Source organism: Phalacrocorax aristotelis, chromosome 4, assembly GCF_949628215.1.
Source record: "Phalacrocorax aristotelis chromosome 4, bGulAri2.1, whole genome shotgun sequence".
NCBI classification, from domain to species: Eukaryota; Metazoa; Chordata; class Aves; order Suliformes; family Phalacrocoracidae; genus Phalacrocorax; species Phalacrocorax aristotelis.
In genome coordinates, this window is record NC_134279.1 from 75755682 (window position 1) to 75816629 (window position 60948).

Genomic DNA, 60948 nt, shown 5'->3' on the forward strand with positions numbered 1-60948 from the left:
GGCTGGAAGCAGTATCGTTTCTGTAATTACCACTTTCACTGAAATAGTTCTGGGTACCCCAGAAATACCTTCAAGTATTTGGTCATAGGCATTAAAAGTTGGAGGGACAGCTAATAGCTGATGGTTGCTCCTAGATGCTAGAACAGTGTAAGATCGTTTGAAAACTTCTTTTTAAACATCTCAGTATGTCTCACATTTCCAAAACCAAGTGAGTTTTCTGTTTTGCCTGTGCATACCACAGAATGGTACTGACATTTACTGCTTTGTAAATACTGATGGTCAGGCTCAAAAAAAAGTCAGGTGAGGATTGTTACTCTCTACTTTCCATGACAACGCCCTGCCCGTGGGGATTCCTCAAACATTTTATACATGAACGAAGCTTTCCAGCATGCCCCCGGGTCAACAGGCCACCCCTCCTCACAGCTGTCTAAAAGTGAAGGAATCCAGCTCAACATCAGGGTTTCCCTCATGGTCCCAGAGAGGGATGGGTACCTCAGAGAGAGATTCAGGAACCCTAAGACGAGTATCGAGGGCAGGTAGGTGTTTCCCCTGTCGAGGTCGTTTGGGAGCACAGGGACCTGTGTCCCACCCAACACCCAGCAGCAAGTGCAGGGTGAACCCATTCCACCTTCAGGTCCAAACTGAGAATTGACTTCTTCATGCTTCTGAGGCAAAACAAGGACTTTAGGAAGTCAAATGCTCAGTTCTGCGCTGGCAAAGGAGTCTCAGGAAGACAAACAAAAGCCCAAACTTTGCTCACAGGAACAGCAGTTTCCAAAAAGAGACCGTTTTGAATCATCCACTACCTGATTGGGGTGTTTTCTGCAGCAAGGGTTGCATCCACAATTTTTTAATCTTAGAAACTTTTTCTTTTGACACACTATTACAAAATGTGGCCAAAATTCAAGATTAGGAATCTTGCTCTTGGCTTTAATAGAACCAACATTTAAGTCCATTTTTCTTTTCACAGTAAGCTGCATCCCAATCTGATTTCTGGCAAAAATACATCGCAAAGAAATTGTTCTGTGTCCCCCTGCATCCCACGCACTCACCCCAACTCTGCTGCACATCCCTTGAGATATGCCCAAGGAAAAGAGGCAGGTCACACTACAGCAGTGCTGGAGCTACCCACGTGCAGATTGGGCAGCAGTAGACATCAGCCGCTTCATTAGCTGGCTGCTGTCAAATACAGCCACAAAGACTGAATCATCTGTGCTTTCCCACAATAGGAGACACAAATTTGCGTTTCTCTTTCCCTCCCACATGCTGATTTTCAGGCAGTCCGTAGAAACATCATTATCTTCGAGAATCCCATCCCAATCCCAAATGTGGTGGAAATAAGCTTGACAGTTACTGGAAAGGCTAAACGGACAAGCAGGTTATCAGCAGGCAGAATTCACACTTCCCTACAAAACCACACTAAAAGGATGTATTTGTCATTTACTGAACACCAGAAAAGAGCTGAACCCTGCAAAACAGAGAGAAGAAGCCACAGCAACCACCAAGGAGCTTCACACTTTTCACTGGACTGCTCAGAGCAGCCACTTCCCAGTGATGATTCAGGGGCTACGGTCCTGACCAGCACAAAGCACAGTGGCCGAGGCAGGAGGATCGTGCAGTGAAAATGAAAAACTTAAAGATTCGAAGTGCATAAGCTTGGTCATTAGGCCAATAGGAATTTTTTCCAATAGGAAAACCTGACTTTTTTCCTCACTAATAGAAGCAAATGGGAGAATTTAAGTGCTTAATATTGAGAACAGCATTAATTCTTTGCTGAAGTGGTGACCCAAGCTTGGACTGTGAACGTTAATGGGAGGAGCAGAAGGACACTTCTGGTTTGTCCTAAGCCAGCTTTCCTGTCATTAACAACAGATGCAGAAGAGCTGACAGGTATCCTGGACATTCGGTCTTATTTTCTCAGGCATGATGCTTGAAATTAACCCTGGTTTAAACAGAAGATTTTTCTTCTTTAGATAAAGCAAATTGCTGCTCGCCTGGGTATTCCCTTAAGTAGTGGTCAGTGTAGGGTTATTTTCCAGCTCTGGTTATTAGGGTCAGACAGGAATAAGCAGCAGATAAGAGTCCTCTTCCAGCCGTTTTCTAGCTGTACACAGTACATAAAATGTGTGGTCACAAGCAAAAATATATTTCCTAATTCCAGGCTTACTGGGGTCAAAAAGAAGACATAAATATTTTGACAGTTTTAACCTGTAATTGTATATCCTTTTTGTCCTAGTCTCGAGCAAGGCTACCCTTTCATGAAGTTTGCAAACTCACGTTTTCCGTGGTGTTAGGAAACACTGAGACATTCCCATACAAGCATTTTGGGTGTCTCGGTTGTTCAAGCTGCTGATCTGTGCTGTTCCTCTGCATCTGTTGTCCTTGTCCTTGGAAGTCAAGTTCACGAAGCTTAATTCAAGTTCTTGAGTCTAAAAGGGTGATACACCAATTAACCAAGCAGCACTAATTGCGAGATGGTGCCAAGGCACTCAAGGGAAAACTTGAGTATACATGTACAAGAGAACTACATGCCGTGATCAAGACTCTGCTTTCATTCTTTGAGCTGCTGTTAGATAGAACTGGGGAAAAAAAATCAGTGAAGGGCATCCCAGAGGTTAATGAAAAAGGCTAATAGCACGCTTCTCCTCTTACTTGGAAGGCTTAATTGCTATTTAAAAAATAATAACAATAATAATACACACTTAACATTCTGCATGAAATTGCACAGATTCCATAGGGGCCTGGTTTGCTTCTCGTATAACCTGTTTATCATTACACCCTTAAACAAGATGCAATTAGGACTAGATCTCACAGGGATCGGATCACAAATTATTTTCTAACAGGAATATCCTTTACAGAAAAAAATCCCAACATTTTCTGAGGAGAGACATCCATAAATACTATTTGAAATTCCGTTGTCTGTCAGTGAAATTGAGGTAAGCGCTTTTAATCTATCATCTCTTAAAAATACCTTTCTTTAGTTTAAGTCCTTTCTATGAGGAAAAAAGTAAATATAACCCAAGGCCCTGACCTTCCAGAGAAGGATCCACTTTGACTCTCCCTAAATAAACATTTTCAGAGATTTTGCTGTATTAAAAAATCTTCCCTTCCCTGTCTTGCCTTTCCTTGCCTTGCTTTGCCTTGCCTTGTCTGTGGAATCAGGACATGTTCCTCCTGCAATAATAAACTTCACCTCTGGAGTCTGGATTTCTGTTTCTAAGCAAACTGGTCTTACTGATGACAAAGCAAACCGGGCTTTCTGGCTTTCTGATCTGAAAGCTCCTCAGCCTGGTTTCTGAAGGTCCAACACCATGTCTTAGCTGGACCTGCGCACACAGCTTGGCTGTAGAAGAATTAAGCCAGGGTGAATCCCTGCTTAGATTTCAGAGGGTCCAGCTTAAAATGCCTCAGTGAAAGGTTTTCGCAAACTAGTCAGAAGCTTGCCTTCTGGTTCTGAGCTGAAGGCAGCAGAAAAAGCACAAAAAATTGCTTGACTCTTAAAATGCTCAAAATTATGGGAATCTTGTAAAATCAGCTTGTGTCATTAATGTCCTGACCTCTTGACCCTACACATGTGGGGTCTTCACTGTATTAATCACAACTTCTGCAACCTTGATAGTAATACATGAAGTCTACTTTGGGAACAGATGTAAGTCCCTCAAAAGCTCAGAGTTGACTTTGAGCATCTACATTTTCTCAGAAGGGCATTTTGTGTGAAAGTGAGACCTGCATCCAGGTCCTCATACATGGACAGATGTCTGAAGAAATATAAGTTCATGGTGACGTGGGGAATTCCAGTTGATGCATCAGTTTTGCCTTCACTGAGAGGGATCTCTCCCATTAAAAATGGATGCACTACTCAAGTAACATTTACAAAACTGGTCCCTCATGTGCTGGTGGTTGGAAACCACAGCTGTGTGTCATGAGCAGCAACATGAAGGGCATGAACCCACTTTGAAACAACCTACTGACGTCCCCAAATTACAGGCAATGGTGAGGAAATAGCAAATTGCTAATTGTGAGATGGCTTTGTTTAAACACACTGATAGCCGAAGGGGCTAATGCACTGGCTGCCTCTGGCACTGCAGAGATAGCTGTCTCCCTGGCTGGGAGATCACAGTGCTCTGAAATGCCTTTCCTTCCTATGGAGATGAAAGACTGCCTGGATGCACAGCTAATTTATCAAGTGCTCAAATATAGCCCATCTATCTCCTTCTAAGTGTTTTGCTTCTCGCACCACTCAGCTTAGCAAGATAATGTCAGTAGTCAGGGGGATGTTGTGGTAGGTGCAAGAAAACATTCAATTACCCATTATGAATAATTTCTAAGAACACCATATTCTACCCACAGATCTGAAATTGCATTTTTCTAACGTTTATTGGAAGCCAATAGGATTTGCATACTTAAAACATTTCAGTGCTTAGGAAACCCCCATAGGGTACGTCTGATTTTCTTTTCCTGCCTTGGTATGTCTTTTTCTCCCACCTTGATGCCAGTGGGGTTCCTGCTGGTGCCCACAGAGGTGAGGGGAGGGTCCAGGACTGCACTCTCTGTGTACGCATAAAAGGGGAGGTGGTTCAACATATCAGGCTACAGCACACGAGTACCAAGTTTCTTTGGCCTCCTGGGTGGTGTGCATCACAGAGCTGAAAGCCTGTACTTTTGTCCCATTGCTAAAGTTGCATCACATCCAGCAACCAACATGGATTTTATTTCATATTTTCCACTAGAACTCTGCAACTGGCTACTCTGCACCCCAGTGATAAGTTCACTTGCTTGTTCATGTGTCCACACCCTTACAGCACTTGCATTCATGATCTCACACAGCTGCCTTCACACACCATTTTATACTAAGGCTGCACACATCTGTAACCACACCTCTGCAAATAAATTCATGTTCCCAACCAAATGTGCATGAGAATAAAAAATAAACACACTGCTCACACAGAGCACAGAAAAGCAAAGAAAGATGGTAATGAATGAGATAACATCTTGCTTTGTGCATGGTGGACATCAGGAATAAAAAGCAGTCTAAAACTAACCCCTTTCTCCAGTCTTTTAGAAGTTGAAGATGGCCCAGGCCTAACACAGTGCCCTAAGAGAGGTTTTGCCAATGTTAAGCAGAATGGAAGCATTTCTTCACAGATGTTTTATGCTTATGTACACCTCCATGCCCTCTGTGCCTTTAGGACATCCTGACGTTTCTGAGTCTGATCAGTTTGTATCTCACTACAGTCCCTAGATCCTTGCTGTCTAACCAGCTGATCTCATATTTGTTTGGACAACTACCTATGCCTAAGTGGGGTGCCTCATCCTTCTTGAGTTGCTCCCTTACTCTTTCAGTCTTTGTCTCAAATTTGTAAAGATGATTTTAAATTCTAACACTGTCCTCCAAAGAAACTTTTAATATTTTCTTCCAAGCCCATCTAATCTTGGTGTTCTCTCAGCATTTAAAATGTTTGTCTTAGGAGGCCACTTAGTACATCCTCCAATTTGAGTGCAAGCCATTTTTATTACTTGTTTTCCAAGTAAATATTTCCAATCCAATTTTGCCCAGTGCCAAGCATTTTCATCTAGATCATGCTCCTTTCATTTCCCAATGAGAATGGCATATTCTGGCATATGCCAGACAGACTGCTTCTCCCCTACCCAAAAACACTACTGCCCTCTTATCAAGGGGAATAACTTCCGGAACCTGAATGGTAATTGAACATAAGCAGCTGCTATTGTTAATTTTCAATATAATGTCTACACCTGAGCATGAACATTGAAATCACCATGAAATATAACCCAGGGAATTACTGGGGAACTTCCAGTCAAAAAGATTTTGACAGAAATGGAGAAAAACCCAACACCCCAAACCAAAACGTATCCCATCACAGACTTCTGTGGACTTTAAATGATGCCCTGAGAGTGCTTTTGTCTCATCCTGTTCTCAAACAAGTCAGAGAAGACAGACTGATTAAATTAACCAGGAAAAGAGGCAAATGTTGGTCTCCTGAATCACCAGGTCCCCTTACCATCATGTTGTCCCCTTTTCAATGCATACCACCTTTTTGACTCACTGCAGGCAAGATATTCTTTTGCATCTGGTCTCCATTAGATAGTAGGCGTCAGAAGGAGGTGAGGTCTGCTAAGGCTTCTTATTTGGAGTGCTTGTTGCTTGGTAGTGCAAACAGTGGGCTATTAAAAGAGCCAAATGCTGATATTTCCACAGCACTTGTAACACTAGCTCCAGTTTGCTTCAGTTTGGTTACAGTGGTTTACACACAGAGCCACATACGTTTAAATATAATATTTATTAAGCTTACTTAAGTTTATTCTGAGGTATGACTGGAACCCAGTTTATTCTGGCTGGGTCAGGGAACCTGTGTCAGGTTTGGAAGTGTGATGTCCTGCCATGTGCACTAGTGCTGCTGCAGAGCTGGAGCAATCTGCTTCAGATTAGCAGCCCGGCTTATTTTATTGTGCTTGGCCTAGCCCTGCTACCCAGTGACCCTGAGTGCGACTGCTCTTAAAGAGACAATATGGTTCGATAAAACGTAAGAACCTTCAGAAAAGGGGCCTATCAGCCTATCAGCCGTCGGGGCCTGGTTACAGCCCACGGTGTACTATTTCCTTCATTTCTTGGATGCCTGTCATATGTAGGCTGCAGAAGCAGCTTTATGCACCTGTATTTTGGCTGGCAATAACCTCTTCTTCTTCCCACACACCAATAATCTGCTGGCAGTTCATGCACAGTAACTATTGCTCGATCAAGGTGCACACTGGCAAATTCATGTGAAATGCTTCCCCCAGCCTCTGCACAGCTCCAAAAGCAAAGCCAGGCTTTCTGTGGGATATGGACTGAGCCAGAGTTGGAGCCAAAATAATTTTCCAAAGGGTATCTAGATATAGTGCCCAGCTGGAAAATGGTCCTTTGTGCAGATTCGCTGAGTAAAGAGATTGCCTTGGGATGTGCTAAGCACTTATAATTTTGATTATTGCATTATGATATGGGAGGCTATATATTCCATGGTAGAAATTCACAAACAATTGCTAACTTGTAACTGGATCTATGAAGCCGATAGAACATTTCTCCAAATGAGATTTGTTGCCCTTGCTGTCAGCAGCTACAGGATCACCCCTCACAACATTTTTTTTCCATAGTCAAAATTCAGTTTATTGGAAAGCTCCTAAGAGCCACAGTTATTAGCAGGGAAGTCTGTCCAACACCAGTTTTTCTGATACTCCAAGCTCCCAAAACACTGAAAATGAAGTAAAAGCTGAGGAAGAGAAAAATGGAGAAAAATATTTTGCTAGGTACTTTCAAAAGTAGATTGCCTACCATTTCAAATTACCACAAACCTACTTAGAATTTTGTCAGGAAAACTAAATGATTGAGAATAGCTCTAGCTAAGCTCTACACATCCATTTTCTCTTAGTCAAGTTCATTTAATTCCAGATATTTCACTTCATTGCCTGTGATGATTTTGGGGGGCAGGAGTGCATTGCTAAGAGGTGGGATGTTTCAGAGCCCCCAATATTATTCTTGCACAGATCATCTCTTAACATATCAGTACAGGATGCTGAGGATCTCATTTAACAAATTGTTGGAACACTGTTATTTAAGTTTTATTTTAACCTGACCATATTTTTCTCAAATTCTCTTTAGCTTGTTTCAGAAAAATGTAGTTGTGAAACATTTTCATTTCAATCCAAAAAAAGTTCTTGCCGATACAGAAAGTTTCCATTTTGGTTTTGGTTCCTTCCCTGTTTCTCTGGCTTTTACCCCCTTCCTCCTAAATCTATAAAAATTGAAATGTTTTTAACTTAGATCCAGTACCACTCTAAGCAAAGCATTTCATATGGTTTTCAATCCATATGAAATCACATTTTTCATTACAAACTGTTTTGCCAAACAATCAGAAGGCTGCCAAGGAAATTTCAAATTAATTTCATTCTTTTCTCTGTGTGTTTCAGCAACATTTTGGTGGTGGTGGTGGGGAAATGACTCCCTGCTCTTCAGTCTATTGGTAGGTAAAATCAAGGACCAAAAAATAAAGGTTGGAAAGTACTATTTCTATTTACAAGACAGTGGCACTTCTGGTTTTAAGTTAAAGGAAAACATTTATTTGGACATTTAAATATATCTAGGTCCACAAAGGCTGTTTTTTCTCCCCAGATTAGAAATGGCATGTGACTGGGTGCTTTTCCCCTCTCTTCATCTCTTGTCTACCTGCCACTCCTCCAAACACAGGCCAACAAAGTCCTCTTAGCTCATTGGAACAGTTGGGAGGAAAAGGACGTGAGGGATGTAGAAATGCAGAGTTAATGTGAAATAATGAAGTAGTGTGGAAATTACATAGTGTAGAAAGAAACATTGATAGCAGAACTCCTCCATAGGGTCAGAAAAACTGCATTTCTCTGATGGCCTCTGAACCCCACACTCTACCAGTTCACATTGGGACCTAAATAATCTCTCATGGTCTTTGGTACATAGGTTCCTTGTCAACATTTTGCTTTTCTTTGAGAAGAAAGAAGAAAATGAGGTGTTTATGCTCTTCTCTGTAACAGTCTAGCATTCGGGACCTGGTGAGTGGCAAACCAGCAAGAAAAGGAGTGAGTCCCTCAGACCCTTTTTATTTAGGACTTTCTTATATTTCTTTCTTATACTTAGGAATTTTTGTAGGAAGGCGTTTCCTGACATCACCCTGGCCCTGCAGTAGTGCTCTCCCTGGCATGAGGCACTCCTGTCCAGGGGTAAATGGGACAGGGCAGTGGCTGCAGACCCTGGAGATGGGGCTCACATACCCTTCCAGCAGCAGCAGTTTGTGGTTTTTCTTGGCTGCTTTCTCCCTTGTCCACCTTCCCTGCACCCCTTTTCTCCAACAGGTGAGGATGGTCCTCACCAGCTGCATCCCACTGGAGGGAGAGAAATGGTGGAGACCTTTAACCCTAAGCTGCAAACCCACGAGACACAGTCGAGGGCATGGGGGAAGAGGAGACAAGGCCCACTCTACAGCTGCCACCCCAGGATTCATTTCACCTCTCCCTAAAAATTAGTCCCTGGGTGGATGCTGTGTCTTCCCTAGGCACCTGCCCTGCTTTGGAGGGAGATTATTTGCCAAGGGTGGGATTCAACACGCCTACCTCTAGGTGTCTACATGTAGGCAGCTACAGTGAGCTAAGGGCTCAAATAAGTTGCCCACCGGTCTGTGTCCAGCTCCATTTGAGATGTTAAAAAGTCTCTTTCCTGGCGTAGGGGTGTCTCATAGGCTAGGTCTCTTTGGAGGGATCCTGAATGAATAACTCAGGTGATATGCCTAATGTTCAGGCAGCTAACACTGAGGCAGTCCCACACTCATCCTCACTGTGTGAGACCTGACAGGTCTGTAGCACTTGCAGCAGCACAGCCAGAGGAGAGCATTTCACTGCGATCTGCCACAGCAACGCTGGTCCCTTCAAAAGGCAGGAGGAGCTGTGTGCTCCCACGGGTCTCTCAGATAATGTATGTATTTTCTTCTTGTGCTTCGTTAGCATGATATGTGAGAGGAAGGGCTGGCTCAAGCTAGAAAGTACAATCTTGGCTCTTGGTGCTCCTGCTCCATGTGTAAAGGTTATACAAACAAAGACCTGGAGAATGTTGCCCTTCTTCAAGCACTGCTAATTGCCAGCATCTATCAGCTGGAGATAGCTGCCAGAAGAGACTGCTTCAGCAGCACAAAACAAACCACTCCTGCTCTTGTTAAAGCATGCAATTTTCTTGTCAAGTGTTTTGTCATTGCTGTAGTCTCACAGACAGGGCTACCTCTGTTTGCCCAGCCTTACCGCCTCCATGTCAAGAAAAGGAGGGATGTGGGGTGAGATCCATATGGGAGAGCTCCTAAATCCAAGGAAAAGCAAGTGAAAACCTTTGCTGTACACCTCCTCTCACAGTCCTGGGGTGGAAGAAGAGAGACCAGACCTCAGTTAGGTCTGGAGGTCCAAGCCTTGCTTTGCCAGCATGACCTTGTGTGCTGTTTCAGGCCAAATCCACAGAAATGCCCCAGTTCCCATTGCCTTCAGGACCCTTTGTGTATTACAGCCTCATTTCCTCCAGCTCTCTGCCGGGGTTTTCCTTCCAGTTTCGCACCAGAAAAACGGAGTTTCCCTGTTTTCCCCTATTATAATGCTAACAGGCTGGCCATGAAAGCAGGGGGCTTTGCCAGCAAGGGGAGGACAGCCAGCACTGCCCCTGTACACCAGCCCTGGGAAGGACAGAGCAGAGGAGGCTGGTTTCGGCATGTCAGCACAGCTACGGGGAGATGACTGATGTTTATGCCAACAGCAGCACAAGCTGATGCTCAAGAAAAACTGCTTTCCCCAAAAAAACAGACAATACAATGTCCTAGAGGGTCTGGGCAAGGAAGGGGTGAGTGGGTCTCTCCTGTCCTTGTGTTCTCTGAGTGCCAGTTTGAGCTCCATTACATTCACCAGGAAGTTGTGGAAATAATGGGAAATAATGGGAGTCCTGGACTGTGGACAAAAAGTCCTTGAAATAATGAGAGTGTGGACAGCGGCTGGAGCACGCTGGGACGGAGACGACTCAGTCACAAAGGACTTTTGATTATGAACAAAGTACCCAGGACCAAGCAGTTCCAGGTCCACAAGGTCCAAAACTCCTCAGAGAAAATACCAGGTGACAAACTGTCAGTGTTTGCAGCACATTGGCTCCCCAGCCCTGCGTGCCCCAGCTCTGCCTGCCAGCTGCTCCCAGGCTCAGGGGCTGCAGGACCCTGCCCTGAGTGGGAAAGACTCCCAGAGGAGACAACTGTCTCTGGAATTAGGGCTTTTTTCTTGTCTTTTTTCTTTTTTTTCCTTTTTAATCTCATGGAAAATATTCATAGCTCACCACCACCTCAGAGCTGAGGCAACCTTGCCCAAGGCTGCTTCTCAGGCTGGTGGGGTGGCATGGGCTGCGAGGCTGGGAGGACAGCGCTGCCAAGCCTCCTTTGGAAGCAGCCCTTGTCAGTTTTCCCTTTCAAGATCTTTTGTTGAAAAACCTTAAAGCACCGAGAAAAGGCTCTTTCTCACGACAGTTTCTCCAGACCGCCTGGGAGAGCTGGGAGGTCAGCCCATGGGTGCCAGCAGGCTGCTGGAGTGAGCCACCACCGCCCGTGGCAGGTCCATGGGCAAGCACCAGCCCTGAGCACTGGGCGGGAGTGGGCGACGTCTCAGTACCTACACAAAGGATTCGGTCTTCCTCTTTTAACTCACCCTGACCCAGGCTGAGAGGATGTGCTCTTATCACCCTTTTACTGACAGCAGGACTTGCTAGGATAGGCCCCACATGAAGTGTCCCCTATATTTAACACCTTCCCTGCCTAATTACAACAGGCGGTTTATACTGGCATCTCTGGAAGCCTCATGCTTGACAGCCTTGTTACTGGAGCAGCTGAATGAGAAGGGCAACTCACACTACCCTACTCTAAAATGACCTGGTGGTCAGGGCTGTCTGTTCTGCTGCCTTTCTACTTAAACGTTAATACCTCACATTTTCTTTTTTAGGCTCAATCAATATGTAAATGACAAATTTAGTAATGGCAACCAAAACTGGTGTGTCCCCTCCCTGCTTTAAGTTCCAGATTGCAATATCTGCTGGGACAAGACTCTGCCAGACCTCTGCAACCAAGTACAACACTGCAGGATACGCAGGCTCAGACTGAGCTCCTTAAACCATCCCAGCTCCATCCACAAAGATTGTGCTTGAACTTAAACCATCCACAGCCTTGCAGGTTAGAGGCCAAACAGCCTTTGTCTGCACAACCAGAGTGGCAATTCAAAAGATCCAGGTGGCAAGAAAATGCGTTCAGGCCTCTGAATTTTTTAATGAAGATTGTACGATGATGCCATGTCCTTTGGAAAATCAGGTAGTCAAATTAGTGAATCTGCTATAACTTTGGGGAAGTTGCAGGCACTGTTGAGACAGAGAAGCAGTCAATGCATGGACGCATTAAGTTTCACATTGCTTAAAAATAATATAGGAGTTTTATTTGCATTTACAAGCAGTAAAGGCACTGAGTAAAGCAAAACATGCCTCCACACGGATAAATGACAGCGTAGCCTAATGCCAGCGCGAGAGGCAGTGAACTACATCCCATTCTGTGTTGCATTGTGGATATGGAGTGTGCTCTTGCCAACATTTTTTTTGGTTTCAGGGTAGTTAGCGAGGGTAAAGAAAAACCCAACAGTAATAAATGAGTTGTTGCAACCTGCCCTTTCTGCTCTAGCAATTTCCTGTTTTTGTAAACAGGAAACGCCGTGCAACTTGGCAAGGACTAGATGTGATAATGCTGAAGAGAGATCAGACAGTCAACTATGAAACCACTATGGTGTCTGCTGAGGAAAACCTACAAGCTGTCAAAAAAGCTGTTGGACGTTTTGCAATACAATCTATCAATTATCCAAGAGGAATGCCTGTATTTATAGACGGAAATTTTTTTCATTGTAATTCCATGCCATTTCAGTCTTACAGTAAGCCACCTGGCCAGTGTGAATATGCAGGTTAATTTCAAAGTAATATATTATTCTATATAACAAAAACAAGTTGTCTGGTTGCTTTTAGTGAAGTTGTCTAAGCCTGTTCCCATGGGCTCCCCACCTCCCAGGGAGAAGTTGCAATCTGCTCTGTTTCATCATCGCTTTTGTGGCATTTCCTACTGAGATGAGTGGCACCGAGACAATTTCCAGACGTGGTTATTTGTTCTCCTTGACCTGAGTGACTGTTGTTTTCTAAGCCATTTCCAGTGTCAATCCTGGGATTTGACACTTAGAATTCTCAGCTGGGAATTAAAATGTTGTATCTTTCATTCAGGCTATTTATTAATTTTCTGGAGGCAGATACAATGGAACTATTCCAAGGATTTGTTCACTACCAACACTTAATTCTGCATATCGGGCCAGTTTCACCAATTTCACATAACTTGATAAGTCATTTTACAACAATCTAAAAACCTCTTCCCAGACCTCCAACCCTGATTTGGTACAAAAGGTTTAACAATAATGACTACTTCTAGGTTTATCTTTGTCCCCATACCTAAGGAAGTTTTAACACACTCTGTTCCCAACTGTGCCTACAACCTGCACAGGCAGACCAAGAATGGCTTACAGCTCCAGATATTCCCCGCCTTTGAATTTTTTCCATTGTTTGTTTGTCAGTTCCCCTCCCAAAGTAAACAGTTCCACGACAACTTAAGCAATCTGAAATGTGTTGTTTGCAGTGACCTAATGTCTTAGAAACAGATGAACTCAGAGCTCATTGGGCAGTAATTTCCTATTTTACATATATATGATCTCAGCCCAAAAATGGCCTGTATACCCCTAAAGCCACCTTCTGTTACCCCTAAAGCCACCTTCTGTTGCGGTTGGGCAATGTCTTGTCAGTCCCCTTCTTTAAGCAGCTGTCATCTGTAAACTGAAGAATAAGCTCAGATGACCTGAGCAGTTCAGGTCACCCGCTCTTCTGGGTTACCAGAAGGAGTCCCCCATAGCTTAAATAAGGCACCATGAAATGGTCTGAAAGTGAGTGCAGAGCAGTTTTGAAATCTTGCTCAACCTGGAGGCCTGTTCATCCCTCCTCACTCTCTAGGGAAGCTTGCACCTTCATGTGCCTGGTCATATTGCACCCCAGCTGAGGCCTCTAAGATAGCAGATAAAAGCCCTTTGCACAACAGATAAGGCACTCTGTATTACTACTGCTGCATTGATGAGTTTTCAGGGCATTGATTATTCTTCAGGACATAGAAGATCTAGTCCTTTAGTCCACCTTTTACAGAGGAGGTTTTGGGTGGAGCGGAGCAGGACGGAGACCCTGAAGGAACACTGTCATGAATCAGAAGATTTTGTTGACTTAGTCATTAAGAAAACATTTCCCCAGGGCAAAATTGTGTTCTGAAAAGAATGTTAAGAGAGCAATGGTTTTCCCACCACCTTCATCTCTCATTTTCATCCAAAGATATTGCCCCAGTTCACCAAGGCCATGATGGAGGAGCAGAAAAAGGTGGGGAAACCTCTTGTTGCTGCCAGCACGAAAATTCAAGCCAGTACTTCTAGTCACCACTTCCTCCCTAATCCCCACATTTCTCCTCCTCTTTGTTCTTGAGGAGGCAATCTTGTGTTTGCAAATGCCAAGGAAGCTCAGCCTCAAAGGAAGAGAAACAAGCACATCTCTTCATGCCGGCAGCCTCTGAAGGCAAGCTGCATCATTTGGCACGGCATGGCTGGCCTGCGGCAGGAGGCGAGCCGAAAGCAAATGTCTCAGTGCTGCGGCACATCAGCACGTTGAGCTGGGAGGCGTTTGGCTTTGGGTCAGGAGATGAGCTTTCCCGGCACTGTTTGAACAAACACACCTACTCAACGCCAGGTGCGCTCCCCCACAACCACTTCCGCTGCATGCACCCCGACAGTCACCAGCTTGATTGACAGCCCTGCTACACCTGGCAGCACCTGGCAGGGATTAATGGAGCTGATAAGGATCTCCGGGTCTTTCACCAAAGCCTAAGGAAAAAGCAGAAAGGTATGATTCCACATAGGGCTTCTGGACATGATTTGTTGGATTCTCACCCACTGAACGAGTAGGAGTGTTTTCTTATTGTCTCTAATGAGTTTTGGATCAAGGTTTTATCACCAGGAAAAGAAAATAAATAATGTTGATTATAAAACATTCTCCTCCCCCAGCTTCATTTTTTAACATGATTTGAGAGTGCCCAAGGGAAAATATTTAACGCAAAGCCCATTTTGGATTTGTATTTTAGGAACATACAGGAAAGTTATGAGATACAGCATATTTTGAGCTTCTAGCAATCCAAAGGCAGATTTTCAAATGTGGAGTGAAGATGGGCACATGATTTCCCTTAGACAATGCAAGACGAATACTTGCATATCCTGTGCACCTCTATACTGAGTCAACAAGATGTCAGAGAAAGCAAAGCCATTATCCCATAATTTGCATGAGAATAGACTTATAGCACAGATCTATCAATGACAATTTTTTAATTCTCTGGAAATTAACTCAGAGAAATTTCAACACAGAAGTATCAAGGACGGAAATATTGAAAATCATCATGCTTCCCAAGAAGCTGTCACATACTTGTAATTTCAGTCCACTCAAAATGATTGTGATAAATGAATTTCAAATATAGCCATCTGCTATAACTGTATGGCCTAAACAAATGGCTCGGTGTGCTCCCAAAACAGCAAGGTCAGCAGCCTGTTGGGTGCTGCAAAGTTTTACGATGTAAAGAAAATTGAAAACAAAAGGAAGCTGGAGATCAAAGATGACCCTGAGGTTGACGGACTCTAGCATCCATACAAAACAGGGCTCCAAAGGACCTGAGGGGGTCATCTGGTCCATCTGCCTTCTCCAGGACAGGGTCTGTCTCCCATGCACCGTCCTGCAAGGACCACAGAGAAGGAACCCCTTGAAACACTTAGCAAGCATTCAGTCACAAAGAGCTCATTTTTCCTCTGGTAAGATTGCTTTAATGGATTACAAGACTCCGGACCCCAAAGGTTTCCTGGCTGCATGTGCAAAAGTGAAGCTTTGTGAGGGGAGGAGGCTGTTATACTCCCATTGCTCATCTAGCCCGTCTGCATCAGGAGGGTATTGAGGCTTGCATCCAACAACAGAGAAGACAAAGAAGAACACCACCAGTGACCCCAAGTCAGGGTGGGAAGATCAAATGAGGTAAGACTAGAAGACACTGAGGTGTTGCTAGTGGAATGGTGGAATTATTTAGGAATTCACAGTGACACAGTGACATCAGTTAAAAGGAGGAGACACAATGGGCCCAATTTAAAGCCCAGTGCTGTAGATGAGGAAATCTGCTGCTGATCTCAGGTGACACCCTCCACAAAGTCTCCTGAGCTTAGGTTAGCCAGGGAAGTCCAGCTGCACAAGACAGAGATCAGTATGACAAAAAATGTTAGTTACAGCATGACACATCTTTCCCATCCTGAACTTCAGTCGTCCTGGTCTCACTAACATGCTGTGGCCTGCAAGCAAGAAGACATTTTTATATTAGCATAATTTTAGCAACACGCTTCATGTGACAACCCTTGGCAGGAGCAGAGCAAATGAAAGCTTCGCTGAAACCAGGGACAAAGATCCCATTGAATTCCCTGTTGTCTGCCTGAGACCACAGATCATCCCCAGCTATGGGATACCACAACACGTCCTGGACTAATGCAGATAATCCCTTCTTATCATTTTTATTGTTTCTGGGTTTTTTCTTCCACACTGACACATGTTATATTGACAAAAGAAAAGAGCTAAGAAGTATATATTTTTAAATGCCCTATAGGGACAGGCTATATTTTATGTGAAGTTTATGTGGTTTGGGTCAAAAATCAATGAGGCAAGTGGTTTTGAAATCAGAAAAATTACTATGTTGCCTTAAAAAGTGTATCTTTCCCTTCTTTAAAAATGTGCTTGCTTCTTTTTATTGTTTTCCAGTTTTCTCTTCTGATGGTATAAGAGGAATTGACTTGAGATTTCTAGCCAATATAAAGATGCATTGTCCCATAAGAGGAATATTTATCTTGGTTTTTCCCTTGGTCTATATTTGCCTCCTGGGTCAATATGGATGAGCACTGACCTCAACCACAAGTCAGTACAAGTTTATGCTTGCAACTCACTATAATGTGCTTTGAATTAAGTTACTGAAGCACTTTTGTTTTTCCCTGCAGTGCAAATTCAAGGGGTGGTATGTGTAAATCGGGACAATGGAGTTAGAGCCTGAAACCACTTCAAAAACAAGTGAAAATACTTCACATCAGAAACAACCTTGAATTTCTTCACTATCTGTTGACTTTTTTTGCAGGATTTATCCATTAATGGCCTTAGAAGTAAGGAAGGGAAATGAGACACTACTTTTGGGTAGGTGCAATCACAATTTAGCCCAGTAACAAAGATATTCCCTATTTTCTGGCATCACTTATAGGCATCATACATAGTGGCAGAGTAGGGATGGTGTCAGGTTCAAGGTTGCCCTTTTCTCTTCAGAGAGGTGGGGCAGAGATGCAGGTAGGGACCTGATTGCTCTGCGGTTGGCATTTTGGCATCAGTGCTGGGGGAACACAGCCTGTTGCAGGGGAAGGACAACAGGTTACGCTGAATGAAGCAGCTGGGATTTGAACAAAAGGTCTCACATTTTCTGGCTGGTGGGAGGAGCATTGGCGTGAAGTGGATGTATGGTGACGCCAGAGGCTGTGATTCAGCTGCCCACAGAGGCACAACCCTAGGCTTGCTGACCCATTTAGACCTCCTAGTCCTGTGGTCCAGAGTCATCATCACTATAATGCAATCCGTGATCTGTGATTTACTGATCTTACAGTACAGTCTGGATCAGAAGGAGCTCTCAGGTTACCATCAGGTGCTCTGTAGTCATGAATCAAGTTCTAAAGCCCATGACAGTATTTAAATAGAATAAAATTTGGGATTTTTTTTTTAATATCAGCTTTTTGGTTTTATGCCTTTGGGCACTTTTTGGTTAGTTTTTCAAGATTTTTCTCAGGCAGCCTAGGCATTTTTTTCAATGAATGTTGAGATTTTCATGTAATTGTTTGCTCCCCTTTGCTGAAGTTTTAAAGGAAACACTAAACGTTGCATGATTCATAAGACAGGCACCAGAGCTGGCAAGACCAGAACTTCAGACACATGAATTGCCCTGTCTAATATATGGGATTTATCAGTGAAACCAGGGCACAACAAGCAACGACAGACCATGACAAGCAGGAGCTAGAGGTGAAAATGGACTCACAACACAAAATCCGGGGAGAAGATAAATGATATGCCACAAACACCCTGTTGTGGTTATAAACAGGCAGTAACCACTTCCATTAGCATCATAACAGTTTCCTGCCCCAGGAGGATGGGAGCGCTTGCTAGCCCAATTCATTTCTCCCCAAAACTTCAGCCTGCCCCTGCCAAACACCCCTGGCTGTACAGGGCCCCTGAAAAGATACAATCAGAACAGGCCCTTATTGTATCCTGGGGCTGAAAGGCCAACTCCTTCTCGAGAGATGAAAAGCAATTAATCTTGAATGACTGTTTGTACAGTAACTCTCCCCGTTCCCACCTCCTGGCCCTGATAAGTGGCTTTGTGCTGGGGGGACAGGAGCACCTTTCACGCAGCCCTTCAGCTCTTGGACCAGGAAAAAGAGTCATTTAGCATTAAAGCTGCAGAGGCTATACAGCATTTGCCTTCCTGCTCAGTCGGAAGATTGGGGGCATGATGGCAAGGGTCTGGCAGCAGCTGCTGGCACTGTCGAGGACCTCTGCCGCTGCCACCGGCACGGCCAGCAGACCATGTCACTTCTTGCAGTTAAGGGCTCCTGGCTGCTTTTCAAGCCCCTGCCATTGCTGATGGTGATTCAGACACTGGAGCAATCTTTGAGTCTGACAGTCTCTGCTCAGATCAGCAGGTTTCCCTCTGAGTGCGTGTGTATATTTATATTTTAGCATTAGCTATACTTGTTCTCACTTGGGACCAAAAACTGCCTATAGACATACATGCACACACAGATACTGAGTGAAGGATCGTGCAGTCTCAGATGGGGTAGAAGAATAAAATTCTCTCCAAAAGCAGATGAGTCCTCTGGGAACCTCATCATCATGCACCATCTTCTACATCGTGCATGCTGCTGCTTGTACCCTGTTTTGGGCAGGGGAATCACCATCAGCCCAGACCTAAGCTGCTCTTTCATACTGCTCCAGGACCAAATGCAAAATTCCCTTTCCTTGTATCTCTCCAGATCCACGTTATCTTTGCTCGGGGTCTCGGGTGTTTGGGGATATTGGGACAGATGCATCCTAATGTGTGACGCCAGTCTGGCCTCTTGGTATCCAGCAATAGCCTTTCCGAAAGGAAAAAAGGGAACTATGTTAAAAGCATACTTTTTAAGCCTTTGACCTTCAACACCCTGTTTCTAAGGCTTGGGCCAAGGAAGAAAAGAGGGCTGGAACTGGCCTCTATGTATCTCCCACCTAGGAGCGAGAAACCCAGTTAGAGCTAGGGATTTCACGTCTCAGATTTTCCACAAATATTTCTCATTTTCTGAATTTTCTACATTTTATCGGAAAGGCCTAACCTGAGTACCCAGATCCTTGTTCCCACAATCCCTAGCTAACATTTCCACCAAGCCCCATGCTCACAAGTTGGGAGGGCACAATACAACATTGTCAATGCGCCATCCCACTCCTTAGGGCAGCCAGAGGTCAGGCAGGGTATGTTATTTGGGGGCTACCACATCCATTTCCATGGAGCCAAGGCCTGGGAACTGCAAAGAACCAGTTTGGTGCCCAAAATTTCCCATGACTTCCACATGCACTCAGTGGAATTGGAATTTGCCCTCAAATACTCAAAGGAAAGGAGGTAATTTCTATTGCTTTTACCAGCATTTAAGTAGTGCTATGAGTCTTCAGAAGAATAATCCAGCACTGAATAGTCATGAGGACAGAAGACAGTAGAGCTAACCTTGCCAAAAGCTCTTCAAGTCACTGATTGGGCTGTATCTAAAGTATTTTAAAGATAATAATAATTATATACCCTTGCTAAGTGAATTCATTTTGGCCAATGAAGGAGACCCAAGTCAGCAGCATCCTTGTCCTTAGAGATTCTGCAAATCCTTCATCCTTCAGCAATAATAAATCTTGACATATTTGTGGATTTTGTCACCTTTCTATTTGGTGATGATAAATTCCTGGAGGCAGTCATTTTGCCACTGCCTGGATCTAAAGTGACTTGAGTGTGAGCTGAGTAAAACTTGCTATTCCTGGAAGATTACATCTCCAGTTATCATTTTCTCTCCAGATTTCTTCCCCTGTATAAAGGAAAGCCAGGCACATGGAGGTGGAAAGTCACAGGCAAGACTTCTCCGTGGCCTAGCTGTCCAAGAAATTGTACTTAGAAAGGGAATCAACAGCCAGCCACTGATAGGAATTGGGCTGCCTCCAAACTCATTTATTTCCAGTTAGTTCATCGCGCTATGTGGTAGTCTTGTCTAAAACCTGTTATTTTTCATGCCTCTCGACTGAGCCCTCTTAAACACTTCAAATGCACATGCCATCAGACATATATTACCTCTCCCACAGAGGCTGGGGACTCTGGACCTCTTGCGCTTTGTGCCAAGAGACAGAACTGGCCTTAACAAGGGTGTGATCTGTGATGACAGGATCTCATCGGCGTATAGCCTGGGAAAACAAAAGGGAGGTTCTCCTCCCCTTGCTGCTGATTTCCATTGAAGAGTATTAAATACCCATCAAAAAAACATGTCCCCTCCTGCACTACATGCTCCTCAGGCTATGCCTTTTCCAGCACACACTCCCATTTACATTTTTCTTCTATTTATGCTACCATTTCAGCAAACCATTAAGAATTCACAGAAACAAGAGATCCAGAAGGCTAGAAAGTCACGCATGTAAACCTGCTTTCAGGGTCAGATTGCTTCCTACAACATTTTCACCATGACTTTATTATCTCCGATTTCTAACTCCTGCAGCACTGCACTAGGGCATGCTTCAGCAGAGGCGCTTCCATGCTGTGCTGATGAAACTTAGCTGAAGTCACTGGAATCCAGGTAGCCCCAAACCAGGAGGAATGGGGTAAGTCTGGGGGGAATGGATTCTGCTTACCTTAGCAGCTGTACGTTTAGGTGCCAAGTGAACCAGGTTTCCTAAAGCAAGTGTCTATGCATCTTCTATGGGGAGAGAGAGGAATGTACTTTGAAGTCTATGATGTGAGGGTCTGCCCAGCTCTGCAGAGACATTTTCACCCAGTATAGGAGGATTACTCCCCAACATGCCGTAGGCAAGTGGACTGGATTCCTCCACCAGCATTTCAAATGAATGCAGAATTAATTACATGTGTCAATCCTTCCAGCCAACAAATGTTACCAGGAATCACAAATTCCCATTTTATTTCTGTCCCCAATATATCAATGGGAAACTTTCCATCAGCTTCAACAGATCTTGAGTGTTTTATATCCCCATAATGATCAGTTATTTCCCTGAGATTTTGAACTAGAACATCACTTGCTGTCAACTCTCCAAAATTTTACTACCACCTGCAAGCCCCTGCAAATCCCAGCCACAACTGTCTTTCACAACATCCGTCTACACATCAGTGAAACCTACAGCTTGTAAAGAGCAGATGCAACTCAATAAAGACAGCTGAGACATCTGAGCAGTGCCCAGGGGCTCTGCCATTTCCAAAATGCCTGGTTTCACTTTCCAAGAGCTTGCCTCTTCTGCACGCTCCCTCTGCGTGGGACGGCTTCGGGGTGGACGGCTTCCAGCTCCTGCAGAAAACAAAGGGCAGGCACATCTGGCAGAGGAGCTGCAAGACATTCATAAATCATGACTGATCATGGTGTTGCTGTGACGTGCCACAAGGATCCCTTTGAAGAGCTGTACCCAGCTATAATTTGATAAACTTTGCACCGCTTCTGCCGCTTGCGAGCAGAGCGAGGCCTGTTTCGGCACCCTGCAAGAGCTGTGGCTTGCACAGGGCTGAACGATCGCACTTTCCTCATTTTCCCTCTCTTCAGATAAACTTCCCACAAGGAAGGAGAGGCGCCCTCCCCACCCACCACCGCAAAAACATATGAGGTATCAAAAGAAATCAAGACGCCAGCCACACTAATAAACACTGGGGCGTTCTGGCGTCTCTGTAGCCCTCCTAGACTGACGCTCATTTTTTCTGATGCTCAGGCAGCCCTAGGAGACAAGCCACACTTGCTTGGTGCTTGAAAATCAATGGCCTATTCTGCAAAATGCTGAAAGGAATGAAATATGTTGACAAGACTTTCCCACCAGTACTTCTGAACCGGGACTGTCTCTGGATAGTGCAAAGGGTTGAAGGCATGAGGTGGCCCATGTTTAGCACAGACCTTTTTTGACTCGATCTACACTATAGGAAAAAAAAGGTTAAATAAATTTGAAGCTTTGCTTTTGCACAAGTATTAAGCACCATCTGCCTGCCTTTTGTCGCCTGATGTCAAAGAATTCTCTTTAAATGGTGCTGACATGTCTCAGTCTTCTACCTCAACCGCATCCTGTAACAAGCCTGATAAAAAATGGAGAGGAATTCCATGAAAAAATTTCCAATTTCCTGGGGTTCCCTGGAAGGAAATTAAAAATTCCAGTGATAAATGTTATCAATATTTGGAAATCTGAAATATTTCAACCAGCTGTCATACCAACAGATTTTTCTCTGCCTGAAAATTTTTTTGTGCATATTTGTAACAAGGGTGGGTAAATAAAGAGTTAATAAAATAAAGGCAGGTAAATAAAGGTCAGGGAAGAAAAGGTGGGTAAGTAAATGCCATACTCATGATTCAGGCATTGAAATAGGCACCAACAGGTGTGCTTCAATGCCCAACGGTGCTAAAGATTTACTGAGTAACTCAGGGACACCATCATCCGTTTGCCAGGGACCCCATCCTTTGTAGCCTTTAGAAACACATTTTGTGTCCCCTTCCCTTCATAAAGTACTATGTGAATATAACTATTTATTGATTACAAGATGCTTAGGTCTTGCAAAAGGAAGACTTATAAATATTTCCTAGGGCTGGATGCTCAATCAAGATGGCGGTGAGAACAGAACATGCACAAAAATCAATTTTTCATGGAAACAACATGTCTTCCCCCATCACCACCTAGTTTAGGCTGGGATGTTGCACTCTCCCACTGGTTTTATTTTTCAGTGGTCTACAAAACAGATCTGAAATTCAAAGAGTCAGTCCTTTTCACCTCCACCATGTCTCTGCTGATACAACCCTGCTGACTTCAGAGATGTGCCTCAGAATGGCATCTGGAGCAGAGAGAACTGAAAATGCCCACACTTTAGGTGGAACAAACAGCTGTGATTATTTGTCTCTACAGCTCTTGCCCTTTTCTGAGCAGTAACACAGTGGATGTCATGGGAGGTGACTTGACTCCCAGACCTTCCCTTCACCCATAAGCTTTCCACTCCATTTAGCTCCCTGTCTTGTTTATATTTTTGTTCAGAGTCTGTTAAGCAAATATATATGGATAAACAATATTTTCCTCTCTGCCAATAGTTGTATTTGGGTCATTGGTGCCTTGTATCTTGCCCAAGACAAGACTGTTAAAAATACATATATATTAAGAATGGCTTCTCTGTTCTGAGATGAGAGGAGAGTGGCTGTGCCAGTACTCCAGCTTTCCAAGTTTTATAGACCATGTGGGCTGTGGTTGAGATCAAAGGTATTGACATATTTTCCTCTAGAAAGCCAATAATGGGAGGTTTCCATAGTGATGGAAAAGATAATTCTACAAAAAATCCTCCAGGTTGCATCCAACCCTTCCACTCACTCAACTGCTGCAAGAGAAAAGTTGGTACAGCCCTGCTGAGCGACACCAGAGGAACCACTCAGCCATATGGTCTAATTATGGCTATTTTATGTACTTTCCATGTATAAATAACTTTCAGGATTGCTGTCAGGAATAAGCAGCACACTACACTGTAGCGGTGCCAGTTCTCATCGTTTCATTATGTTTTGTCACAAGTGGCACTATTCCTAAATATCAGCTCTTTGACTCAGCCAATTAAGGGGGATCTTGGCTTTCACTAAAGACTCACATCTCTGGCCTTCAGTCTTGCAGATCAAAGCTTGCAAACATGACTTAAATGGACCTCTTTAAGGCTCAAAAAATGAACACAAGCAAAAAAATTAAGTTTTTTTCCAAGTGACATGTTTTCTGCACCCATCTCATTACAGCGGGGGACACAGCTCATGGGCTCTGCATGCCCGGGTGGGCAGTGCTGCTGCACACACACGTGCGGTCACATGGAAATGCCCCTTCAGGCAGCGTGCAAGGCTGTGATCACATGTGTGCACACACACCGTCCGTACTGGTCCTGCAGTTTTAGCATGCCTTCTCAGCTGCTGAAAAGGGCTCTTAACTGCTGCCGAAGAAGGGTTTTCCATTGCAAGCTTTTAATTGAAAATGCTGATTCCAATCAACTGGATAATTTGGGAATATTTTTTCAATGTGTTGCTTTCACAAAGCTATTGAAAATCTGGGTTAGACACAAAAATACTTTATTTTTATGTTTTCAAAAGAGGCCTTTATACAGTTTTTTCTTTTCAATGCTTTGCAACAGATGGAGTGATTTGTCCTTTGGAGCTGCCTGTCTCTAAATGGACTGCCAAGAGAGCTTTGAATCATAGAATCATAGAATCATTTAGGTTGGAAAGGACCTTTAAGATCTTCTAGTCCAACTGTTAACCCAGCACTGCCAAGTCCACCACTAAACCACGTCCCTAAGAGCCACATCTACACATCTTTTAAATACCTCCAGGATGCTTTACTTTTAAGCTTATAGCCCTCATTGGGAATAAATTTATTGTCTTTAAACAAATTAAGTTAAATGAAATTATTCTCACTCTGTAGCTACATTTAGATAATTCTAAAGATATTTTAAAGCCTAAACAATAATAATAGAATCATTTAGGTTGGAGAAGACCTTTAAGAACATCAAGCCCAACCTTCAACCTAGCACTGACAAGTCCGCCACTAAACCATGTCCCTAAACACCACCTCTAAATATCTCCAGGGATGGTGACTCTACCACTTCCCTGGGCAACCTGTTCCAATGTCTGACAACCCTTTTGGGGAAGAAATTGTTCCTAATATCCAGTCAAAATCTCCCCGGGCACAACTTGAGGCTACTTGCTCTCATCCTATCACTTGTTACCTGGGAGAAGAGACTGACACCCACCTCGGCACAGCCTCCTTTCAGGTAGTTGTAGATACTACATGCAAGCCAGAGCTAGTGTTTTGTCACAATCTCTTTTAAAAACAAAATTAAAATTTCATTCAAGTCAGTTGAATGAAATCTAAATATTTTGACTCCTCTGCAGAACAGAAAAATCATTTCACCACACAGCCCTTCTCTTTTCGTGGCTATTGGCTCTGTGCTACCTTCCATGCAATAAAGAGTACCAGGTAAAATGGCTTTGATGCTAACAGATTATGAGCTCCATTTCTGCTAACAGACAAGCCTGACATACGGTTGTCTTTTCCAGACACTTTTGGCTCACAGGAAAACAGGTTGGAGAGGCCAGCAGTATTTTGAACAACTCGAGGCCTTTTTGCACTGTGCAATGTATCTGTAGAACACTTAGCTCAGAAGCAGTGGGCTCAAATCTGAGCAGAAATGATGCAGTTGAAAAGCTTGTGGAGCACATACCCAACAACATGAGATCTGCCAGCTTAAGGCAGAATTAAAGTTTTCTGTGAGTCCTGAACTGAAGCAGTTAATCACGACTGGCCATAGGGCACTGGTCACATGCGATAATGCAAGGTGGATGGAGACCTACCCATGCTGTCTTAATGGGACTGCAGGCAGACAGTGTACCCTGAACAACCAGAGACATCAACCTTTGCTGGACTTGTCCGAAATATAAACAAGGACAAAGATTTCTGTGCCTCGACACACAGTGTGGACTCAGACATTTCACTCTAGAGGTTGCTGTGAATGTTACAGACGCAAAACAGCCTGCACTGAATTTCTCTGGAGCCAGAGGTTACTCCCTGGCCTGGGTACCACTGAGGGTAGAGATTAATCTTTTTTCAGAGGCTGACATCTGTCTTCATGCTGCATTAAAATATTCCCTCCCTTTCTACCACTCAGTAAATGAAGAAAACTTCTTTGATGGAAGAAATAGCATTTAGGATTGATTACAGTGTTAGTTCTTTGGTTTGGGGATTTTTTTATTTGCAATAATGTAATTTTTAAAATCCAAAATAAAGCATGATTTATGAACAATAAAAATCATTATTTACTGTTTTATTGAGGTTAATTTTGATAACATGAGAATTTATCTTCACTCCAGCACAAGATTTTTAAAAATACCTGCGTGACTTAGTGAAGTACTTGCATTTCAACAGGAATATATTTCCCAATGAGAATGCTCTGTTGGCATTTGTCCAGCCACCTTTAATTACTTCTTCTTTATGTGACTAAGGAGGGATATTCAAGCCTGTACATCCTATCTGTGATGTCTGTCATTACCAAAGTTTAATTCCATGTAGCTTTCTACCATTTATTACTTATTTGCAGCCTATGCTGAATAAATAGAAGTGACAAGATCTGCGGAAGCAGCGTGTTTTCTTTGGCATTCCTTGGTGTGAGCGTTTTACTACTCAAAGCATTTGACACTGTACTTGCTGTTTGTTCTGCTTCAAAGATATATTACCTGACTGTAATTTCTTCTGCCGTGCATTAGGTAGGTCATTGCTCCTGAAATGAAACACCAGGCTACAAGCTATAACTGAAATCTTAACATGGCCAGTGATGCCGCAAGATTCTTCCGTTTTCATTAGCATTTAAGTTAAAATTTTTAGGATCCAAGACGGATGGCGCGTAGCTTTCTTTCCCCTTTACCTCCTAGTTAAATCATGCATAGAAACAACCTTGCTTCCAGTTCCTCTGAAATGAAATATTAATCAACACTCCTCAGTTAACAATTTGCAAACTGTTTCTTAATCTTCAGTAAGGTCTGAGCTTGGTTTTATGACAAAGAGGCAAAGCAGAATGCCACCCAGTTTCTGCCCAGGGTTTGTCCTCTGATGCAGCCCAAGTGTCTGTACCTCAGTTTCCAAATCTCTAAAACCAGGATAAGTATTAGATCAAGATCAAAAGAAGAGAAAAACTTTTGACAGAGCCTTCCCTGACTCTTTCCAGAGAAGAAACTTCATCATTTCAATGATATGGCAACACTTGAAGCATACCTAATACTTGCTGATCTCATAAAATTTGGTAAACTTCAGCCCACTGATGTCAATATGCTGCTCTATGAGCTGTGAAAGAGCTGCTAAGGAGATGCACAGTCCCATTTCAAACCGCAAACAGATTGATCATAAATAAGTGTTTCAGTCATATAAAAGGCAATTTAAGGATACTTCCTACTGTCTCAATTGCTGTGCAGTAAGGCAGTTTCTCAAACTGCAGGTCAAGACCCAAGGGAGGCTGTAAGAGGGGGGAAAGGATAGCAAAGGATTAAGGGAGTCATAACATGGTGGGTTATCTACATTTTTAAGCATTTAATTGAGTATTGGCTGTGTTATTCATGACAAAAAAAAAAAAAGTAATTTTAGGAAGAAAACCAAGAAAATAAATAGCAATGACTTGGACCTCCTGCATTTCAGAGAAGTGGGACAGCTGATTTCATCAGCTACTGGTCTCTGCAGCAACCAAGTTACAAGAGACAAGCCGGGAGGTGCTGGAAGCTTCTGACCTTAGGAGTGGTATATGGAAGGTCAACAGTAAGTAGGTGCTCACTTCCCCTCCTGATAAAACAACAATTAAGCACCACACAAAAAGCACAGGTTCAATACAAGAAGAAACTTCTTTGTTAAACTGTGAGACTCCTCAATAATGGAAGCTCTGGGTATCCGACAGTTGCCTGGGTTCAAAAAGCCACTAGGCAAATTGAGGGAAGAGGGAAAAACACAGAGCTATTAAATACAGAAGGTACCTCGTAGTTAAGTTGCAAATTACTGACATTAAGGAAAATATTCTTGAGAAGCAATATCACATTTGCCATCTTCACATGCTCATCTCCAGATCACTAAGACACAGGCTCCCAACCCAAGTGGATGCTCCCTCTGACATTCTCTTCCGACAACTAACAACTCTTTTTTCACCAGGAGCCACTCCATGCTTCCTTAGTGTAGGACTTAGAGTTTGCACCCACAAACAAGAATTACCCAACTCATATCCTTCACCCTGGGATTGTTATACTGTTACTGGCAATTAGAGGTGTTTAGCAGTTCTTGGGTAATGTAAAGATTTTCATACCTGCAGAGGAAACAGCTGTTGCTGCTCTGGAGGCATTGAGCAAGATGATGCTAGCTGCAAACAGAGGCGCTGGTGTTGCTAACAAGTGGAGTATAGCTGAGTGAAGTTTAGATATAAGCTGAGCTGTATGCAGAAAGGCTGTATGAAGGCAGATGTGGGTATGGGGAGAGGCTGGAGCAGGTCCTGCTTGCAAAACCCAACCAACCACCCACTCACACACACACACACACACACCCCCTCCCCCGTGACGGAGATACAGTTTCATGGAGGAGTTATCACAGCACAGAGAATTGGGGAGGCCTGTGTGCAGGGTTGTGTTCTTATTTGGAGACAAATCTACAGCAGCTGCTCATCACTATGGTGTGCTTGGGTGGCTGCACACCCTCACTGGGGTGAAATGGCTGGTGCAGTGGGTGCTGGACCAGGACTCTGCACAGTGGTATTTAATTCCTGATTTTAACATGGTTTTTTGGTTTTGTATCACTGAGTTGCTTAATCTTTCAAAGCCACAATTTCCATGAGAAAATGAGTCTAACAGTGTGTTGTATGGTGTCCTGACTATACTGTTCCTTGTACTGAGTTTTGGCTACGACTGTATCTCTGTGCAGTGCCCAGCACAGTGGGGGCTAAAGTTTATCTGGCATAGCTAGGCATTGTTGAAATAATAAAGCAAATTTCCTGCCATAGATAGTTACTTATGGTTGTGAGTGGTTTGGTGGTTTTTTTTTAATTGCCCCCTTTCATTTTCATTGTGGGAGATGCATTTTGATAGGTTTTTATATGAACACCCCAGTAAAACTTAACATCCAAAGGAACGCTAGGCAAATCATACCTATTTCTTGTCTATGTTTTAAGCATTTCTGTTCCCACTTGAAAACCTTTGCAAAACCTTCTCCTCCCACACAGGAAATAGGGTTTTTCAACTCCTCAGAGGCTCAGACTTCTCAAGAGTTGTGCACCTGGGTAAGTTATAGTTTCCATATAGCACAGCATTTCCAGCATTTTCCCTGTGGTCATTGGAGATCTTGTAAGAAATGTACATGTGCATGCTCTGAGCTGCCAACAGATTGAGCATGAGGGGATAGACGGTAATAGAAATTAAAGTGTTCTTTCAGGAGACCACAATTTTATTTTGGGTTATGCTGAGCTAAATCTGAAGATGCTCCTGTGAAATGAAAGCACAAGTCAGAGAAAAATTAGGCCTCCACAATGGTGTGGGCTAATGGGCTTAAGAAAAATGTGGTGCTGTGTTAATGGCTTGTTTGTGCCTCACGACTCTATATGGGGATTCTCTGCAACTTCATCAATCATGCTGATGAAAGCACCGTATCCCAAACCCCTCTGTAGATGGCAACTTCTGCCAGCCAAGTGTTCTGTTCATCCTACAGCTAATTGACTAATGGCTTGTTTTTGTTGTTTGTTTGTTTCTGGGAAGTTGCCTTGAACTGATCTGATCCTAATCTCCTCTTGGTGCAACTTTCTTTGCTCCAGTAAGGCTGCTCCTGATGGATGTGGGGTAAGGGAATGCAGAACCAGCTCCTACGTGGGTTGGGTGAAATTCCAGGTTCTTGGCAGCTGAGAGATTTATAATCAAGGGAGGCAAAAAGTTAGAAACCGTGTGTTGGAACAAGAAGTAAACATCCTGGGTTGTATCCGATCACATAGATATTGTAGGGCTCTGGTCCATGAGGGACTTGGAATCAGGGGCAAAAAATGAGCCCTTAAGTCCACAAAGCACTGACATTCTCCACCTATTAAATTAAACAGGAAATTAGTGTTGAGGGGAACTTGCAGAATCATTAATAACTACTTTATTTTGTGGGAAACCAAGTGGATATCCATCTCCCTCGCTGCGCGCTGTTCTCCTGCTTGCATGAAAACTTTCACGCTGTGGTCATGTCAAGAGCTCAGCAAGTACATTCCCGTCTAGTGTTGTATAGTGTGTGATGAGATGGTCTGGTAGGTATTAAAGTAGAGTAAATATTTTGAGGGATAAAGTAAATGGCAGTCCGTTCTCCCCACAAGGTTTTCTGTCTGAATTTGCAGATACACACTAGAGAGTGACTCCATAAAGAAGACGCAGAGACCTGAGACCTCTGCGTTTCTTTCACCACTCGTATGTCAAGAGATGGGCCCTTCCACCCCTGCTCTTGGAGCAGCATCTCCCTCTGGGAGCAGTCCCCAGATTCTGACGCTGCTATACGTGCAGAGTAAGAGGGCAACATCTGGCCTTATATTTTACAAGGTTGGGTTGTGGGGTTTTTTTGCCCAAGCTTGCAAACAGCCCAAATACTGATAAATCAGCCTCCTACAGCAACATTTCTGCAATTTCTGTTAAAATGGCCACGTTATAAATAACACTAGCTCATTCTCAAGCAGTGTCTGTAATGTTCATGATTCACATAGTTACCTGGAGGAGAAAGGGCGAGGAGTCTACTCTCTTTGGCCTGGGAGTAAATATAAATTTCTATTAAGTGTGGAAAAGCCAACCAGATTGGGCCCAAAGAGACTAAGTAACACAGGAGATATGGTTATAGTTGTACTAGCGAATGGACACTTTGGGTGTCACAACATTATCTAAGGTATTTGCCTACCTATATACAAATGTAAAACCATCCCCTATCAAGAGAAATAATTCTTAACATTATTCTTCTTCTCTGACCATAAAAATGTTATATGGCTTGTGAACCTGACCCACAAAGCAGAGAAAACTGATAGCAAGAGTGCCTAAATAATGGCACGTGACATTATGAAGACTTAATTTCTCCAGGTATTCTAGAGATGGTTATCATAGAAAGGGAAGTTCAATTCCATCCCTTCCTTTAGTTACACCACTCCAGTGACTTAACATCAGCTCTTAGCTCTGGGAATGTGCCTGCTTTAAATGGGTCTGGCAGAGCTTTATTAATGCTGCATTCATGCTCATTTTCTTTGTGCAAACTGTCACTATTAGTCAGCAACTGCTGCAGACACGGGACATTCATCAGGTTCAAGTAGGCAGAAAAAAAAATGAGTTATATCAAACCTGGCTCTTTGAAGCTTTGTGAAATGAGGCTGTTGCCACCTCAGGGAGCTCAGGGCAGCCGCGTCAGGGTATCTAAAGCACAGCAAAGCCTGCCAAAGTGCCATGGCCAGCTGCTTGCTGAGGTCCTGCAACACGAGCGGTGCTCCTGGCCATGGCAAGGTAACATCGTCTCCTCCAGGTCCAATGCGGTGCACAGCCATCAGCACTGCTGTCTGCAGCTCCTAATCCCTTCCTGGCCCCAGCAGGTCACCTGCAGCTTCTGGGCCAGTGGGCCTGACCCTGCCACAGCGAGGAGCTGAAAGGCCTCACAGGAACAGCTGCATTTCACTGGGCAGACTTTCCCTTGAGTCAAACTGACATTGAAAAATGGGAAACACACCACTGCAGAAGTTTACTGTGTGCATTACCAGCCTGCTCTGGTTCTGGCGTGTCTCTCCTTCTCCCGCTCAGTGAACATAGTTGGAGCTCTGCAAACAGCACCATTGGGCTAGCCTCCATCACCTAAAAACTGAAAAAAACCCAACAAATCACTCTATTCCTGACCTTAGGTTTCCTTGCCCTGATGACTAGGTATACCAAGGCAATAACATCCTAATAGCTAGTGCCCTCCCAATATAAGTAAGGTTTGCCAACAGGAGGAAAAACTAACACCTCTTTCCCTCTCAAACCACCCAGCTGACCAATTGGTTCAGCAGCTGTTTTAAAGCTCTGGTGGAAGCACAAAGGTCCAAGCAGCAAGGTGACGTAAGGAATTAGCTTTAGTGTGCAGACGCTCACCTCTGCCCACATCTATGGAGTATCGTCCGGGCTAGGGCAAAACACATCAGCCAGGAGCAGAGGCAATGTCAGATGGTCACAGTACGAACTCGTTACAGCACTGCTCAGGAAAAAAGGCAATGTGGGATTGATTAGAGTAAAAATCCTCCAGCAAAACTGGCCAGAAAGAGGAGCAATAGCAGATGGGTCCTTAAATTCACTGCTGAATCCCTGCTGCTATGCAGAGCTCATCTCTTGGTTGCTGCCAACATCTCTGCAGGCAGCAGGGTCTGCACAGACCTTACAGGTGTCTGTCTTCCAGAGCCAGCAGGACACACTGTGATCACTGTGATCTGTACAGCACAGGCTTATGTATCTCATCCAGCGAACTGTGCAACAATTAGCTCCCTAACCAAAGGGTAATCTGGTTTCTTGGGTGGGTTCCCAAGGCAAGAGGGGGAATATTATTTGGATGGGAATCCCATAGAGAGACCCCAGAAAGTGTAGAAAACAGCAAGAGGAACCTTCTCCCCAAATCAGTGCTCCTGCAGTCACCCTGCAAAGCATTCACTTGGAGACCAGCAGGCTGCCAGAAGTGACAACTTTCCTGGGAGATTTAAAACCAAAGTTCCCTGTGACAGCTTAATCCATTGCATGTATATAGCACTTCACATGCCCAAATATTAACTGATTCATGGTTAATTAACTCGTGGTTATAAATTTCCCCTGGCACTTTTTGCAAGACTCAGGATGTGAATGTTAAACCAAGTGTCCCAGGCAAATTGCAGCACTGTAAGAAAAATAATGGGGCTGATCATCACCTGGTCTAGTGCAACTATGAAGATTTACTTCAGCCCAGGGCCTGACCCAATGGTTCTTGAATTCATTAAAGTAAACTGCAATGAATGAACTGCAGAGCTTGTTCCTATACCTAACTCTAGTAATTAATTCCCTGCTAAGGCAGGGGACATGGTATAAAATAGCATGTTCACATTTATTCAGAAGAGTATTATGGCATAGCAATGGAGTGAAGGAGGAGCTGAAGAAGACAAGGTGATTCAAGGCAGTGGAATTGAAGCAGTGTTGCAAAAGAGACCACCCTGTATGATGGCTGATGTTCATAGCGCAGCATAGCCCTTTGCTTGAGCAGGACTCAAGGAGAAGGGAAAATTATACCCAAAAAGAAACACTACAGAGTAGCTGGCTCACTGCTGTGTGTCACCCAGAGCTGGTGAGACATTTCAGTGAAGCTCAGGTCAACTCCCTAATGGCCTCTGAGAGGGAACATATATGTCCTGAGCTTCCCTGGGAGGACTGTGAGCACACCTCCCCCCTCCTCTGTCTTGCTTCATGTCAAGGTCATTGGTGAACCTCAGGAATTTTCCAGAGAGCTGGTTTCCCTTTGACAAGTGCCAATCCAGTGAAACCAAAATTATTCATAAGGATTTCCAATCCATGCTTTTTGACCTGGGGAGGAAAGGTTTGGAAATATTAGACAGCTACACACACACGTATACCCTTCTGGATCTTTGTATGCATATCAGACCCATTTTGGCTTATACCTTTATGCTATTAAGCCTAATATTTAATGAACCTGATAAATGCTTTCCAAGAGTTCTCTGGTTTCTCTTCCAAGCATAATTTGCGGAGGGCTTTGATAAGTACCTCTGGCTTTCCCAGGCATCTAGCCCTTCTGTAGGGTGCTGCTACACTGAACTTAAATAGTTATGTGCAACCACAGCACTACTGAATTTGATCCTTGGGAACAGTTTTCTTTCTTTTCTATGATTTCACTACAGCTCTGTGGCTGAGGCACCCTTTGGGTAGCCACTCTGACATCAGGACAGAGCACTGGCTTCACATCAATTTGGATCACAGGAGAGGAGTTTGAGGAGTCTATCAGGTGCCATCAAGGACTTGAGACTCCTTTAGCATGGAATGAGTTAGCCCTTGCTTACTGAGAACTGCTTACAGGGGGTGACAGTAAAGATGGATATACAGGAACTAGAGAGTTTCAGATCTGTGTAAATTACTAGAAAAACAGATATACCTTTTTAACACGAGTGAAAAGATTTAGTAGGGTGTGTATCTTAGAGGGGGGATGCATGTAGGCTGGCCAAAAAGCAGCCTACATACTGGGGTAGTTTGGCATGACTGAGAATTTTATTGATCCGTCAGCACACAAGACCAAGCTCAGGAGCAATTATGATGGTCTAAAGATGCTTTAAGGCAGAGACGCATGTTTGATGAGGGAGGAACCACAGACCACATGGACACTGCTCACCTGCTTTGCCTGCAATCGTTTAAATAACCGTTGAAAGTGAGCTGAACTAACTACGCTGACTTTGCATCAAAAACTGACAAAGGACCTTCATATGCCAATTTACATCAGATTTGCTAATGGCAACAATTGCCAAGGAGCAAGAGGTCTTCAAAATAATAGTATTGCTATGGATGAACCCTAAATTTGGATTGGGACCTTATGCTAGATATTGTAGAAAAAAGATATTGTAACAATTGCCGTGGATAGTTTCTAATCCAAGTATGTTCTAAGTCTAAAGCAAGAGGCAACAAAGAGATGCAGGGAATTTAAAGGAAAAGATGAGACATTATGGAGTAGCACACTAGAAAGCAATCTCAGTGTGTTAGTACTCACCAGTTGTCCAATTCTTTGGAAGAGACATGGCAAAAGTGAATTTTAAGGAGGGATTTCAGAGATAGCTATAACGGAATGGGCACCACAGCCACCTCACTGGAATGAGGACGACAGCTTTGCAGCACTGATGACACTGCCAGAGCTCATAACAGTTCTCTTTCTGTGTAGAGACAAAGCGCAAAAGAATATGATATGAAATAATGAACAGTACAGCGATGGCATACAGGTTACACACACTTATCCTCTCTCAAAGTGCAAATGCATGAGAATAAGCCAAAGGAAAACAAACACAACTGAAGGAGGAAAGCCCTTCTTTTTATGTATGGGCATTATTAACCTGAGGAACTTATTGTTGTGTGATTCTGAGTTAAGACACTAACACAATTCAGAAACAAAAAGGATTCTTACATTTTTACTGAGCAAACTGACTGACACATCAGGAAGAAATCAGTCCTCAGGTCAGTTTGTTCTGTGGGCAGCTGTCTTGTCCTGTGTAAAAGAAAAATGCCTCTTTTTCGACGTGTCAGAATGGCGATCACTCTAATATCCAATAAAGCATAAACAGGAATGGAAATGTCCTCTGCAATTAAAACACTTAATGGAGTGTGCTTGTGCGGATTCTCAAGTGACTAATGAAGCATGAGGTCCCAGCACGCCTTATCAGTAAAGGCATTAACAGAGCCTCTCTTCTCCATCCTACCGCTTATTTACACTTGTAAGAACTCAATATGTTTAAAATTATCCACCCTTCTGTTCTATTTAGCTGAAATCATCTTGTGTGTTCAAAACCAGTTAGGGAACACACCTGCTACATAAACATACATGCGCACACTCATAACATACTGTGCAATGGCACGTCTTGTTCTGTCATGAGATCAGGCTAAAAAGTAGTGTGGGCATGGGAACATCACCCGTTTGACCCCTTCCCAAAATCAGAACCTGAAATCACACCAGCATTTGACACCTATGTCCCCAGACGGCATCCATGGCCGTACTCGGGAGCAGGATGAGGATGGCAGGCAACAGCTAGATGGCTTCTGATGTCCCAAACCACAGGGCTGGGGGCATAAGAGACACACTTAGCTCCCTCCATCCACACCCGAGTGTTACTTTATACAGAGCAATTTTGGGATGAGGGGCTTCAGTCATCTCCCAGATCCCCAAGAAGAACAATTTGGCCCTGTGTGCTTGGGGAACACGTGCTGGAGGACACAGACTGCGATTGCCAAACCCCAAGACCCAGGTGGGCACCAGGCCTCCCTGAGCAATCCCTCTTGCCGTGCTGCACAGACAAACCTTCGCACACGCCAGAGCGTGTCAGCTTGTTTCCCCACTGCTTTCACAACAGAGCTCGCCAACCTCCACTACGATCTACACTGGAGCCATCACTCAGTGATTTGTGATGTACTGAAACACAGTTTACATTGCAAAAAGCTCTAATATGTCCCTGGAAAGCAATTAAGAGAGAGTTGCATATGAGTGTTAAGGGTTTTGCTTTGCAAGCAGATGTCCTCTTGGCGGATGCTCAGCCGACCTCTCACTCCTGCTAGCTTCGCTCCACCTCAGAGCCACAGCAAGGAGAAGGGCCATCTTGCTCCTGATCAGCAAGGCTGATTTTTATTAGGCCTTTCTCCGGAAATAAGAAGTATGGTAAAGCAAGGTGATCTTCCCCCGTGGCTGCTGGTGCGGATTATAGAGCTGGCAGCAGCAGGAATGCATTAAGAAGAACTCTTAGCAACGGGTAAGTTTTAAAATGAAAGCTGGCTCAGTGTTAATGCGCAAGTAATGTGTCCCAGCTGTCTTTAATAAAACAGCCAGCTGAAACTCAGCATCATAATAAACGGAGCAGGGATTTCACAAACATCCTGGCTGCTCAGAAAGAGACTTTTTTAAAAAAAAAGTTTTGTTTTTTTTTTTTTATCTTGGGGCTTGATTAAACATTTCCTGTTTTCAGCTTTCCAGAAAGGTCCTCGGAAGAGTCCTCCTGCTGCCTTTGTGCCGGCAGCCTCATTTTTCAAAGCCCTGTCCTGGTCCCGGTGTGACACAGAAACAGAAGGATTTGTATGGACCTGGTGCCTGGGCAAGAAAGGCCTCTGCTGCAGCTGCAGCCCCACTGGGTTTGATGCCACCCCTGCAGGCATGGGGTGGCACGATGCTGACAGCAGTCTCACGAGACACCAGAGAGGAGCCTTATGACCCATCGCGTCCCATTTGCAGACAAGGTGCAGAGGAAGTTGTCTACAGCTGGGAAATAAACCTCAGATCATCAGTGATTTCTGCTTTTGCTGCTGATTCAGGCAAAGCCACCCGAATGCTAGAACATCAGAGCTGATTAAGGGTTCAATAACTCATATAGGAACAAGCCCCTGAAGCAGAACCCAATGAAGCAGCTGGGCTGCATTTCATTCCATTGAACTCAGGTCAGCCTTCAGAGTCTGTCCCAGCCAGTGGAGCAAAATAGGCACCTTTGGGAACAATTAATCTGAATTAATTTGAGTTTCTTTTTAAAATAAAACTTAACACATCCTAGAAACATGAGGACGTGACTGTGCACCTCTCTCATGTCCATAGCCAAACCTCACTTCCATCCCATGGCTGCATCCAGGCCAAGCCTGGAGGAGGAGAGTCTGCTGGCCATGACAGTCCTTTTGATCATCCAGGGCTTCTGCAGGTCTTTCCACAAACTCATCTGAATCAGGGAATTGGTAGAAATAACGTGCTTTTTCTCAGCTTTTTTTTCAACCTCTAAAGACCAATCAGAGCTTGAAATCCAAAATGAGGAATGAAAGCTGCCTTGAAATTCTTGCATGCTCCTGCCTCTGCCTAACAAGCAAGCGGTAACGCCTGACCTTCAGCTGAGGTACACAGACAGGCATTTTGCCAGCCAATAAAATCAAGTTTCACCAATTAGCTTTCAGTAGTGGAGGGTCTGGCTAGAAGTACTCAATTTTAATCCCAGATAATGTGTGACAAATTTCAGTGTGCTCATTCCAAATGTTTAATGGGCTTCAGTATTTCCTATAGCTCTGTAATATCTCCCACAAATATATAAATCATCTCTGTGGTACAGAAGAGAGAAAAGGCTCAAAATGCTGACTGTAGCAGAAGTAGAACCATCTCCTCATCATCTCCTGGTTTCAGTGGTATGTGTCCAAATATCTCTAGAACTCATGCTTCCTGTATTGCTTAGAAATGCCTATTATTTCTATATTGTTATCTTGATAGCCAGTAAGATTCACTTCATGATTTGGAACTTAACAACTTCTTGCCTTAACTTCCCACATCTGTCAAGGGCGTTGCAAGGATTAATTAATATTGTAAGGTGGTGATTAATGAGCAGATCTTTCAAAACACAAAGTCCTGCCTGATGCTGAGGATTTTCGGGGGAGTTTGGAAAGTGGCATTCCTAAGGAGCTAGTCTGAACTTGACCTCTCTAGATCATAAAATTATCATACACACCAACATGAGGTGGAAATATTCTCTAGTGTTCATTTTCCGTAACAAACTGGTGAATGGTGAGGGCTACAGTTGATGCTTCTGGCTACCCATAAATTTCTGCAGGATTTGTAACATTCTGAAGGATGTTCCAAGAAAACAGATTAATTTTCTTTACCCCGCAGTCGTATTTTACTTTGAATCCTCAGCATTTTCTTTTCCTAAAACAAGGTATCAAAATATCTTGGATGGAATTATTCAATACATACTTTGAAACACCTTGCCAAAAAACATTCACTTCAAACAGTATTTGTTTGGAGTACCTGAGTTTTCCTACAGCCTCAGGAATTCTGCTTAGCACAACTCCGTAATATTTTAAAATGGAAACAAAACAACATTAAAATTTATCAGCCGTACGCAGTGGTTTTTTAGACTTTGTACATTGATCTTGAGAAACTGAAAATAAGTTTTTCTGGAGTTTCTCTTTTTTTTTTTTTACATGTGTTTATCCTTTTTTTCTCTTCTATACAATCATCATCTTTATTATCCTCTTACAAGTTTCAGAAAGGTTACCTTCAGGTTGTGAACAGACTGAAGATGAAGTGTAAGCACGTAGCTCTCCTCAGTAACACATGCCTTGCCTATTATCAATATTTCTAAAATAGCTATCAGTGAAATAGTCACTATTTCAATATTTCATATTTTCAGGATTTTTTCCAAACACTAGTATGGCCATCCCACAGATGTGATTTAGAGTAGCTGATACTCTTTATGGTTTTGTAGTGCATGCACTAGACCAACCCACAAATGCAGACAAAAGACAAATTTCAACAACCAGCTAAAAATATTTTCCCAGAAAAGTTTCTACCCAAGAATGGTTTTATGTCAAAAATGTGGCACTTGTTAAGGAAAAGGGAACAAAAAACCCAAACTCTTTCAAGAAACTTTTCCATTTCAATATTTAAAAACAATACCCTTTATCACTGTTTGAGCTGCTTCCATTTGAGGACTAAAGAAAATAAATATTTTTCCTGCTAAAAAAGCATGGGGGAAAAAGAGCGAACTCATTTTTTGTCTCTACCTCAATGCTCCTACTCTAACAAAAAAATACACAAAATCAAAATTAAATACAAAGTCGAGAATCAGAAATCATCCTCTTCATTTTCATTATGACACAAGGTACAGGTTATCTTCCCAAATATGAGAGAATTTCTGATGAAAACAAGTCCTGGACAAAAATGACTTAGTCTTAAAATGAAATGCTGTCCCAGAAGGAAGGTTAGATTTTGCTGAGCTCAAACTTTCTATTTCAGAGATTTGCTAATCAAGCTACCATTTTGCTCTGCAAATTGCCATTGAACTCACATCTCAGACTGTAGGCAAAGTAAAACATTACAGTGCACACTACAAACTCAGCCTAGGAGCCTGCCTGAGACAGGTGGACAATCTGACCTTTGGAACAGTTGGGTCTTTTCATTTTCTGTTTATAAAGCCTAGAATTAAGCACTGGTGTCAACAAAATAACCTTGAAAGAGGTCTTCAAATGGTACAACCTGTGTCTGTTGCACAGTAATGCTCACAGGCCTGGAAAGGCAACAAGCCTCTATTGTTTTTGATGCTGCCCATTCCCCCAGGATTTCTGGTCTGACACATACAAAGCCAGGATAAAGGAAAGGGGCTGTTATTATCCTCCTCCACATCTCCATTTTATGGGCTGAGAAGCAGGGCAGAAGGTCTCATGACTTATTCTTGGGCACACACCCAAAGTTAGTGCCAGCAATGGTATTTAACCCAGCTCTTTGTCCTAGGCCAATGTTTTATCAATAAGGCCCATCTTTCCCTCTATAGATTTTTTCCAGACAAATACACATCTTTGTACTGTCCCTGCTCTTTTGCTCTGTCACCCATTCCTTGGCATCTGCCCAACCAACGTGGCCATCACTTGTCAGCAGCTTTGTCCCTCTGAGAATCATAGAATCATAGAACATTACTATTGTCGTGACATTCCACTGAAATCAAAGGTCCCAGCCAAGATGGAGGCTTGGTTGTTTTAAAGATCGCCTAAAATTACATTTCTATAAAATTAACCTCTTCATAATGTGAAAACTCTTCTAACATAGCTGACTCACAATCAGCTTTAGGTACAGCACATCCCTGGCCGTGGGTGAGCAACCACAGTTCACAAAGTCATCATTTCTGGGAATGGGGAGAAAATTCTCCATGGCACCACACCATAGCTCTGGGGAAAAGTGCTATTTGTGATTAAGACAGACAGGTTCCCTTTGCCACCTTCGAGATAACACTGGCACGGGCACACCCAGCTAGTTTAATGCATTGCAAAGAGTAGCAGTATCATTGTCTGGCAGGGACAAGATTAAGCTGATGTCTCCCAGACCTGTACTAAAGACAGACATGAGTGATGGGAGTGGTTGCTAAGGCTCCATGATGATTATAACATGCTCTTTATTGCAGGAGAGGCTGCTAATTTTAACGCCATTCATAATAATTAATGGTCAAACATACTTTTTCCAGATTCTCCAGCAGTCTAAATGGGAAACTTCATATTTATTTTCAGGAGATTAAAGAATGGGATGTTCATATTAAGTGATTGTTTAGAAAATTCTACATTCATTTATGTGTCTTGTCATAGTTAGTCTTGAACCTCTTCCTTCATAATAGCTATGCTAACATTAATGGGATAGAAACTGGCTTGGGTCCTGCCATAGGGGTTGTGCTATGATTGTATCAGTAAACAATCCTATCTTTTGTGAGGCTTTTTTATATTTATTTTTGTTCTACAACTGAATGAAACCCAAACTTTCTAAATTTGTTTCACTCACAGGAAGAAAAAGATATGACAGGCCATCCTGGACCACAAAAACATCCCTAATAAGAAACATAGCTCCAACAAACCAGCTTTTACTGACCTAAAGAGGAAGATGTAAAGCAGCACATTGAAAGAACTGGTTGGAAGACTTCAGACCAGCTGCAGAGGTAAGACCATTCACAAAAAGTATAGGGGAGGATGGTGCCATCACTGCATTATCACTCCGGTGGCACTTGTGACCTTTGGGCGGGTGTATTGGGGTACGGAGGAAAGCCCACCTCCATCAGTAGGGGCAGAAGGCATGGAAGAGGTAATTTCCCCTCGTGCCACCCAAGTTTAGCCAGGGGTGTTGTCTGCTCCAGGGGAAACAGTCGCGGGCACTGTACTAGCAACATCCCTAGCAGGGACAGGGTCTAGCTTCAGTGCCAAGGACAAAGAGTTTGAAGTAGACCTACCTGTAGACTCTCAGACTGACTTTGCCTGAAGTGTCTTGCTACAAGGGCGATTTTTGTTTGGTTGTTTTTTTGTTTGCATGGTTTTGCACTTCCTGAGGGTTGGGCCAGAAGTGGGAGTGAGGAGACATTACACAAAATGCTGGCCTCAGAGTGTTCCCATCTGCCAGCACAAGGGAGGGCAAGAAAACTCTCAAGAAGCTCAGTTTTTCAGAATAGAAGTGTGAGTAAATACTGACCTCTTTGAGGTTTAATTACCACAGTGCAAATAGGGAAAACAGGAATGGAAAATGCCTCTAAGATGACCCAAGCTCATTGCCTGCTGGGATAGGATTATGCTTCTTCTCTGTTCTGTCCAGTCCTGGTATAAAATTCCTTACCAAGGAACCCGCACACGCGTTTTGGTAGAGCAGCAGAAATCCTGTCCTCCTGTTGAGGAGGGCAGCTGCTCAAAGCAGGGGGTTTTATGCCTTTGGGGCAGCAATTAGCGCTGGCAGTCCAGTCTCAGAGCCCCCTCACAGGGTTATTTTCTTCTGGAAAAAAACCACATGTTTTATTTTTTTTCCCTTGTGCTTCTTCATTTTATACCCAAGTGAATACAGTGCCAATTGAACAAACCTGCCGTTTCTATTACTTCACCTTTTCTGTCTCTTTTCTTTTCCCTTTGCATGTTGCTGAGAAATGATCATCATGTCCTCATGGGGAAAGATTAACACCTCACTTTACTAGCAGTTGCCCTGAATTTCCCTTTCCTAATTTTTTCTCATTGCTCCTTCATGTACCTTCACAGCTCCTGAGGGAAGCTATAAAGAAATAAATGTTCTTTTTCTTCCAGAAAGCAGCCCAAATTAACATTTTCTTTTGTCTATATGACCCATTGTCCAAAAATTACGTCAGATTCTCAGCCAATACAACACTCACAAATTCATATTCTCTGTCATTGCATGGCAGCTGAGAATTGATGTAAAATGGGTCTGAGCAAAAAAAAATAAGCCTATAGTTTTGCACAGCCACTTTCAATGCTGCTAGCAGAAACCATCTCTTGGGTGGGATGGACAAAGAGACTGTCCAGTGGAGTAAACTGTGTATAGTATATATTAATATAATCTCCAGACATCTGAAGTAAAACAAGATGCTGTTGTAGCCAGCCTAAAAAGCTCTAGGGTTAAAAGAACAAGTAATCAGACTCTCAGAAATGTTTTTTTCTTTTCACGAGAGTCTTTGTGGCCACATTTATCCTCACAAACTATAAGGCCATTGACATCTACCAAAAGCATTTCCTGCCCTTCTGTCTCAAAACATACACATTTCTGCCTGGAGTGGAAACCCTGTGATGAACATATGTTGCCCTGCAGCAAATGTACTGAGGGATGTATAAGACATAAGCAACGTGGAAGCCAAGAAACACGATGGATAAAACAGGCTGGATTTTCATCGCTGGTGGCCATAACAACACACGATAGAAAGTGTAATAGTACAGTGTTTCCGAGAGGATGTGAGGTTATGGATCCAGCAATATCGGTAAATGGCGTCTGCTCGTCAGTTTGACCACATAATAGCTAAACTGCTGTATTTTCCACACTGCTCAGCTAAACAGCTTAAATTGGACTCTCTCAAAGCATAAAAGGAATCAATTTCATCCTAAACAATTCCAAGGCCAACCTGACCAAAGACTTTAATTCATGCCAGTTAAAGTCAAAAGCTTCATGGTGCTGGTTATTGTTTAATATTCACTGGTGGAGTGAAGTGCAATGGCCTCATTCCCCTTGACCTCCCACTGCAGAGATGACCAGCAGCTGATAACTGGGATTACTCAGAACTGAGTTGTTCCCTGGGTCAGTCCTCCATTACCAACTTCATTTCAGTGCAACTCTGCATCCTTCTCATTACCTGGAAGCTATTAACTTCCCAGCCTGCGTTCCCCTTTCAGGGGCCATTCTGCAGAGCATATTGCTGACCGGTTCCTGGTATGTTCTTTCGTCTGATGAAAGAGCTTATTTAAACAGAAATTTGAACATTTCTGCTCTGCCAGGCACTGGCTGAAAATATGTTAGTAGATGCTTTGTCATGAGCAAATCCAGACCAGAGTTTCCCTCTAGGTTCCTCGAGTTCCAGTTATGAGGTCCTCAGTTTTCAGCCAGGTAGGTAAAAATCATTCACATTTCACAGATGGGGAAACTGTGGTGGAGCAAAGAGTGTAAGAAACGCACCCAAGATCAACAGTGATATTTTTCTGTGGTGGAGTGAAGAGTCGAGCTCAGATCTCCTGCCACCCAGTGGGGTGCTTTCACCACACCACCCTCCCTTCCCTTGCAACCCTGCTAGAGCTGGGTTAATGGACAAGACTTCAATCCCAGTGGCACCAGTCGTCCCACAGAGAGCAAAACAGTGCCCAGGGTCAGCGGATTGCTAAAATGCAGAAGTGAGACACATCACACACATCCTCTGCAGAAAGACAAGCATACGGTCAGGGCTGGAGTGTCCCACCACAATCTAAAGCATAAAAAGCTAAAATTTGGCTGCAAAGGAAACTACACAGACAGCTCGTGGAAACCACTTGCAAACAGTCCTGTCATCCAGCCCAGGACCTGATAGGTCAGACCACCCACCCCAGCACAGACATTAGGCGCCACGTACCTGGTGATCGGTAGGGGAGGAATTCATTTCACCTAATTTCAGAGGCCTACGAGGTAGAGCTGGCCACCCTCATGCTCATCAGTAGATGATTTTTAAGGAGGCACTTGTCTGACCTACTTTACAGGTCTATTCTAAGATAAGAAGAATTATACTCTGGATGTAAAAAAATAGAAAAGACAGCTGTAGAGTCCAGCTCAGATGGAAATATCTATGCTCCATGCATCTCCTTTTGATCACATGTGTATCACCCAACATGACAAATGGGAATAAACTCAGATTTAAGTAGTAGTCTTTCAAAAAACATGTGAAGTGATGCTTAGTCCAGAGTGGCTTTCTTTTATTTTAAAAAAAAATATATATATCTTTCAGATATATGCAAATGTAGTGCAAAATCATTTGGCCACAGTACAGACCTGATACTTAGGATCATGGGGAATATTTCCATTATGGAAGATGCGAATTAAATTGAGTGGTTTTTATGCAGTCCTGTTTATCAGTTCATGTTCTCGTTTTTCTCTAGGAATAGTGGGAATCAAAGAGTAAAGAAGAGCCTCTCCCTATCTTCTTGTTCTCTTTTTCTGGCCAATTCTATACTCAAAACACCCTCTTCACAGTCAGCTGGGGTTACACACATGGCTGATTTGTGGCAGCTCTGGGTTTTCTGCTACTGTCTCCTCTCTCCTTCTCTGGTGTTTCTGGCACATTTGTTTTTATATACACGAAATTCAACCAAAACAATATCCTGAGCCCAGGTTTGCCTTCTGCTGCCAGTGAAACACCTCAAGCAGTACAGCTGGGTTTCTGAAAAGCCTTGGTACAACTTCTGTTTTGGGAAACAGCTTCTATTACTTGAACTCAGACCTATCTGTCTGAAGTAGAGGATGGCTGCAATAGCCAGCAATCCAGTGATATTTTGCAGAAGTGGTCAGCCATAGGTAAAAGTAGCAGAGCTTGTTCCCTTCAGCTCTTGGTCTACTCCTGAATGGTCCTGGAAGAGACCTTACTTTCAATCACTTCCTATTTTGCCAGACTTTAACTGTGTGGGCTGAAATGTTTTGCTCCGGATATCTGCTGCAGGCTAAATGTTTCAAGTCAATTTGAGACAAAATGTTTCAGGAGATTTTGTGCACCAGGCAAGGGAAAAATACATTCTTTTGCCCATGTTAAGCAAGCTGTTCCTTGAACAGCGAGACTGAGGAAATGTTGTTTCACCTCAACATGCAGCCTTTGGTCGCTAACATAACCCCCTGCAATCGCCCTCGTTCCTGCCGTGCCTCCTGCTCTGCCCCGCTGGAGAAGAAACAAAACACACTGTGGCTTGTCCTGAGCCATGTGATTATGGACAGGCTGGACACGACAAAGTTTGACCTCTTCTCCCTATTTGCAGGACACTTAAATGCATCTCTATTCTCTACTCAGCCATCAAGTTTCACAGAATTTACAGGAACTTTATTGTATTGGAGATCTTGCCCCTTCTCTCAAAACTGGTTTTCAATTAGGCAAGTGATTAAAAAAAATGAAGACGATGGGCAGAGGGAATGACCACATAATCCTTCTTTTCACATAGATTAAAATCACTATTGGACTATTTATTAGTGGCATTACCAACTCTGCTTACAGCCCATTTAATAGCAAATCTGTGTATTAATGTAAATAGTATTATTGTTAATAAATAATAATTAATTAGTTATTATTTTATTTATTAATAAATATTAATAAAATAATAATACTAAGAATAAAAATAAAAATTAATATTAATAAATATATTTATTAATAATAAATAATTAATTATAATTAATGTAAATAGTGAGGAGGAAATAAAATTAATAAAGGACTTAATCCAAAGCGTCTTGGGCCAAGGACAATTATTTCAGCATCTCTGTGGAGCTTCAGATCAGGCCCAGAAAGAGGAACAAGACTTGGCAGGTACCTTTAATTTGGGATTTATTTTGAACAAACAAAACAATAAAACAAAACCCCTAAATTTTCTACAAAGACAGTGTTTTCCACACTAGGGTCATCCTTTTCTCTTGGGTACAACCACTCTGTGTAATTTTAAAAAAAAAATCCAGCAAATTATCTCTATTAGCATAATGAGTTGCGTTAAAGCAAGCCATTGTGCACTTGGGCAATGTGGGGAAGGTGCTGAGGTGAATGCATTTAGAGCAGCTGTAAACAAAAATGCTCAAGGACTGTAACAGATTCCATGTTTACAGCTTTGCTGGCACCCACAAGGGACTGGGAGGATGTTCTTGACAGTGATAGAAGAGATGGCTTCTGGGGAAAATTAGTGTATTGCCTTCCAAGTTTAATGGCTTTAAGGAGCCCAGCCCAGGTGTTCATTGCAGGGGGTTAATCTGACACATGAAACACAAGCAGCCTCCAAGAGTCTGCTCCACATGCTCACCTGGTGACTTAGGGCAGGGCAAAAGAGCCAGAAATCTGGTATTTGTTTGCATATGGAAATGCTACACTGGATGTGACAAATGAAGCTAAGAGAGTGCTGATGGGCTGAAGGAATGTCAGCCCAGCATTTTTGATATTTGCAGCAGAACCATAGCAGCAAAGCAGGTATAAGGTGTCCTGACTGACCATGCAAGTGAGAATGAAGTGCAAACACAACACCAAGTTCTGCTTCACTTCATCATGAGGGGAAGGTGGGAAGGCTCACTCTTCCAGCGTCGAGGTTTCCTAGCTTTAGCAGGACATGTGCTGTTAGGAATAACTGAGCTTATTCAGAGCTATTGTTACTTACATCACAGCACTGGACTTATACTGTACTTTACAAATAGTGGGAAGTATGTGCAAAGGCAAAAAGCAGAATTAGAGAGACAGCAAAGATTTTCTTGTTTATGATTCCTCAATGTTTGAGTTTCACCAGATGAAAAACTCTTCCTATGCTTTTTACCTGAGCATCTGTAGGTGATTCAAAAGGCAACTCCTTCCTACTTCATCTCTGAATTTGACCTACATTCTTAATATTTCCTTACAAATTTGTTTGCAGCAGCAGCAGAAAAGAGGGTATTGTTGCCCAAGGACTTATAATACAACATCACCCTGTTCTAAGGCCAGCAAAACCCTCTTCTTTAGTTACCTGGCTGAATCTGGTCTTTTCCAGCAGTTCATGAAAATGAGAAAGTCAATGAGAGTCTATGAACTTGTTTGAAGAAATGTTATTTAAAATACTAAATGCCTGGTAGCTTAGAAAAGTTAGTGGTCACTGCCCAGGTCAGAACAGATATTCCCCTGTAAGACACCAGCTAAATCATATCTTTTAGGCACTCACAGAGGACTTACCAGTATGAAAAAAAATTTTTACCGTTTCTCTGATATGGCCCTTTGGGTTCAGTTGAAGCAGGTAGATTAAGTGCCATGGAAAAATGTGTATTGACCACTCTTCCCCTTGCGCTACTTGTAAGAGATGCCAAGAAGACAATAAATCCCAGCTGGTCATCCTACTCAGTTAATGAGCCACAGAATCACACTATGCAAACCCATTGCTCTGCACACATTAGTCTGGCTGATGAAATACCAGCAAATTAGTTCAGAAACTATTGGAAAGCAGAGTTGCAGTGTTATTATCAATTGTCTTTCCACCAGCCCTTCCGCTGTCGCAAGAAGGAACACACAGGCAGCCCTTTTCATATGTCCCAAAGTGTCTGAGGTGCTCATCAAAATGAACCATTCATCCTCCCAGTGTTGCATGAAGTCCCTGCTCCTTGGTGACTGCATAAACTTCCTGAATACAAGAACATGCATGTAATTACCAGCAGCCCTAAGGTTAGCATAAATCAAAGTGAGAAGTCAGCTGCCAGTGGCACTTCAAATGCAATGCCCACGTCTCAAATGGAGCTGAGCTAAAGCAATAAGCCCATCCAACTCCCTGAATGGGCCATGGCTTGTAATGGCCTGGCACAAAGCTACATTATGCCACAAACTGCACCTGCTTCTAGAGCTGCTGTAGCTGTAGCAAATAGAGATGCCACCTGGCAAGATGGCATTTCCTGAAGCCTGCAATGACGAGGCGAAAAAAAAATTCCCAACAAACAGATGGTGCCTACAGAAATGGGAGCTATATGGAAACAACAAAGGGCATTACAGCAACGACAAATACAGTGCTCTCAGCCCTCTCTCAACTGTCACGCACATCCTTAGTGGGTGGTAAAGACAGGCCTAAATTCAGGTGCCTTCTCTCCCAGGAGAAAGGGATCTTGTTTTTCAAGTTCACTGCTCCCCAAACTGTATGAAAAAGATTAGAATCACAAAGACCCACTGAGCAGTGTCTGTCCCTCAGCATAAAGACAGCAAAAAATAAAACCTAAGGACTGACAGTGCTAGAAACAGGCCATCTGCAAAGGGATGTAAATGTGACTGTGCCCCCAAGTCATGGCTTATGGTCTTGGAAAGCAGAAACCCACTGACTGAAAGCACAAAATTAGTGCCAAGAAGAATATAAAGTATGGGAATACAAGAAGAGGGGAGGTGGTCAAATTTGCAAGAGGAATACCAAAGTTTGTTTAATGTGGTAACAAACAATCAGAGGTGGCTCCATTGTAGGTTATTGATTCTGATGATGTTCGGCTCCAGTTGCAGCCACCAGTTACAGAATAAATGTCCTGAAAGGAAAATTACTTCCTGACCCACAAAGTTATGCCCTGAACCATAAGAGTTTATGTCCTTCCCATAGCTCTTGTTTATCTAGTCTTCCAAGTGTTATGATTATAAGGACGGATAGTCCTGTCATCTACTGAAATAACTCATCCTTATTTCCATACAACCAATTATTTCTTAAGTCACAACCCTTGAGATTTCACAATAGTGTCGAAATAATAATTGCATCTCAAGGATCTGAAAGAGCTTTGCAAATCACGGACAAGATCCTGCCTCCCTTCGCAAGAGGTGCATCAAGCTCATACTGATGGAACCTCTGAAGTACCGGTCTCCTTGGAGACTGAAGTTACCTTCCCATGGGAAGGGTGGGAGAAGGAGAGGTGTGGCTCTCCAGGTACCAAAGGAGCAACTGGAAAACTTCATGTGTCTAAAATCACCCACAGAAAAGTCAGTATCAGCTCATAGGTGGCAAGATACCCTAGAAATTATCTGTGAACCATCATTCTGAAGAAGCAGTTCATTCCTTCTTAACCCCTATTAGTGTCATTGCCCATACAATCCCATGGGCGTTCCCTGTCCCATACTGCACAGTTGCAGGCTATGGCCTCAGGATCTTTATGCTGACAAAGCAGAGGCAGCCACGGCTCAGCTCTGCTCACCTTTTGATCCAGTTTCCTGAACTCTAGTAGATCATTTGGGAATGTGGCAATAGGTTGCCTTCCTTTTTTGCCTTGTGTTCTAGAGAAAGAAAATTTCTCAACAGGAAAAGCTGGAGCAGCCTGGCCAGTTCCAAGGGCTGCAGGTCAAGTATTTGTACACAGGTATTAGCTGTTATCAGAGGGGTCAGTCTCCCTACCTCAGGCAGAAGCTCTTCCCTCCCTCACATCCCTTTAGTGCAGCCATCAGAGAGGAGCCACAAGACCCAGCTCCCCTTCCTGTGTGCCATAACACATTGTTTTGCATCCTGAAACTTTATTTTTTTTGCCCGGTTGGCTTTAAACCCTGGAAAGTGCCAAACTGGGGAAAACAATGCCAAAAGAAGCCTTCAGAGCCGTTAGGCTGAACCGTGGCAAGCGAGGCATGCAGCGTGATGCTCTTGCGATGACTGTGTGCTGTGCAGGGAAGGGACAGAAAATCCCTGAAGTCCAGGACTCTGGTGTCACTCTGTGTTGTGTTGCCTTTTTGTGATCACTCCATTTCCAGCCCATTCTGGACACTGGTCACTCACTTTGGATGTGTCTTGTCTGGTTTCTGGCTCTGTACTAACCACAGACATGTCTTTCCTGAAGCAAACAAACAAAAAGAAAAAAGTGAAACATCTATCCCACCATGTCCACAGGTATTAACTAATCCCAAAGGCATGAACATAAAGGTGCAAAGACCTGATCCAGATATTTCCTCTCTTTTATCCCAGTTCTCTCCCCTTTTGAGCTATGGTTCATCTGTTTTCCATATGTCCAAACATCACTACGAAACCTTTCAGCCAACCCCTTCAGCTTCTGCCTAACCCATGAACCCAGTTAAGCATGCTTCATCCTGACCTCACTGGTGTTACCAGTGGTCTCCTTTCGGCTGGATGGCCCTGATGTCCCATTAAACAGACCTTAGGATCAGTGTGATACTTACACATCCTGCTTCCATGTTGCATGCTACAGACTATGCATAATAAATAGAGATACATGTATCCTCATGTGTATATTTTCCTCGCCTGGTTTGTCTTTTAACAAGGAACATCCATTTATTGACATCCTCACTCCCTTTGCATGCCACATACAAAGCCTTTCTTTGCTCAGCATTCACACAGACCCAAGTCAGCAGTCATCTACAGCTTGGGCTACAGCTTTGGAGAGACATCTCACACTCGTCTGGGTAGAAGAGCCAGCACTGAAGCATTGCTTTTCCCAGAATGACACCAAAGTTTTCTGTATCAATTCAGTATACATCTTCCCAGGCTTTAAGCTTCTCCTAAGGCAGGGTTAAGCTTAAAGGCAGCCTTTGTCTTCCATTTTCCCTAAAAATATCATGCTCAACTGCTGCTGTCTTATAACTGCGGGAGGCTCAGCTCAGGCAGCCCCTGTTGTGACCCAGCAGAAGTTAACAAATGAGAGTCAAGTGGAGGCAGAAATGGAAGGATGAAGAAGAGAAGAGAACAAGAAGCTTCAAACAAAAAGCACTTAAAATGACAAAAAAAACAATCCAGTTCATGGAGGGGAAAAAGAAATAATAAGACTTAAAGACATAAGAGTTGGCACAAAGGCAAACACAAAATTATCACAGCCCAAAAATGGATCCAGTCACAATGCCAGATGCAACACAGGAATAGTTCAGATCCAGAACAGAGCTTTCCAGCTCCTATCTATTTCTAGGATAATCAGTACCATGGGGGAAAGGGAAATAGAAACACTATAAAGTTTATCTAAGGGATGGAAACACACCCAGCATTTGACGTGAGAAAAGAAAATGTGCTATCATCTAGCATGTGTACTGCAGGAATGGCCACAGGCCCAGGCTGGGATCAAGGTCTATTGCACTGAACTGCATGAGTGCACATGGAGAGGCTGAAGTGAAAATACTCTCTCACCATCTGCTCTGACAGCATCTGAAGTGAATATGCAAAGACTGATGGTTTGGGTTTTTTCCCCTGAACAGCTCAGAAGGGAATGAAAAGCCTCCTATGATCCATAAAACAAAACCCAGCAAACATTTTCATGTTTTCCCATCTTTGTTTGAAGCACATCACAGAAGATAAAAGGCTGCAGCCTCAGCTGGTCTAAAATATTATTGAGCTCAGGTGAAATGTTCCAATTTATTGCCACTGGAGAATTAGGTTTCTAAGACTTGTTGATCTGCTCCAAATATGTTGGAAGTTAGGAAAAAAGTGTCCTGCTAGAGTTTTAGGCAAAGGCTGCAAAAGAGAAAAGTTTGCACTTCATGTAATCGAAACAACTGATCCAGAGAGTGAGAGGAGAGAGGGGAAGAGGCTCAGAGAGAAAACCAGATAGACCAAGATTTCAAGAGTGGCTAATGACTTTGGATGTCTCATTTCTACAGAGCTCTGCTTAAAGAAGACCAGATTGTCCCATGTGTGAATCAGTAGAGATTCACCGCTGGGATCAGCAGCAGGGGACTGGATAGCAAACCTGAGAACCAGCACAGCTGGTACCGACTCCTGGCTCTGATGGCTGGTCTTAACTAAAATTCACTGCCTCTGCTTTTCACTTCCCAGACCAAGTTGTTTGACCATATAGCAAGAAACCTCTCTGAAGAAGGAAATGCATCCTATTCTGGATGTGACACCTCCAACCTAAATTTAGACATTAATAACACAGGTTTCACTCCAGCTTCCCTTGCAGCTGGTGAAGAGAAAGTGGCTTTCTCAGGAGATCAGTTTTAGGTGGCTATTTCGCTATTTTCGGCTCTCTATTGAAACCGTATTGTCAGTACTGTTTCCATTGCCTATAGCTTCAATGTACACACCCACACTCTAAACTTCAACACTTGGCCACCTAAATCCTAGCCTATATGTCTCTGTCTCTATTTCAAGGAGCCCAGATTCCAGCCAGGGCCTCAGAATACAGCAGTAACACAACTAATGTTAGATAGATCTGAATACACTGAGGCACTGGGTTCACAGCCACCAGTTATTTAGGGACTCGGCTCCTAACCTGCCCTATGGCTGGGGAGCCACTGGGAACCAGGGACAGAAATGCCTCTGTGGATCAAGATCCAAATTTCTGACTTACTGGAAGTGTAATAGCAATGGACTTTACCCACCTTCCAAGGGCTTTAGCAGAGTTGTTGTGGTTTCATACTCCCTCTAACATCCACTTTTGCTGATCTGCTGACCTCAGGGGTGTTGGGATGCAGCCCACATTTGGGGCAGGATGAGAATTGGTACTGTGGCCTTTTTCCCATTCCCAAGAACCAGCCTATAATCAGAAACTGGCAAACCTCAGGAAGTTTGGTGTGCCATCCAAAAAAGTTCATATGAAAACATTCGGGACAGGAACCGGGATCCAAATCTGCTGAAAGCAAACAGAGCTTCTTACCATAGCACGGCAGAAAGTGCTAGTAACAATAGGCATTTTGTGGTGTTTCACTTTGAGCCCCAACTAGAGCCAAGGAGCGCGCACCATCTGCAGACATATTTTAGACTGCAACGAACCTTTTTTTTCTTCCTACATACTGGAGTAAAAAAAAGGCTGGGAAAAGGCTCTGGGTTGTCACTTGCTTTTATTCAAATATAGCTAGTCAGTCACTAATGGCAACTTACATTGAGGCATGGCCAAAACACAAACCAACCCTTTGATGGAGGTTTTTAAAAGTCTGAATAATAAGCGTTTGGGTTTTTTCTCTCCTCTTGTTTCTTTTCCCCTCAGTTCTTCAGGGTCCCCAGATCAGAAGCAGGAGTGCCAGAATACAAGGGGAACTGCCCATCCTGCCAGGTTCTCTCAAAGCAATGAATACTGTCATTCTTCATGTCCTGCAGTGCGCTTTCACCGAGGTCTCTGCTTGTTTTAATTCCTTGCTGTCTGATGGGAGCTCTGAGCACACGCACCTCCCCAGTGATCAAGACAACATGTTTGCCTGTGTGCTAGCTGTTGCAGCCAGTGATGGGCAAAATTCAGGAAGGCAGTAACTAGTTAAGTTGGAATTAAACATAATTTTGCAGGGTATACAGGCCTTCTTGTACAGCTATCTGACAGATTTTGGGGGAATTTAAGTCCTTCTTCAGATCTGCCCTGAAGAGGGACCTGTGTGTCCAACTAGTTGTTGATATATTTCTATCTAGATAAAGTAATCTGATAAAAGTCTTCTCTTTACCCTATAAACTTGTCTCTTCTTTTGACAACTAGACTATCACCTCTCAACATTTCAGGCACATAAGGACCTTGATTTTGGACCATAAAAGCTAGTGGGGCACTGCAGGCTGGGGCACTCTGCTGGATGCAGGCATGGTTTCTTGTCTCTGCTGCCATGTCTTCAGTCCAGTGAGAAAGACACTGGCATGTACCTAGAAATATCTGAGGATTTCTTTTTTAGCTTTTCATAATCGCACTCACACTTTGATGCAGAAACAATTCAGAGAAACAGAGTAGTCACATTTTGCGAGGGTCCTGGACATGAGGGGAGAACCAAAGTGGTGCTCCTGCCAATGGATCCAGAAGTTCCCAACTGAAGTCAGAGAAAACCAAAATATTCCCCTCCGTGGGCCTCTAGAGAATAAAGATCACCTTCAAATCCCACCTGCATTTAGAGGTGAAAACCAGAAGCCCAGCAGAGAAGAACTATAGGGTGGTCTTTGACAGCCGGCTCAGGCAGTGACTGTTTCTGGTAGGATCATCTCAGAATTTCCACCACTCCGGCTGTTTCCAGTAATTGTGTAAGGGAACACAAACAGAGAGAGCAGACGCCCCAGCTGATTAAGCAAATTTTTAAACAGCATCATTCCAAGAAAGAAATCAAAATGCCCAAGCTTGTCTTCTCCTTATACCCTCTCCCTGAGTAGGAAGAGCAAAAATGAAAGCCTCAGATATTTCTAGTTACTATTTTAAACTTTTCCACTATGCTAGCTAGGAAATGCTGCAGATCTGCTCTAGATGCTCAGACCTAACTGAACCACTGAGTGCAGGAGAGTTCACTGAACCAGACTGAGCTACGCAACAGATTATAGCCTGCATGACCTACTGAAGGCTCTTTTCATCTTTATCATTTTAATTCCACTCTTCCTTTTAATTAAACAGTTTATTTTTCAGAATAAAGAGGAAATCTCAAATGCCATTACTTGAGAATTTTTAAGTACTTATTGTCTTGCAAAGTCTATCCCTGGACACTCAAGGATCTCATATGGCTCAGTACTGGCTAATGAACCTTTGTAGACCCATTTGTAGAACAGATGTAGATTTGTAGGAAGGTCCTATGGACCTGAAGGAAGGCCTGCATGGACACCAAATCGTCTGAAATCAGTAATAAGTGGACTTGAGCAGGATCAGGATTAATCCTACTGTTTTGTCCTGAGAGTGAGTAGCTTTCCTCCTCCAGCTTTCCATAGCTGTCATGATCTCATGCTGCAAGGATATTGCATTATCCCAGCAGACAGTTAAAATGGCAGTTGGGTAGTTACAATTAATAGCAATCGTACAAATAATTCTGATAGACATCAAGTTACTCACAGACTCATAAAAACACCTCTCAAGCCAGAAAACAATGTTTCACCAGCCAGGTGAAGACAAAGAAATATTGTTCATCTCTTTGTGGCAGACATTCATTAATTCTGATAAACATGGAAAATGTGCCTTCTCTTTCCATCATGATCTGGGTAGTGGTCGTAAGTTCAGACAAGCAGAGCTTTTGTATAAAAACAGGAGTTCTGACAATTCAACAAGTAATTTTTCCTTCCACTCTCTATTCTTGTATGTCTGTTGCTTTTTCTCCCCTTGTATATTCAATACACTTAAAAGAACTGCAGATTAACCTTTATTTCTATCCATAAAATAAATCCAGAGGGAATCAAAGGGCTGATGAAGAAAACTGTGCAAGGTTGCAAAGGCAGCAGATGTCCTTGAACGTTGTGAATCCAAATCCCAGTCAACAAGTTTGTAAGGAGCAAGCAACACACGGGCATGGCATGAATGAACTCCAAAGAGTACAGCGGGACATCTATGTGTCAGGCACAGAGGATAATAAATCATAGCTGTACTTACATCATAACGGTCATCCCAAAGGAATTCAGGATTACAGATTAACATATGGAGATTTTTTCACCTTCCTCAGAAAATAAATTGTCTCAGCCTGCATTATGTCAAGAGAGAATAACAGAATCACTGGGACCAGAAGCAGAGAAAAATTTGCACCCAGCTGAAACTAGGGAAAAACTTGGTACAGAATCATAGAAAAGGGCTGAAAACAATCTCAGGAGTCATGTAACACATTCTGCTGCCCCAAGACAGCAGCCCTGTGGAGAAGGACTTGGGGGTATTGGTAGATGAAAAGATGGGGATGCACTGACAATGTGTGCTCACAGCCCAGAAAGCCAACCATATCCTGGGCTGCATTAAAGCAGTGTGGCCAGCAGGTCAAGGGAGGTGATTCTGCCCCTCTGTTCTGCTCTGGTGAGACCCCCCTGCAGTGCTGCGTCCAGCTCTGGAGCCCTCAGCACAGGAAGGACATGGACCTGTTGGAGCAGGTCCAGAGGAGGCCACAAAGATGACCCGAGGGCTGGAGCACCTCTTGTATGAGGACAAGCTGAGAGGGTTGGGGTTGTTCAGCCTGGAGAAGGCTATAGGGAGACCTTGTTGTGGCCTTTCAATCTAGTTGAAGATGTCCTTGCTCATTCAGGGGGTGTTGGACTAGATGACCTTTAAAGGTCCCTTCCAACACAATCTGTTCTACGATTCTATGATGACAAGGTCTAAATCTGTTCCCACAGATCCCTAGAGCAGATTCCACAGTTAACACACAGTCCTTCACTGCTTTTCTACTATTCCTAATGTCTGAATTTATTTTTTCCTGTAATTTATGTTCACTGCTTCCTGTCTCAGCTTAGTATGTAGGCAATGTGTAATTAAGACACCAAACATTGAGGTCTTCGTAGTCCTGAATTCTGGAGCGTCAGCCAGCCTAGATCTGATTTTTTTTTGGTAGCCACAAGTTAAGCTAAACATGGGATCTAAATGTCTCCACTTGCCCTTAAGGGAATGCAGATCTGGGGTCTCAGGCTCATAGCAAGCAGTCAAGCAGCTGGGCGACTCTTACCTCTCTTCATTCTGGCAGGAACCATTGCAGAAACTTAAATAAATTGCACCCTTGGTTTTATATCACATAAAAGAAGAAGAAACATGGACTGGCTTAGAAGTAAAAGGCTTCAGCAAAATATTGCTGGGCTAGGGAGCAAAGTCCTGAGAAAATATATCTCAGGACCTGAAAGGGGAGATTGCTGGCAGGAGGGGAGAAAGGTGGGCAGAAAAGGAGCTGAAGCTTCTTCTGTGAGGCTTGGGACTTTTCCCAACTCAGAGAGCACACCCTTTCTGCAAATATTTTAGGGCCTCAGAAAACATTGGGTGATATCAGTTTAGCCCTCCATAAAACCAGCTGAAGGAAGGGGTAGGGAACAGAGGGTGCTGCTCCGTTCAGCTGTGCCTCTTGGAATGACCTGGCAGAGTCCTGGCCTGACCATTCTCGGCCCATACCAGGATTTGGCTCCATAGATACTGATAGCAAGTGACATTTTGATACCATTCCTTATTGTTTTTCTTTCAAGGGTCTGTTACAGAAATCTACCCTTTTGCTGCTTCACTGGTTTAACTCCCCTATGAACTCTGAATCCCAAATTATGAAATCATAGACAATGCAAAAGGTAGCTTATGAACAAACAGGGGTATTTTGGCTGCTCCAGCAGACATGCATTTCGACCAGCAGCTAATCCTCTTAATAACTTCTCACCACTTCATCGACTGACACAAACAGAGTGTCTGTCTGATCCTCATAGCAGGATCTCTCAGGCTGTGCACTTCAGAGAGCCTGTAAAAACACAGTAGTTTAATATGCTTAAATCCCCCCCAGCTGAAGAGAGCTAGAGAGACATCCCATGTCACCACAAGAGCCTGTCTATTTTGATTAAGACAAGAGTGGTGACTGTGCTGCATGACTGCTCATCAGTGCCTGTCCGGGAAGGTTTAGTAATGATTTCTAACTCATGCAAAAACATCATTCATCTACTTTGGTGATAGATGTCTAGCACAAAAGTCAAGGCAAAGGTTTGCTTCACTTGTCCTATCCAAGCTTCCCACCTTCTCCCTTATATTTTGGCCTATGCCTCATTCCCCAAGCGTGAGATGCTCCTTCAGGAATGCGATAAGACATGAAATGGCGACAACGGCCCTGGGTCTGCAAGGATGTGCTGGTCAGATGGGGCGGGTTCACTCAGCTCTTGGTTTGAAATCTGAGCACAGAACAGCAATCACTGAGCCCAGGCAGAGTGCAAGTCCCAGCTCAACCTCAGCACGTGGCCAAGCTGGAAGAATCAAGAGGGGAAGGGTTTGGAAAGGAGTAAGTGGAGGCTGGAGTCAGGTCTCCACCTCTGTTTACAAATGTTGCCACTTCAGTTGGTTCATCAGGTACCAAAGTACGTCTCCGGTGTCTGCTCCTCCCACTCCATCACCCTGGGCTTGAGCTTAAATATCGCATCATCCAATTTTGCCCTCCTGGCGCTTGGCAGGACTGCTAATGTCAGCAAGATGTCATGTCTTTCCACCAGGGTCTCAGGTACCTCCTTTGGAAGAAGTGACAGGACCCTGGGCAGGCATCACTCACTAATTTATTGATTCTCCCATTTCACTCTTGATACTTCCACCTGTGAAAGCAGTTTGAACAGCGTAAAGATCGGGTTTAGCCCACAGTGCTACTGGTAGGTACCCACAGGCACCGGTAGGTGCCTGCCCATCACAGTGGCCAATCTTCAGCAGTGGTGGGCAGCTTCGGGCACTTATTACCCAGCTTTTCTGTCCCAGCTCCCTGTACAGAGAAGCTGCTATAATGCTAAAGCTGCATCCTGTAGCTAGACAGTTTGAATGTGGCCCTTCACCAACACTGTCTGGAAGAAGCAATGCTCCCTTCATTCTCTGAAATAGGGAAGAAATTTTTGAGCTTCTCTGCAGTGGACTGCGTACCGACCCCCTTCACATCCAGGGCAGTAAAAGGGAGCAATCTGCACCTTTCACCTCAGCCGTCTGCTTTTCATTTTCTCCTTTAACCACAAGCAGATTTCAGCTATCAAGTGTGAAAGTTTCACAGAGCCAGAGACCCCTGCAGAGGAGGAGATCCAAACCCAGTGCAAAATTCATTTTGTGCCTGCTGATATACCTGATCCCTGATTTGAAAAAGGGGATTTGCTGAATGTTTTACCCCCATAGAGAGAAAGAAAGAAGATTTACACTCACAGGAAGGTAGTTAAGCAAATACCAGCAGTACTATAGAGAACCTCCCCCTGCTTCAGGAACAAAAAATACCTTCTCTGTAATAAAAAGAAACACAAACCATGAAGAAAAACACGCATGGTTACTGATTCACCCAGCTCAGCACGAGCTGACCTTTGCTCATTTTCCTGCATGTTCTGCATTTGCACAGTGCCTTGCACCATTAAAAAAAAATCTTCACTCCAGCTCTTACAGGATGGGTGCTAATGGCTTAAAGCCCACCAGCAGAAGAAGGTGAGAGAGACACAAGGATGTACGCTGACTGCACGGGCAGGCATGCTCCAGGTGTGGATTCACATGGAGGTTTCTCACAGAGGGATGTGTGTACCCGGGAAGTGTCTCCAGCTAGAGGATGCACATGCATGGTCAGTGCAGCCTCTAAGAGGCAGAGGGTGACTTTTCAAAGCCAAATCTAACACAGGAAAAGATGCAGAGCTTTCCAGCCTAGGAGGAACAGCTCCCCAGGTGGGACAGTCTCTCCTGGAATTGTCTTCATCATCCCATGGACTGCTCAGTCCATCAGGTTGGAGTAGAGTGAAATGTACATGGTGGGACAGGTCTGCTCTGAATCATGCGCCAGGGCACAGCGGGGAAGCTAATGAAGCAGGGAGCAAATTCCTCAGTGCCTGAGGGAGGAATAGATGTGATAAAAGACTTCTTTTAAAAAAAAAAAAAAATTTCTTTCACAGTCATCAGTGTCAGCTTTTCTTTCTCCACTCTTATTTGTTTAGTCTGTTTATATAGCTCCAAACACTGTTTAGCTGGGCATGTCCATACACAGGGGAGGAAAATACATTTTCAGGGCTTTGCATTTGATCACAACCCCCTGACACGCACACTTTGTGCCCGTGAGTGCAGGGGGAGCAGAGGAGCCATCCTCCTGGGAAAGGCTTGTGAGAGCAAGACTCTGGGGACTCGCTGTTCACCTCCCAGCCGTCTGGTTTCCCTTAGGAAAATCTCACAGACAGTAATAGCTGCAACTACTTGCTTTCTCTCTCACCATGCCTGGCAGCATCCCACACATTCACCTTTTGAAGTATGTTCCCAAGGCTATGTTGGCCACACCAGTCATCCCCCACCCCTGGACTCTTTGAATTTGCTGATGAGTTTTTCAGGCTCAACACACCAATCTCACAACTTCCATCCAGCTTAAAAGCCACCTTTCTATTACTTACTCTTGTAATGTATATATTGTTCTGATGCTTAAACTGCTTACTATTTTTGTGTCTGGCAAGTGCACTGAAACCTGTGTTCCAGCAGTCTCAAGAAAGTAATGAAAACAAATATCTTCAAGAGTATATCTATGTGATTTCTATTCATCTACAGTCACCTCCTCTGCAACGTGTCCCTTCTCTGAACTATTAGGTAGCATCAATATTATTGCTGTTAGCATTATCTCTCCAGAAGTCAATCAAGATTAGGGTCTTATCGTGTTAGACACTTGGTCACCGAATAGAAAATTGTGGGGAAAAGTGGAGTGACTTGAAAGGGATTTGGCATGGCTGCCTCTTTTGGTGGCTGAACCACGGCAGCAATGAGCTCGGGGTGTGCGTGAAGGTGCTGTCAGCGGACACAAGTTTGCCCAGAATTACTCATTTATCAGATCTGCCCTCCTGGCTCTGCCACACCTGAGCTGGGGATGAACTCTCCTCATGCACATGGGATTTCAGAGGAGTTTAATTATTCTGCAGAGAAGTTTTAAGTATTTTGTGCTTAATCTAGCATTGAGGTATTTTTGTATTGTAACATTGACAGAGCATTGTCACTGTCAGTTAGTAGCACATGCTGTATTAAAATAACACCACACGTTGCGTTCTAATGGGGATCAAGGGTGAAAAAAGTCTGTTTAGTAAGTTTGTGCCTCAAGTTATTTTGCCATGCAGTGAAATAATCCCACATGACTAAATATTTTTTGCTGCCTGACATTTCCTACAGTTACCTCCTCCTGAGGACCGAAGAGATTGAAACTGGCAGGTATAAGCTAATCACCGGTGTAGACGGGAAAGATTATTGTAGGAAGATGAAGTGGCAATAGGGAGGGGGAACATTTATACTGAATTTGGTCTTTTGACTTATAGAAGTGCTGAGGCATCATGTGAGCTGTTGGCAAACCTACACTGGTCCTTCAATGGCAGTCCTGTGTGATGTGCACTTCCCAAACCAGCACCTCCCCTGCGCACAATGGCATTCATGAAAACTGTGTTTGCTTGCTCCTCTGCAAAGACAAGACAAATGGCTTGTCTACAGCAAAACAGCTTTGTCACCTGCTGACATGATGGTCCTGAGGGGACACTGCTCCGACTGCTCTGGGAAAGCAGACTGCAGTTTGCTGGAGAAGGGAGGATGCTGTGGAGACCTGAAAGGCAGGAATCACTATGAACCATCCACCACTGCAGGCTGTGTTACCGGCAAAGGTTCTGGCTTGCAGCAGGCATTGCCTCTGCGAAAGAGGCTCTCTGGTTTGTCTCCTTGGCTCAGACATATCACTTTCCCAGCTCTTCCCCTAAATAACTTGTTTTTGCAACGGTCAGTTTGTTGGCAGCGATAGCCACCTGAGGAGCAGCAGTCCCCTATCAGTCTGCAGAGAAAGGCCCAGAAGCAGCTGTGCCTCCTGGAGCCACCCCAGCTCCTTCAGAGGGCCATACGCCCAAAACCACTTGCTCAAATTACCACTGTATTGACCCATTGATCCCAAATTAGATACGCAGGAAGCACAGCAATTT

At 43.6% G+C, this 60948-nt stretch overlaps 1 long non-coding RNA gene across 1 annotated transcript; it reads right to left on the bottom strand.

Moving 5' to 3' along the window:
* Positions 1–49203: 49203 nt before the first annotated feature.
* Positions 49204–58265, bottom strand: LOC142056969 (uncharacterized). Its single transcript, XR_012660499.1, has 2 exons — positions 58190–58265; positions 49204–49534 (listed from the first exon to the last, which is right to left on the bottom strand). It is a non-coding gene; the product is annotated as an uncharacterized LOC142056969 (long non-coding RNA).
* Between the last annotated feature and the right edge of the window lie 2683 nt (positions 58266–60948).